Here is a 71,586-nt window from a genome sequence, read left to right as displayed (position 1 = left end):
TGAAGAGAAGCTCCTGTTTTACTCAGTTTCCGATACTGAGTTGAACTAGATATGCCCCGTTTGTGTAGGAAGCACAGTTCTTTTGTTCTGAGCTAGCTCACTGTACTGGCCCTATAGGAAACACAGTAGAGTGCAAGAATGCCCGTTTCTCAAAAGCAGAGTGTTTTTCTTGCATGGCACACTACGGTTCAATTAAACTTCCTAAACGGAGTTGAATCACGTTTGTGTAGGAAGCACAGTTCTTTTGTTCTGAGCTAGCTCACTCTACTGGCCCTATAGGAAACACAGTAGAGTGCAAGAATGCCCGTTTCTCAAAAGCAGAGTGTTTTTCTTGCATGGCACACTAGGGTTCAATTAAACTTCCTAAACGGAGTTGAATCACGTTGAGTTTCAAGTTCTAGCAGCAAGGGTTCATTCAGGCTAAGAACAGCACTCTTGTGCTATTCTGGCCATACACACAGTGCAAATAGCATTCGCGTCTGTTCCCAGCCAGTACAGTGTTTTGGACTTAAGAGAAGCTCCTGTTTTACTCAGTTTCCAATACTGAGTTGAACTAGATATGCCCCGTTTGTGTAGGAAGCACAGTTCTTTTGTTCTGAGCTAGCTCACTGTACTGGCCCTATAGGAAACACAGTAGAGTGCAAGAATGCCCGTTTCTCATAAGCAGAGTGTTTTTCTTGCATGGCACACTACGGTTCAATTAAACTACCTAAACGGAGTTGAATCACGTTGAGTTTCAAGTTCTAGCGGCAAGGGTTCATTCAGGCTAAGAACAGCACTCTTGTGCTATTCTGGCCATACACAGTGCAAATAGCATTCGCGTCTGTTCCCAGCCAGTACAGTGTTTTGGACTGAAGAGAAGCTCCTGTTTTACTCAGTTTCCGATACTGAGTTGAACTAGATATGCCCCGTTTGTGTAGGAAGCACAGTTCTTTTGTTCTGAGCTAGCTCACTGTACTGGCCCTATAGGAAACACAGTAGAGTGCAAGAATGCCCGTTTCTCAAAAGCAGAGTGTTTTTCTTGCATGGCACACTACGGTTCAATTAAACTTCCTAAACGGAGTTGAATCACGTTTGTGTAGGAAGCACAGTTCTTTTGTTCTGAGCTAACTCACTGTACTGGCCCTATAGGAAACACAGTAGAGTGCAAGAATGCCCGTTTCTCAAAAGCAAAGTGTTTTTCTTGCATGGCACACTACGGTTCAATTAAACTTCCTAAACGGAGTTGAATCACGTTGACTTTCAAGTTCTTGCGGCAAGGGATCATTCAGGCTAAGAACAGCACTCTTGTGCTATTCTGGCCATACACAGTGCAAATAGCATTCGCGTGTGTTCCCAGCCAGTACAGTGTTATGGACTTAAGAGAAGCTCCTGTTTTACTCAGTTTCCAATACTGAGTTGAACTAGATATGCCCCGTCTGTGTAGGAAGCACACTTCTTTGTTCTGAGCTAGCTCACTGTACTGGCCCTATAGTAAACACAGTAGAGTGCAAGAATGAGCGTTTCTCAAAAGCAGAGTGTTTTTCTTGCATGACACACTAGGGTTCAATTAAACTTCCTAAACAGAGTTGAATCACGTTGAGTTTCAAGTTCTAGCAGCAAGGGTTCATTCAGGCTAAGAACAGCACTCTTGTGCTATTCTGGCCATACACACAGTGCAAATAGCATTCGCGTCTGTTCCCAGCCAGTACAGTGTTTTGGACTTAAGAGAAGCTCCTGTTTTACTCAGTTTCCAATACTGAGTTGAACTAGATATGCCCCGTTTGTGTAGGAAGCACAGTTCTTTTTTTCTGAGCTAGCTCACTGTACTGGCCCTATAGGAAACACAGTAGAGTGCAAGAATGCCCGTTTCTCAAAAGCAGAGTGTTTTTCTTGCATGGCACACTAGGGTTCAATTAAATTTCCTAAAAGGAGTTGAATCACGTTGAGTTTCAAGTTCTAGCAGCAAGGGTTCATTCAGGCTAAGAACAGCACTCTTGTGCTATTCTGGCCATACACACAGTGCAAATAGCATTCGCGTCTGTTCCCAGCCAGTACAGTGTTTTGGACTGAAGAGAAGCTCCTGTTTTACTCAGTTTCCGATACTGAGTTGAACTAGATATGCCCCGTTTGTGTAGGAAGCACAGTTCTTTTGTTCTGAGCTAGCTCACTGTACTGGCCCTATAGGAAACACAGTAGAGTGCAAGAATGCCCGTTTCTCAAAAGCAGAGTGTTTTTCTTGCATGGCACACTACGGTTCAATTAAACTTCCTAAACGGAGTTGAATCACGTTTGTGTAGGAAGCACAGTTCTTTTGTTCTGAGCTAGCTCACTGTACTGGCCCTATAGGAAACACAGTAGAGTGTAAGAATGCCCGTTTCTCAAAAGCAGAGTGTTTTTCTTGCATGGCACACTACGGTTCAATTAAACTTCCTATACGGAGTTGAATCACGTTGAGTTTCAAGTTCTTGCGGCAAGGGATCATTCAGGCTAAGAACAGCACTCTTGTGCTATTCTGGCCATACACAGTGCAAATAGCATTCGCGTCTGTTCCCACCCAGTACAGTGTTATGGACTTAAGAGAAGCTCCTGTTTTACTCAGTTTCCAATACTGAGTTGAACTAGATATGCCCCGTCTGTGTAGGAAGCACACTTCTTTGTTCAGAGCTAGCTCACTGTACTGGCCCTATAGTAAACACAGTAGAGTGCAAGAATGCGCGTTTCTCAAAAGCAGAGTGTTTTTCTTGTATGACACACTAGGGTTCAATTAAACTTCCTAAACGGAGTTGAATCACGTTGAGTTTCAAGTTCTAGCAGCAAGGGTTCATTCAGGCTAAGAACAGCACTCTTGTGCTATTCTGGCCATACATACAGTGCAAATAGCATTCGCGTCTGTTCCCAGCCAGTACAGTGTTTTGGACTGAAGAGAAGCTCCTGTTTTACTCAGTTTCCAATACTGAGTTGAACTAGATATGCCCCGTTTGTGTAGGAAGCACAGTTCTTTTGTTCTGAGCTAGCTCACTGTACTGGCCCTATAGGAAACACAGTAGAGTGCAAGAATGCCCGTTTCTCAAAAGCAGAGTGTTTTTCTTGCATGGCACACTAGGGTTCAATTAAACTTCCTAAACGGAGTTGAATCCCGTTGAGTTTCAAGTTCTAGCAGCAAGGGTTCATTCAGGCTAAGAACAGCACTCTTGTGCTATTCTGGCCATACACACAGTGCAAATAGCATTCGCGTCTGTTCCCAGCCAGTACAGTGTTTTGGACTGAAGAGAAGCTCCTGTTTTACTCAGTTTCCAATACTGAGTTGAACTAGATATGCCCCGTTTGTGTAGGAAGCACAGTTCTTTTGTTCTGAGCTAGCTCACTGTACTGGCCCTATAGGAAACACAGTACAGTGCAAGAATGCCCGTTTCTCAAAAGCAGAGTGTTTTTCTTGCATGGCACACTAGGGTTCAATTAAACTTCCTAAACGGAGTTGAATCACGTTGAGTTTCAAGTTCTAGCAGCAAGGGTTCATTCAAGCTAAGAACAGCACTCTTGTGCTATTCTGGCCATACACACAGTGCAAATAGCATTCGCGTCTGTTCCCAGCCAGTACAGTGTTTTGGACTTAAGAGAAGCTCCTGTTTTACTCAGTTTCCAATACTGAGTTGAACTAGATATGCCCCGTTTGTGTAGGAAGCACAGTTCTTTTGTTCTGAGCTAGCTCACTGTACTGGCCCTATAGGAAACACAGTAGAGTGCAAGAATGCCCATTTCTCAAAAGCAGAGTGTTTTTCTTGCATGGCACACTAGGGTTCAATTAAACTCCCTAAACGGAGTTGAATCCCGTTGAGTTTCAAGTTCTAGCAGCAAGGGTTCATTCAGGCTAAGAACAGCACTCTTGTGCTATTCTGGCCATACACACAGTGCAAATAGCATTCGCGTCTGTTCCCAGCCAGTACAGTGTTTTGGACTTAAGAGAAGCTCCTGTTTTACTCAGTTTCCAATACTGAGTTGAACTAGATATTCCCCGTTTGTGTAGGAAGCACAGTTCTTTTGTTCTGAGCTAGCTCACTGTACTGGCCCTATAGGAAACACAGTAGAGTGCAAGAATGCCCGTTTCTCAAAAGCAGAGTGTTTTTCTTGCATGGCACACTACGGTTCAATTAAACTTCCTAAACGGAGTTGAATCACGTTTGTGTAGGAAGCACAGTTCTTTTGTTCTGAGCTAACTCACTGTACTGGCCCTATAGGAAACACAGTAGAGTGCAAGAATGCCCGTTTCTCAAAAGCAGAGTGTTTTTCTTGCATGGCACACTACGGTTCAATTAAACTTCCTAAACGGAGTTGAATCACGTTGACTTTCAAGTTCTTGCGGCAAGGGATCATTCAGGCTAAGAACAGCACTCTTGTGCTATTCTGGCCATACACAGTGCAAATAGCATTCGCGTGTGTTCCCAGCCAGTACAGTGTTATGGACTTAAGAGAAGCTCCTGTTTTACTCAGTTTCCAATACTGAGTTGAACTAGATATGCCCCGTCTGTGTAGGAAGCACACTTCTTTGTTCTGAGCTAGCTCACTGTACTGGCCCTATAGTAAACACAGTAGAGTGCAAGAATGCGCGTTTCTCAAAAGCAGAGTGTTTTTCTTGCATGACACACTAGGGTTCAATTAAACTTCCTAAACAGAGTTGAATCACGTTGAGTTTCAAGTTCTAGCAGCAAGGGTTCATTCAGGCTAAGAACAGCACTCTTGTGCTATTCTGGCCATACACACAGTGCAAATAGCATTCGCGTCTGTTCCCAGCCAGTACAGTGTTTTGGACTGAAGAGAAGCTCCTGTTTTACTCAGTTTCCAATACTGAGTTGAACTAGATATGCCCCGTTTGTGTAGGAAGCACAGTTCTTTTGTTCTGAGCTAGCTCACTGTACTGGCCCTATAGGAAACACAGTAGAGTGCAAGAATGCCCGTTTCTCAAAAGCAGAGTGTTTTTCTTGCATGGCACACTAGGGTTCAATTAAACTTCCTAAACGGAGTTGAATCACGTTGAGTTTCAAGTTCTAGCAGCAAGGGTTCATTCAGGCTAAGAACAGCACTCTTGTGCTATTCTGGCCATACACACAGTGCAAATAGCATTCGCGTCTGTTCCCAGCCAGTACAGTGTTTTGGACTTAAGAGAAGCTCCTGTTTTACTCAGTTTCCAATACTGAGTTGAACTAGATATGCCCCATTTGTGTAGGAAGCACAGTTCTTTTGTTCTGAGCTAGCTCACTGTACTGGCCCTATAGGAAACACAGTAGAGTGCAAGAATGCCCGTTTCTCAAAAGCAGAGTGTTTTTCTTGCATGGCACACTACGGTTCAATTAAATTACCTAAACGGAGTTGAATCACGTTGAGTTTCAAGTTCTAGCGGCAAGGGTTCATTCAGGCTAAGAACAGCACTCTTGTGCTATTCTGGCCATACACAGTGCAAATAGCATTCGCGTCTGTTCCCAGCCAGTACAGTGTTTTGGACTGAAGAGAAGCTCCTGTTTTACTCAGTTTCCGATACTGAGTTGAACTAGATATGCCCCGTTTGTGTAGGAAGCACAGTTCTTTTGTTCTGAGCTAGCTCACTGTACTGGCCCTATAGGAAACACAGTAGAGTGCAAGAATGCCCGTTTCTCAAAAGCAGAGTGTTTTTCTTGCATGGCACACTAGGGTTCAATTAAACTTCCTAAACGGAGTTGAATCCCGTTGAGTTTCAAGTTCTAGCAGCAAGGGTTCATTCAGGCTAAGAACAGCACTCTTGTGCTATTCTGGCCATACACACAGTGCAAATAGCATTCGCGTCTGTTCCCAGCCAGTACAGTGTTTTGGACTGAAGAGAAGCTCCTGTTTTACTCAGTTTCCAATACTGAGTTGAACTAGATATGCCCCGTTTGTGTAGGAAGCACAGTTCTTTTGTTCTGAGCTAGCTCACTGTACTGGCCCTATAGGAAACACAGTACAGTGCAAGAATGCCCGTTTCTCAAAAGCAGAGTGTTTTTCTTGCATGGCACACTACGGTTCAATTAAACTTCCTAAACGGAGTTGAATCACGTTGAGTTTCAAGTTCTAGCAGCAAGGGTTCATTCAAGCTAAGAACAGCACTCTTGTGCTATTCTGGCCATACACACAGTGCAAATAGCATTCGCGTCTGTTCCCAGCCAGTACAGTGTTTTGGACTTAAGAGAAGCTCCTGTTTTACTCAGTTTCCAATACTGAGTTGAACTAGATATGCCCCGTTTGTGTAGGAAGCACAGTTCTTTTGTTCTGAGCTAGCTCACTGTACTGGCCCTATAGGAAACACAGTAGAGTGCAAGAATGCCCGTTTCTCAAAAGCAGAGTGTTTTTCTTGCATGGCACACTAGGGTTCAATTAAACTCCCTAAACGGAGTTGAATCCCGTTGAGTTTCAAGTTCTAGCAGCAAGGGTTCATTCAGGCTAAGAACAGCACTCTTGTGCTATTCTGGCCATACACACAGTGCAAATAGCATTCGCGTCTGTTCCCAGCCAGTACAGTGTTTTGGACTTAAGAGAAGCTCCTGTTTTACTCAGTTTCCAATACTGAGTTGAACTAGATATTCCCCGTTTGTGTAGGAAGCACAGTTCTTTTGTTCTGAGCTAGCTCACTGTACTGGCCCTATAGGAAACACAGTAGAGTGCAAGAATGCCCGTTTCTCAAAAGCAGAGTGTTTTTCTTGCATGGCACACTACGGTTCAATTAAACTACCTAAACGGAGTTGAATCACGTTGAGTTTCAAGTTCTAGCGGCAAGGGTTCATTCAGGCTAAGAACAGCACTCTTGTGCTATTCTGGCCATACACAGTGCAAATAGCATTCGCGTCTGTTCCCAGCCAGTACAGTGTTTTGGACTGAAGAGAAGCTCCTGTTTTACTCAGTTTCCGATACTGAGTTGAACTAGATATGCCCCGTTTGTGTAGGAAGCACAGTTCTTTTGTTCTGAGCTAGCTCACTGTACTGGCCCTATAGGAAACACAGTAGAGTGCAAGAATGCCCGTTTCTCAAAAGCAGAGTGTTTTTCTTGCATGGCACACTAGGGTTCAATTAAACTTCCTAAACGGAGTTGAATCACGTTTGTGTAGGAAGCACAGTTCTTTTGTTCTGAGCTAGCTCACTCTACTGGCCCTATAGGAAACACAGTAGAGTGCAAGAATGCCCGTTTCTCAAAAGCAGAGTGTTTTTCTTGCATGGCACACTAGGGTTCAATTAAACTTCCTAAACGGAGTTGAATCACGTTGAGTTTCAAGTTCTAGCAGCAAGGGTTCATTCAGGCTAAGAACAGCACTCTTGTGCTATTCTGGCCATACACACAGTGCAAATAGCATTCGCGTCTGTTCCCAGCCAGTACAGTGTTTTGGACTTAAGAGAAGCTCCTGTTTTACTCAGTTTCCAATACTGAGTTGAACTAGATATGCCCCGTTTGTGTAGGAAGCACAGTTCTTTTGTTCTGAGCTAGCTCACTGTACTGGCCCTATAGGAAACACAGTAGAGTGCAAGAATGCCCATTTCTCATAAGCAGAGTGTTTTTCTTGCATGGCACACTACGGTTCAATTAAACTACCTAAACGGAGTTGAATCACGTTGAGTTTCAAGTTCTAGCGGCAAGGGTTCATTCAGGCTAAGAACAGCACTCTTGTGCTATTCTGGCCATACACAGTGCAAATAGCATTCGCGTCTGTTCCCAGCCAGTACAGTGTTTTGGACTGAAGAGAAGCTCCTGTTTTACTCAGTTTCCGATACTGAGTTGAACTAGATATGCCCCGTTTGTGTAGGAAGCACAGTTCTTTTGTTCTGAGCTAGCTCACTGTACTGGCCCTATAGGAAACACAGTAGAGTGCAAGAATGCCCGTTTCTCAAAAGCAGAGTGTTTTTCTTGCATGGCACACTACGGTTCAATTAAACTTCCTAAACGGAGTTGAATCACGTTTGTGTAGGAAGCACAGTTCTTTTGTTCTGAGCTAACTCACTGTACTGGCCCTATAGGAAACACAGTAGAGTGCAAGAATGCCCGTTTCTCAAAAGCAAAGTGTTTTTCTTGCATGGCACACTACGGTTCAATTAAACTTCCTAAACGGAGTTGAATCACGTTGACTTTCAAGTTCTTGCGGCAAGGGATCATTCAGGCTAAGAACAGCACTCTTGTGCTATTCTGGCCATACACAGTGCAAATAGCATTCGCGTGTGTTCCCAGCCAGTACAGTGTTATGGACTTAAGAGAAGCTCCTGTTTTACTCAGTTTCCAATACTGAGTTGAACTAGATATGCCCCGTCTGTGTAGGAAGCACACTTCTTTGTTCTGAGCTAGCTCACTGTACTGGCCCTATAGTAAACACAGTAGAGTGCAAGAATGAGCGTTTCTCAAAAGCAGAGTGTTTTTCTTGCATGACACACTAGGGTTCAATTAAACTTCCTAAACAGAGTTGAATCACGTTGAGTTTCAAGTTCTAGCAGCAAGGGTTCATTCAGGCTAAGAACAGCACTCTTGTGCTATTCTGGCCATACACACAGTGCAAATAGCATTCGCGTCTGTTCCCAGCCAGTACAGTGTTTTGGACTTAAGAGAAGCTCCTGTTTTACTCAGTTTCCAATACTGAGTTGAACTAGATATGCCCCGTTTGTGTAGGAAGCACAGTTCTTTTTTTCTGAGCTAGCTCACTGTACTGGCCCTATAGGAAACACAGTAGAGTGCAAGAATGCCCGTTTCTCAAAAGCAGAGTGTTTTTCTTGCATGGCACACTAGGGTTCAATTAAATTTCCTAAAAGGAGTTGAATCACGTTGAGTTTCAAGTTCTAGCAGCAAGGGTTCATTCAGGCTAAGAACAGCACTCTTGTGCTATTCTGGCCATACACACAGTGCAAATAGCATTCGCGTCTGTTCCCAGCCAGTACAGTGTTTTGGACTGAAGAGAAGCTCCTGTTTTACTCAGTTTCCGATACTGAGTTGAACTAGATATGCCCCGTTTGTGTAGGAAGCACAGTTCTTTTGTTCTGAGCTAGCTCACTGTACTGGCCCTATAGGAAACACAGTAGAGTGCAAGAATGCCCGTTTCTCAAAAGCAGAGTGTTTTTCTTGCATGGCACACTACGGTTCAATTAAACTTCCTAAACGGAGTTGAATCACGTTTGTGTAGGAAGCACAGTTCTTTTGTTCTGAGCTAGCTCACTGTACTGGCCCTATAGGAAACACAGTAGAGTGTAAGAATGCCCGTTTCTCAAAAGCAGAGTGTTTTTCTTGCATGGCACACTACGGTTCAATTAAACTTCCTATACGGAGTTGAATCACGTTGAGTTTCAAGTTCTTGCGGCAAGGGATCATTCAGGCTAAGAACAGCACTCTTGTGCTATTCTGGCCATACACAGTGCAAATAGCATTCGCGTCTGTTCCCAGCCAGTACAGTGTTATGGACTTAAGAGAAGCTCCTGTTTTACTCAGTTTCCAATACTGAGTTGAACTAGATATGCCCCGTCTGTGTAGGAAGCACACTTCTTTGTTCAGAGCTAGCTCACTGTACTGGCCTTATAGTAAACACAGTAGAGTGCAAGAATGCGCGTTTCTCAAAAGCAGAGTGTTTTTCTTGTATGACACACTAGGGTTCAATTAAACTTCCTAAACGGAGTTGAATCACGTTGAGTTTCAAGTTCTAGCAGCAAGGGTTCATTCAGGCTAAGAACAGCACTCTTGTGCTATTCTGGCCATACATACAGTGCAAATAGCATTCGCGTCTGTTCCCAGCCAGTACAGTGTTTTGGACTGAAGAGAAGCTCCTGTTTTACTCAGTTTCCAATACTGAGTTGAACTAGATATGCCCCGTTTGTGTAGGAAGCACAGTTCTTTTGTTCTGAGCTAGCTCACTGTACTGGCCCTATAGGAAACACAGTAGAGTGCAAGAATGCCCGTTTCTCAAAAGCAGAGTGTTTTTCTTGCATGGCACACTAGGGTTCAATTAAACTTCCTAAACGGAGTTGAATCCCGTTGAGTTTCAAGTTCTAGCAGCAAGGGTTCATTCAGGCTAAGAACAGCACTCTTGTGCTATTCTGGCCATACACACAGTGCAAATAGCATTCGCGTCTGTTCCCAGCCAGTACAGTGTTTTGGACTGAAGAGAAGCTCCTGTTTTACTCAGTTTCCAATACTGAGTTGAACTAGATATGCCCCGTTTGTGTAGGAAGCACAGTTCTTTTGTTCTGAGCTAGCTCACTGTACTGGCCCTATAGGAAACACAGTACAGTGCAAGAATGCCCGTTTCTCAAAAGCAGAGTGTTTTTCTTGCATGGCACACTACGGTTCAATTAAACTTCCTAAACGGAGTTGAATCACGTTGAGTTTCAAGTTCTAGCAGCAAGGGTTCATTCAAGCTAAGAACAGCACTCTTGTGCTATTCTGGCCATACACACAGTGCAAATAGCATTCGCGTCTGTTCCCAGCCAGTACAGTGTTTTGGACTTAAGAGAAGCTCCTGTTTTACTCAGTTTCCAATACTGAGTTGAACTAGATATGCCCCGTTTGTGTAGGAAGCACAGTTCTTTTGTTCTGAGCTAGCTCACTGTACTGGCCCTATAGGAAACACAGTAGAGTGCAAGAATGCCCATTTCTCAAAAGCAGAGTGTTTTTCTTGCATGGCACACTAGGGTTCAATTAAACTCCCTAAACGGAGTTGAATCCCGTTGAGTTTCAAGTTCTAGCAGCAAGGGTTCATTCAGGCTAAGAACAGCACTCTTGTGCTATTCTGGCCATACACACAGTGCAAATAGCATTCGCGTCTGTTCCCAGCCAGTACAGTGTTTTGGACTTAAGAGAAGCTCCTGTTTTACTCAGTTTCCAATACTGAGTTGAACTAGATATTCCCCGTTTGTGTAGGAAGCACAGTTCTTTTGTTCTGAGCTAGCTTACTGTACTGGCCCTATAGGAAACACAGTAGAGTGCAAGAATGCCCGTTTCTCAAAAGCAGAGTGTTTTTCTTGCATGGCACACTACGGTTCAATTAAACTACCTAAACGGAGTTGAATCACGTTGAGTTTCAAGTTCTAGCGGCAAGGGTTCATTCAGGCTAAGAACAGCACTCTTGTGCTATTCTGGCCATACACAGTGCAAATAGCATTCGCGTCTGTTCCCAGCCAGTACAGTGTTTTGGACTGAAGAGAAGCTCCTGTTTTACTCAGTTTCCGATACTGAGTTGAACTAGATATGCCCCGTTTGTGTAGGAAGCACAGTTCTTTTGTTCTGAGCTAGCTCACTGTACTGGCCCTATAGGAAACACAGTAGAGTGCAAGAATGCCCGTTTCTCAAAAGCAGAGTGTTTTTCTTGCATGGCACACTACGGTTCAATTAAACTTCCTAAACGGAGTTGAATCACGTTTGTGTAGGAAGCACAGTTCTTTTGTTCTGAGCTAGCTCACTCTACTGGCCCTATAGGAAACACAGTAGAGTGCAAGAATGCCCGTTTCTCAAAAGCAGAGTGTTTTTCTTGCATGGCACACTAGGGTTCAATTAAACTTCCTAAACGGAGTTGAATCACGTTGAGTTTCAAGTTCTAGCAGCAAGGGTTCATTCAGGCTAAGAACAGCACTCTTGTGCTATTCTGGCCATACACACAGTGCAAATAGCATTCGCGTCTGTTCCCAGCCAGTACAGTGTTTTGGACTTAAGAGAAGCTCCTGTTTTACTCAGTTTCCAATACTGAGTTGAACTAGATATGCCCCGTTTGTGTAGGAAGCACAGTTCTTTTGTTCTGAGCTAGCTCACTGTACTGGCCCTATAGGAAACACAGTAGAGTGCAAGAATGCCCGTTTCTCATAAGCAGAGTGTTTTTCTTGCATGGCACACTACGGTTCAATTAAACTACCTAAACGGAGTTGAATCACGTTGAGTTTCAAGTTCTAGCGGCAAGGGTTCATTCAGGCTAAGAACAGCACTCTTGTGCTATTCTGGCCATACACAGTGCAAATAGCATTCGCGTCTGTTCCCAGCCAGTACAGTGTTTTGGACTGAAGAGAAGCTCCTGTTTTACTCAGTTTCCGATACTGAGTTGAACTAGATATGCCCCGTTTGTGTAGGAAGCACAGTTCTTTTGTTCTGAGCTAGCTCACTGTACTGGCCCTATAGGAAACACAGTAGAGTGCAAGAATGCCCGTTTCTCAAAAGCAGAGTGTTTTTCTTGCATGGCACACTACGGTTCAAATAACTTCCTAAACGGAGTTGAATCACGTTTGTGTAGGAAGCACAGTTCTTTTGTTCTGAGCTAACTCACTGTACTGGCCCTATAGGAAACACAGTAGAGTGCAAGAATGCCCGTTTCTCAAAAGCAGAGTGTTTTTCTTGCATGGCACACTACGGTTCAATTAAACTTCCTAAACGGAGTTGAATCACGTTGACTTTCAAGTTCTTGCGGCAAGGGATCATTCAGGCTAAGAACAGCACTCTTGTGCTATTCTGGCCATACACAGTGCAAATAGCATTCGCGTGTGTTCCCAGCCAGTACAGTGTTATGGACTTAAGAGAAGCTCCTGTTTTACTCAGTTTCCAATACTGAGTTGAACTAGATATGCCCCGTCTGTGTAGGAAGCACACTTCTTTGTTCTGAGCTAGCTCACTGTACTGGCCCTATAGTAAACACAGTAGAGTGCAAGAATGCGCGTTTCTCAAAAGCAGAGTGTTTTTCTTGCATGACACACTAGGGTTCAATTAAACTTCCTAAACAGAGTTGAATCACGTTGAGTTTCAAGTTCTAGCAGCAAGGGTTCATTCAGGCTAAGAACAGCACTCTTGTGCTATTCTGGCCATACACACAGTGCAAATAGCATTCGCGTCTGTTCCCAGCCAGTACAGTGTTTTGGACTGAAGAGAAGCTCCTGTTTTACTCAGTTTCCAATACTGAGTTGAACTAGATATGCCCCGTTTGTGTAGGAAGCACAGTTCTTTTGTTCTGAGCTAGCTCACTGTACTGGCCCTATAGGAAACACAGTAGAGTGCAAGAATGCCCGTTTCTCAAAAGCAGAGTGTTTTTCTTGCATGGCACACTAGGGTTCAATTAAACTTCCTAAACGGAGTTGAATCACGTTGAGTTTCAAGTTCTAGCAGCAAGGGTTCATTCAGGCTAAGAACAGCACTCTTGTGCTATTCTGGCCATACACACAGTGCAAATAGCATTCGCGTCTGTTCCCAGCCAGTACAGTGTTTTGGACTTAAGAGAAGCTCCTGTTTTACTCAGTTTCCAATACTGAGTTGAACTAGATATGCCCCGTTTGTGTAGGAAGCACAGTTCTTTTGTTCTGAGCTAGCTCACTGTACTGGCCCTATAGGAAACACAGTAGAGTGCAAGAATGCCCATTTCTCATAAGCAGAGTGTTTTTCTTGCATGGCACACTACGGTTCAATTAAACTACCTAAACGGAGTTGAATCACGTTGAGTTTCAAGTTCTAGCGGCAAGGGTTCATTCAGGCTAAGAACAGCACTCTTGTGCTATTCTGGCCATACACAGTGCAAATAGCATTCGCGTCTGTTCCCAGCCAGTACAGTGTTTTGGACTGAAGAGAAGCTCCTGTTTTACTCAGTTTCCGATACTGAGTTGAACTAGATATGCCCCGTTTGTGTAGGAAGCACAGTTCTTTTGTTCTGAGCTAGCTCACTGTACTGGCCCTATAGGAAACACAGTAGAGTGCAAGAATGCCCGTTTCTCAAAAGCAGAGTGTTTTTCTTGCATGGCACACTACGGTTCAATTAAACTTCCTAAACGGAGTTGAATCACGTTTGTGTAGGAAGCACAGTTCTTTTGTTCTGAGCTAACTCACTGTACTGGCCCTATAGGAAACACAGTAGAGTGCAAGAATGCCCGTTTCTCAAAAGCAAAGTGTTTTTCTTGCATGGCACACTACGGTTCAATTAAACTTCCTAAACGGAGTTGAATCACGTTGACTTTCAAGTTCTTGCGGCAAGGGATCATTCAGGCTAAGAACAGCACTCTTGTGCTATTCTGGCCATACACAGTGCAAATAGCATTCGCGTGTGTTCCCAGCCAGTACAGTGTTATGGACTTAAGAGAAGCTCCTGTTTTACTCAGTTTCCAATACTGAGTTGAACTAGATATGCCCCGTCTGTGTAGGAAGCACACTTCTTTGTTCTGAGCTAGCTCACTGTACTGGCCCTATAGTAAACACAGTAGAGTGCAAGAATGAGCGTTTCTCAAAAGCAGAGTGTTTTTCTTGCATGACACACTAGGGTTCAATTAAACTTCCTAAACAGAGTTGAATCACGTTGAGTTTCAAGTTCTAGCAGCAAGGGTTCATTCAGGCTAAGAACAGCACTCTTGTGCTATTCTGGCCATACACACAGTGCAAATAGCATTCGCGTCTGTTCCCAGCCAGTACAGTGTTTTGGACTTAAGAGAAGCTCCTGTTTTACTCAGTTTCCAATACTGAGTTGAACTAGATATGCCCCGTTTGTGTAGGAAGCACAGTTCTTTTTTTCTGAGCTAGCTCACTGTACTGGCCCTATAGGAAACACAGTAGAGTGCAAGAATGCCCGTTTCTCAAAAGCAGAGTGTTTTTCTTGCATGGCACACTAGGGTTCAATTAAATTTCCTAAAAGGAGTTGAATCACGTTGAGTTTCAAGTTCTAGCAGCAAGGGTTCATTCAGGCTAAGAACAGCACTCTTGTGCTATTCTGGCCATACACACAGTGCAAATAGCATTCGCGTCTGTTCCCAGCCAGTACAGTGTTTTGGACTGAAGAGAAGCTCCTGTTTTACTCAGTTTCCGATACTGAGTTGAACTAGATATGCCCCGTTTGTGTAGGAAGCACAGTTCTTTTGTTCTGAGCTAGCTCACTGTACTGGCCCTATAGGAAACACAGTAGAGTGCAAGAATGCCCGTTTCTCAAAAGCAGAGTGTTTTTCTTGCATGGCACACTACGGTTCAATTAAACTTCCTAAACGGAGTTGAATCACGTTTGTGTAGGAAGCACAGTTCTTTTGTTCTGAGCTAGCTCACTGTACTGGCCCTATAGGAAACACAGTAGAGTGTAAGAATGCCCGTTTCTCAAAAGCAGAGTGTTTTTCTTGCATGGCACACTACGGTTCAATTAAACTTCCTATACGGAGTTGAATCACGTTGAGTTTCAAGTTCTTGCGGCAAGGGATCATTCAGGCTAAGAACAGCACTCTTGTGCTATTCTGGCCATACACAGTGCAAATAGCATTCGCGTCTGTTCCCAGCCAGTACAGTGTTATGGACTTAAGAGAAGCTCCTGTTTTACTCAGTTTCCAATACTGAGTTGAACTAGATATGCCCCGTCTGTGTAGGAAGCACACTTCTTTGTTCAGAGCTAGCTCACTGTACTGGCCTTATAGTAAACACAGTAGAGTGCAAGAATGCGCGTTTCTCAAAAGCAGAGTGTTTTTCTTGTATGACACACTAGGGTTCAATTAAACTTCCTAAACGGAGTTGAATCACGTTGAGTTTCAAGTTCTAGCAGCAAGGGTTCATTCAGGCTAAGAACAGCACTCTTGTGCTATTCTGGCCATACATACAGTGCAAATAGCATTCGCGTCTGTTCCCAGCCAGTACAGTGTTTTGGACTGAAGAGAAGCTCCTGTTTTACTCAGTTTCCAATACTGAGTTGAACTAGATATGCCCCGTTTGTGTAGGAAGCACAGTTCTTTTGTTCTGAGCTAGCTCACTGTACTGGCCCTATAGGAAACACAGTAGAGTGCAAGAATGCCCGTTTCTCAAAAGCAGAGTGTTTTTCTTGCATGGCACACTAGGGTTCAATTAAACTTCCTAAACGGAGTTGAATCCCGTTGAGTTTCAAGTTCTAGCAGCAAGGGTTCATTCAGGCTAAGAACAGCACTCTTGTGCTATTCTGGCCATACACACAGTGCAAATAGCATTCGCGTCTGTTCCCAGCCAGTACAGTGTTTTGGACTGAAGAGAAGCTCCTGTTTTACTCAGTTTCCAATACTGAGTTGAACTAGATATGCCCCGTTTGTGTAGGAAGCACAGTTCTTTTGTTCTGAGCTAGCTCACTGTACTGGCCCTATAGGAAACACAGTACAGTGCAAGAATGCCCGTTTCTCAAAAGCAGAGTGTTTTTCTTGCATGGCACACTACGGTTCAATTAAACTTCCTAAACGGAGTTGAATCACGTTGAGTTTCAAGTTCTAGCAGCAAGGGTTCATTCAAGCTAAGAACAGCACTCTTGTGCTATTCTGGCCATACACACAGTGCAAATAGCATTCGCGTCTGTTCCCAGCCAGTACAGTGTTTTGGACTTAAGAGAAGCTCCTGTTTTACTCAGTTTCCAATACTGAGTTGAACTAGATATGCCCCGTTTGTGTAGGAAGCACAGTTCTTTTGTTCTGAGCTAGCTCACTGTACTGGCCCTATAGGAAACACAGTAGAGTGCAAGAATGCCCATTTCTCAAAAGCAGAGTGTTTTTCTTGCATGGCACACTAGGGTTCAATTAAACTCCCTAAACGGAGTTGAATCCCGTTGAGTTTCAAGTTCTAGCAGCAAGGGTTCATTCAGGCTAAGAACAGCACTCTTGTGCTATTCTGGCCATACACACAGTGCAAATAGCATTCGCGTCTGTTCCCAGCCAGTACAGTGTTTTGGACTTAAGAGAAGCTCCTGTTTTACTCAGTTTCCAATACTGAGTTGAACTAGATATTCCCCGTTTGTGTAGGAAGCACAGTTCTTTTGTTCTGAGCTAGCTTACTGTACTGGCCCTATAGGAAACACAGTAGAGTGCAAGAATGCCCGTTTCTCAAAAGCAGAGTGTTTTTCTTGCATGGCACACTACGGTTCAATTAAACTACCTAAACGGAGTTGAATCACGTTGAGTTTCAAGTTCTAGCGGCAAGGGTTCATTCAGGCTAAGAACAGCACTCTTGTGCTATTCTGGCCATACACAGTGCAAATAGCATTCGCGTCTGTTCCCAGCCAGTACAGTGTTTTGGACTGAAGAGAAGCTCCTGTTTTACTCAGTTTCCGATACTGAGTTGAACTAGATATGCCCCGTTTGTGTAGGAAGCACAGTTCTTTTGTTCTGAGCTAGCTCACTGTACTGGCCCTATAGGAAACACAGTAGAGTGCAAGAATGCCCGTTTCTCAAAAGCAGAGTGTTTTTCTTGCATGGCACACTACGGTTCAATTAAACTTCCTAAACGGAGTTGAATCACGTTTGTGTAGGAAGCACAGTTCTTTTGTTCTGAGCTAGCTCACTCTACTGGCCCTATAGGAAACACAGTAGAGTGCAAGAATGCCCGTTTCTCAAAAGCAGAGTGTTTTTCTTGCATGGCACACTAGGGTTCAATTAAACTTCCTAAACGGAGTTGAATCACGTTGAGTTTCAAGTTCTAGCAGCAAGGGTTCATTCAGGCTAAGAACAGCACTCTTGTGCTATTCTGGCCATACACACAGTGCAAATAGCATTCGCGTCTGTTCCCAGCCAGTACAGTGTTTTGGACTTAAGAGAAGCTCCTGTTTTACTCAGTTTCCAATACTGAGTTGAACTAGATATGCCCCGTTTGTGTAGGAAGCACAGTTCTTTTGTTCTGAGCTAGCTCACTGTACTGGCCCTATAGGAAACACAGTAGAGTGCAAGAATGCCCGTTTCTCATAAGCAGAGTGTTTTTCTTGCATGGCACACTACGGTTCAATTAAACTACCTAAACGGAGTTGAATCACGTTGAGTTTCAAGTTCTAGCGGCAAGGGTTCATTCAGGCTAAGAACAGCACTCTTGTGCTATTCTGGCCATACACAGTGCAAATAGCATTCGCGTCTGTTCCCAGCCAGTACAGTGTTTTGGACTGAAGAGAAGCTCCTGTTTTACTCAGTTTCCGATACTGAGTTGAACTAGATATGCCCCGTTTGTGTAGGAAGCACAGTTCTTTTGTTCTGAGCTAGCTCACTGTACTGGCCCTATAGGAAACACAGTAGAGTGCAAGAATGCCCGTTTCTCAAAAGCAGAGTGTTTTTCTTGCATGGCACACTACGGTTCAAATAACTTCCTAAACGGAGTTGAATCACGTTTGTGTAGGAAGCACAGTTCTTTTGTTCTGAGCTAACTCACTGTACTGGCCCTATAGGAAACACAGTAGAGTGCAAGAATGCCCGTTTCTCAAAAGCAGAGTGTTTTTCTTGCATGGCACACTACGGTTCAATTAAACTTCCTAAACGGAGTTGAATCACGTTGACTTTCAAGTTCTTGCGGCAAGGGATCATTCAGGCTAAGAACAGCACTCTTGTGCTATTCTGGCCATACACAGTGCAAATAGCATTCGCGTGTGTTCCCAGCCAGTACAGTGTTATGGACTTAAGAGAAGCTCCTGTTTTACTCAGTTTCCAATACTGAGTTGAACTAGATATGCCCCGTCTGTGTAGGAAGCACACTTCTTTGTTCTGAGCTAGCTCACTGTACTGGCCCTATAGTAAACACAGTAGAGTGCAAGAATGCGCGTTTCTCAAAAGCAGAGTGTTTTTCTTGCATGACACACTAGGGTTCAATTAAACTTCCTAAACAGAGTTGAATCACGTTGAGTTTCAAGTTCTAGCAGCAAGGGTTCATTCAGGCTAAGAACAGCACTCTTGTGCTATTCTGGCCATACACACAGTGCAAATAGCATTCGCGTCTGTTCCCAGCCAGTACAGTGTTTTGGACTGAAGAGAAGCTCCTGTTTTACTCAGTTTCCAATACTGAGTTGAACTAGATATGCCCCGTTTGTGTAGGAAGCACAGTTCTTTTGTTCTGAGCTAGCTCACTGTACTGGCCCTATAGGAAACACAGTAGAGTGCAAGAATGCCCGTTTCTCAAAAGCAGAGTGTTTTTCTTGCATGGCACACTAGGGTTCAATTAAACTTCCTAAACGGAGTTGAATCACGTTGAGTTTCAAGTTCTAGCAGCAAGGGTTCATTCAGGCTAAGAACAGCACTCTTGTGCTATTCTGGCCATACACACAGTGCAAATAGCATTCGCGTCTGTTCCCAGCCAGTACAGTGTTTTGGACTTAAGAGAAGCTCCTGTTTTACTCAGTTTCCAATACTGAGTTGAACTAGATATGCCCCATTTGTGTAGGAAGCACAGTTCTTTTGTTCTGAGCTAGCTCACTGTACTGGCCCTATAGGAAACACAGTAGAGTGCAAGAATGCCCGTTTCTCAAAAGCAGAGTGTTTTTCTTGCATGGCACACTACGGTTCAATTAAACTACCTAAACGGAGTTGAATCACGTTGAGTTTCAAGTTCTAGCGGCAAGGGTTCATTCAGGCTAAGAACAGCACTCTTGTGCTATTCTGGCCATACACAGTGCAAATAGCATTCGCGTCTGTTCCCAGCCAGTACAGTGTTTTGGACTGAAGAGAAGCTCCTGTTTTACTCAGTTTCCGATACTGAGTTGAACTAGATATGCCCCGTTTGTGTAGGAAGCACAGTTCTTTTGTTCTGAGCTAGCTCACTGTACTGGCCCTATAGGAAACACAGTAGAGTGCAAGAATGCCCGTTTCTCAAAAGCAGAGTGTTTTTCTTGCATGGCACACTACGGTTCAATTAAACTTCCTAAACGGAGTTGAATCACGTTTGTGTAGGAAGCACAGTTCTTTTGTTCTGAGCTAGCTCACTGTACTGGCCCTATAGGAAACACAGTAGAGTGTAAGAATGCCCGTTTCTCAAAAGCAGAGTGTTTTTCTTGCATGGCACACTACGGTTCAATTAAACTTCCTAAACGGAGTTGAATCACGTTGAGTTTCAAGTTCTTGCAGCAAGGGATCATTCAGGCTAAGAACAGCACTCTTGTGCTATTCTGGCCATACACAGTGCAAATAGCATTCGCGTCTGTTCCCACCCAGTACAGTGTTATGGACTTAAGAGAAGCTCCTGTTTTACTCAGTTTCCAATACTGAGTTGAACTAGATATGCCCCGTCTGTGTAGGAAGCACACTTCTTTGTTCTGAGCTAGCTCACTGTACTGGCCCTATAGTAAACACAGTAGAGTGCAAGAATGCGCGTTTCTCAAAAGCAGAGTGTTTTTCTTGCATGACACACTAGGGTTCAATTAAACTTCCTAAACGGAGTTGAATCACGTTGAGTTTCAAGTTCTAGCAGCAAGGGTTCATTCAGGCTAAGAACAGCACTCTTGTGCTATTCTGGCCATACATACAGTGCAAATAGCATTCGCGTCTGTTCCCAGCCAGTACAGTGTTTTGGACTGAAGAGAAGCTCCTGTTTTACTCAGTTTCCAATACTGAGTTGAACTAGATATGCCCCGTTTGTGTAGGAAGCACAGTTCTTTTGTTCTGAGCTAGCTCACTGTACTGGCCCTATAGGAAACACAGTAGAGTGCAAGAATGCCCGTTTCTCAAAAGCAGAGTGTTTTTCTTGCATGGCACACTAGGGTTCAATTAAACTTCCTAAACGGAGTTGAATCCCGTTGAGTTTCAAGTTCTAGCAGCAAGGGTTCATTCAGGCTAAGAACAGCACTCTTGTGCTATTCTGGCCATACACACAGTGCAAATAGCATTCGCGTCTGTTCCCAGCCAGTGCAGTGTTTTGGACTGAAGAGAAGCTCCTGTTTTACTCAGTTTCCAATACTGAGTTGAACTAGATATGCCCCGTTTGTGTAGGAAGCACAGTTCTTTTGTTCTGAGCTAGCTCACTGTACTGGCCCTATAGGAAACACAGTAGAGTGCAAGAATGCCCGTTTCTCAACAGCAGAGTGTTTTTCTTGCATGGCACACTAGGGTTCAATTAAACTTCCTAAACGGAGTTGAATCACGTTGAGTTTCAAGTTCTAGCAGCAAGGGTTCATTCAAGCTAAGAACAGCACTCTTGTGCTATTCTGGCCATACACACAGTGCAAATAGCATTCGCGTCTGTTCCCAGCCAGTACAGTGTTTTGGACTTAAGAGAAGCTCCTGTTTTACTCAGTTTCCAATACTGAGTTGAACTAGATATGCCCCGTTTGTGTAGGAAGCACAGTTCTTTTGTTCTGAGCTAGCTCACTGTACTGGCCCTATAGGAAACACAGTAGAGTGCAAGAATGCCCGTTTCTCAAAAGCAGAGTGTTTTTCTTGCATGGCACACTACGGTTCAATTAAACTACCTAAACGGAGTTGAATCACGTTGAGTTTCAAGTTCTAGCGGCAAGGGTTCATTCAGGCTAAGAACAGCACTCTTGTGCTATTCTGGCCATACACAGTGCAAATAGCATTCGCGTCTGTTCCCAGCCAGTACAGTGTTTTGGACTGAAGAGAAGCTCCTGTTTTACTCAGTTTCCGATACTGAGTTGAACTAGATATGCCCCGTTTGTGTAGGAAGCACAGTTCTTTTGTTCTGAGCTAGCTCACTGTACTGGCCCTATAGGAAACACAGTAGAGTGCAAGAATGCCCGTTTCTCAAAAGCAGAGTGTTTTTCTTGCATGGCACACTACGGTTCAATTAAACTTCCTAAACGGAGTTGAATCACGTTTGTGTAGGAAGCACAGTTCTTTTGTTCTGAGCTAGCTCACTGTACTGGCCCTATAGGAAACACAGTAGAGTGTAAGAATGCCCGTTTCTCAAAAGCAGAGTGTTTTTCTTGCATGGCACACTACGGTTCAATTAAACTTCCTAAACGGAGTTGAATCACGTTGAGTTTCAAGTTCTTGCAGCAAGGGATCATTCAGGCTAAGAACAGCACTCTTGTGCTATTCTGGCCATACACAGTGCAAATAGCATTCGCGTCTGTTCCCACCCAGTACAGTGTTATGGACTTAAGAGAAGCTCCTGTTTTACTCAGTTTCCAATACTGAGTTGAACTAGATATGCCCCGTCTGTGTAGGAAGCACACTTCTTTGTTCTGAGCTAGCTCACTGTACTGGCCCTATAGTAAACACAGTAGAGTGCAAGAATGCGCGTTTCTCAAAAGCAGAGTGTTTTTCTTGCATGACACACTAGGGTTCAATTAAACTTCCTAAACGGAGTTGAATCACGTTGAGTTTCAAGTTCTAGCAGCAAGGGTTCATTCAGGCTAAGAACAGCACTCTTGTGCTATTCTGGCCATACATACAGTGCAAATAGCATTCGCGTCTGTTCCCAGCCAGTACAGTGTTTTGGACTGAAGAGAAGCTCCTGTTTTACTCAGTTTCCAATACTGAGTTGAACTAGATATGCCCCGTTTGTGTAGGAAGCACAGTTCTTTTGTTCTGAGCTAGCTCACTGTACTGGCCCTATAGGAAACACAGTAGAGTGCAAGAATGCCCGTTTCTCAAAAGCAGAGTGTTTTTCTTGCATGGCACACTAGGGTTCAATTAAACTTCCTAAACGGAGTTGAATCCCGTTGAGTTTCAAGTTCTAGCAGCAAGGGTTCATTCAGGCTAAGAACAGCACTCTTGTGCTATTCTGGCCATACACACAGTGCAAATAGCATTCGCGTCTGTTCCCAGCCAGTACACTGTTTTGGACTTAAGAGAAGCTCCTGTTTTACTCAGTTTCCAATACTGAGTTGAACTAGATATGCCCCGTTTGTGTAGGAAGCACAGTTCTTTTGTTCTGAGCTAGCTCACTGTACTGGCCCTATAGGAAACACAGTAGAGTGCAAGAATGCCCGTTTCTCAACAGCAGAGTGTTTTTCTTGCATGGCACACTAGGGTTCAATTAAACTTCCTAAACGGAGTTGAATCACGTTGAGTTTCAAGTTCTAGCAGCAAGGGTTCATTCAAGCTAAGAACAGCACTCTTGTGCTATTCTGGCCATACACACAGTGCAAATAGCATTCGCGTCTGTTCCCAGCCAGTACAGTGTTTTGGACTTAAGAGAAGCTCCTGTTTTACTCAGTTTCCAATACTGAGTTGAACTAGATATGCCCCGTTTGTGTAGGAAGCACAGTTCTTTTGTTCTGAGCTAGCTCACTGTACTGGCCCTATAGGAAACACAGTAGAGTGCAAGAATGCCCGTTTCTCAAAAGCAGAGTGTTTTTCTTGCATGGCACACTACGGTTCAATTAAACTACCTAAACGGAGTTGAATCACGTTGAGTTTCAAGTTCTAGCGGCAAGGGTTCATTCAGGCTAAGAACAGCACTCTTGTGCTATTCTGGCCATACACAGTGCAAATAGCATTCGCGTCTGTTCCCAGCCAGTACAGTGTTTTGGACTGAAGAGAAGCTCCTGTTTTACTCAGTTTCCGATACTGAGTTGAACTAGATATGCCCCGTTTGTGTAGGAAGCACAGTTCTTTTGTTCTGAGCTAGCTCACTGTACTGGCCCTATAGGAAACACAGTAGAGTGCAAGAATGCCCGTTTCTCAAAAGCAGAGTGTTTTTCTTGCATGGCACACTACGGTTCAATTAAACTTCCTAAACGGAGTTGAATCACGTTGAGTTTCAAGTTCTTGCGGCAAGGGATCATTCAGGCTAAGAACAGCACTCTTGTGCTATTCTGGCCATACACAGTGCAAATAGCATTCGCGTCTGTTCCCAGCCAGTACAGTGTTATGGACTTAAGAGAAGCTCCTGTTTTACTCAGTTTCCAATACTGAGTTGAACTAGATATGCCCCGTCTGTGTAGGAAGCACACTTCTTTGTTCTGAGCTAGCTCACTGTACTGGCCCTATAGTAAACACAGTAGAGTGCAAGAATGCGCGTTTCTCAAAAGCAGAGTGTTTTTCTTGCATGACACACTAGGGTTCAATTAAACTTCCTAAACGGAGTTGAATCACGTTGAGTTTCAAGTTCTAGCAGCAAGGGTTCATTCAGGCTAAGAACAGCACTCTTGTGCTATTCTGGCCATACATACAGTGCAAATAGCATTCGCGTCTGTTCCCAGCCAGTACAGTGTTTTGGACTGAAGAGAAGCTCCTGTTTTACTCAGTTTCCAATACTGAGTTGAACTAGATATGCCCCGTTTGTGTAGGAAGCACAGTTCTTTTGTTCTGAGCTAGCTCACTGTACTGGCCCTATAGGAAACACAGTAGAGTGCAAGAATGCCCGTTTCTCAAAAGCAGAGTGTTTTTCTTGCATGGCACACTAGGGTTCAATTAAACTACCTAAACGGAGTTGAATCACGTTGAGTTTCAAGTTCTAGCAGCAAGGGTTCATTCAGGCTAAGAACAGCACTCTTGTGCTATTCTGGCCATACACACAGTGCAAATAGCATTCGCGTCTGTTCCCAGCCAGTACAGTGTTTTGGACTGAAGAGAAGCTCCTGTTTTACTCAGTTTCCAATACTGAGTTGAACTAGATATGCCCCGTTTGTGTAGGAAGCACAGTTCTTTTGTTCTGAGCTAGCTCACTGTACTGGCCCTATAGGAAACACAGTAGAGTGCAAGAATGCCCGTTTCTCAAAAGCAGAGTGTTTTTCTTGCATGGCACACTACGGTTCAATTAAACTACCTAAACGGAGTTGAATCACGTTGAGTTTCAAGTTCTAGCGGCAAGGGTTCATTCAGGCTAAGAACAGCACTCTTGTGCTATTCTGGCCATACACAGTGCAAATAGCATTCGCGTCTGTTCCCAGCCAGTACAGTGTTTTGGACTGAAGAGAAGCTCCTGTTTTACTCAGTTTCCGATACTGAGTTGAACTAGATATGCCCCGTTTGTGTAGGAAGCACAGTTCTTTTGTTCTGAGCTAGCTCACTGTACTGGCCCTATAGGAAACACAGTAGAGTGCAAGAATGCCCGTTTCTCAAAAGCAGAGTGTTTTTCTTGCATGGCACACTACGGTTCAATTAAACTTCCTAAACGGAGTTGAATCACGTTGAGTTTCAAGTTCTTGCGGCAAGGGATCATTCAGGCTAAGAACAGCACTCTTGTGCTATTCTGGCCATACACAGTGCAAATAGCATTCGCGTCTGTTCCCAGCCAGTACAGTGTTATGGACTTAAGAGAAGCTCCTGTTTTACTCAGTTTCCAATACTGAGTTGAACTAGATATGCCCCGTCTGTGTAGGAAGCACACTTCTTTGTTCTGAGCTAGCTCACTGTACTGGCCCTATAGTAAACACAGTAGAGTGCAAGAATGCGCGTTTCTCAAAAGCAGAGTGTTTTTCTTGCATGACACACTAGGGTTCAATTAAACTTCCTAAACGGAGTTGAATCACGTTGAGTTTCAAGTTCTAGCAGCAAGGGTTCATTCAGGCTAAGAACAGCACTCTTGTGCTATTCTGGCCATACATACAGTGCAAATAGCATTCGCGTCTGTTCCCAGCCAGTACAGTGTTTTGGACTGAAGAGAAGCTCCTGTTTTACTCAGTTTCCAATACTGAGTTGAACTAGATATGCCCCGTTTGTGTAGGAAGCACAGTTCTTTTGTTCTGAGCTAGCTCACTGTACTGGCCCTATAGGAAACACAGTAGAGTGCAAGAATGCCCGTTTCTCAAAAGCAGAGTGTTTTTCTTGCATGGCACACTAGGGTTCAATTAAACTACCTAAACGGAGTTGAATCACGTTGAGTTTCAAGTTCTAGCAGCAAGGGTTCATTCAGGCTAAGAACAGCACTCTTGTGCTATTCTGGCCATACACACAGTGCAAATAGCATTCGCGTCTGTTCCCAGCCAGTACAGTGTTTTGGACTGAAGAGAAGCTCCTGTTTTACTCAGTTTCCAATACTGAGTTGAACTAGATATGCCCCGTTTGTGTAGGAAGCACAGTTCTTTTGTTCTGAGCTAGCTCACTGTACTGGCCCTATAGGAAACACAGTAGAGTGCAAGAATGCCCGTTTCTCAAAAGCAGAGTTTTTTTCTTGCATGGCACACTAGGGTTCAATTAAACTTCCAAAACGGAGTTGAATCCCGTTGAGTTTCAAGTTCTAGCGGCAAGGGTTCATTCAGGCTAAGAACAGCACTCTTGTGCTATTCTGGCCATACACAGTGCAAATAGCATTCGCGTCTGTTCCCAGACAGTACAGTGTTTTGGACTGAAGAGAAGCTCCTGTTTTACTCAGTTTCCAATATGGAGTTGAACTAGATATGCCCCGTTTGTGTAGGAAGCACAGTTCTTTTCTTCTGAGCTAGCTCACTGTACTGGCCCTATAGGAATCACAGTAGAGTGCACGAATGCCCGTTTCTCAAAAGCAGAGTGTTTTTCTTGCATGGCACACTACGGTTCAATTAAACTTCCTAAACGGAGTTGAATCACGTTGAGTTTCAAGTTCTAGCAGCAAGGGTTCATTCAGGCTAAGAACAGCACTCTTGTGCTATTCTGGCCATACACACAGTGCAAATAGCATTCGCGTCTGTTCCCAGCCAGTACAGTGTTTTGGACTTAAGAGAAGCTCCTGTTTTACTCAGTTTCCAATACTGAGTTGAACTAGATATGCCCCGTTTGTGTAGGAAGCACAGTTCTTTTGTTCTGAGCTAGCTCACTGTACTGGCCCTATAGGAAACACAGTAGAGTGCAAGAATGCCCGTTTCTCAAAAGCAGAGTGTTTTTCTTGCATGGCACACTAGGGTTCAATTAAACTTCCTAAACGGAGTTGAATCCCGTTGAGTTTCAAGTTCTAGCGGCAAGGGTTCATTCAGGCTAAGAACAGCACTCTTGTGCTATTCTGGCCATACACACAGTGCAAATAGCATTCGCGTCTGTTCCCAGCCAGTACAGTGTTTTGGACTGAAGAGAAGCTCCTGTTTTACTCAGTTTCCAATACTGAGTTGAACTAGATATGCCCCGTTTGTGTAGGAAGCACAGTTCTTTTTTTCTGAGCTAGCTCACTGTATTGGCCCTATAGGAAACACAGTAGAGTACAAGAATGCCCGTTTCTCAAAAGCAGAGTGTTTTTCTTGCATGGCACACTAGGGTTCAATTAAACTTCCTAAACGGAGTTGAATCCCGTTGAGTTTCAAGTTCTAGCAGCAAGGGTTCATTCAGGCTAAGAACAGCACTCTTGTGCTATTCTGGCCATACACACAGTGCAAATAGCATTCGCGTCTGTTCCCAGCCAGTACAGTGTTTTGGACTTAAGAGAAGCTCCTGTTTTACTCAGTTTCCAATACTGAGTTGAACTAGATATGCCCCGTTTGTGTAGGAAGCACAGTTCTTTTGTTCTGAGCTAGCTCACTGTACTGGCCCTATAGGAAACACAGTAGAGTGCAAGAATGCCCGTTTCTCAAAAGCAGAGTGTTTTTCTTGCATGGCACACTACGGTTCAATTAAACTACCTAAACGGAGTTGAATCACGTTGAGTTTCAAGTTCTAGCGGCAAGGGTTCATTCAGGCTAAGAACAGCACTCTTTTGCTATTCTGGCCATACACAGTGCAAATAGCATTCGCGTCTGTTCCCAGCCAGTACAGTGTTTTGGACTGAAGAGAAGCTCCTGTTTTACTCAGTTTCCGATACTGAGTTGAACTAGATATGCCCCGTTTGTGTAGGAAGCAGAGTTCTTTTGTTCTGAGCTAGCTCACTGTACTGGCCCTATAGGAAACACAGTAGAGTGCAAGAATGCCCGTTTCTCAAAAGCAGAGTGTTTTTCTTGCATGGCACACTAGGGTTCAATTAAACTTCCTAAACGGAGTTGAATCACGTTTGTGTAGGAAGCACAGTTCTTTTGTTCTGAGCTAGCTCACTGTACTGGCCCTATAGGAAAAACAGTAGAGTGTAAGAATGCCCGTTTCTCAAAAGCAGAGTGTTTTTCTTGCATGGCACACTACGGTTCAATTAAACTTCCTAAACGGAGTTGAATCACGTTGAGTTTCAAGTTCTTGCGGCAAGGGTTCATTCAGGCTAAGAACAGCACTCTTGTGCTATTCTGGCCATACACAGTGCAAATAGCATTCGCGTCTGTTCCCACCCAGTACAGTGTTATGGACTTAAGAGAAGCTCCTGTTTTACTCAGTTTCCAATACTGAGTTGAACTAGATATGCCCCGTCTGTGTAGGAAGCACACTTCTTTGTTCTGAGCTAGCTTACTGTACTGGCCCTATAGTAAACACAGTAGAGTGCAAGAATGCGCGTTTCTCAAAAGCAGAGTGTTTTTCTTGCATGACACACTAGGGTTCAATTAAACTTCCTAAACGGAGTTGAATCACGTTGAGTTTCAAGTTCTAGCAGCAAGGGTTCATTCAGGCTAAGAACAGCACTCTTGTGCTATTCTGGCCATACATACAGTGCAAATAGCATTCGCGTCTGTTCCCAGCCAGTACAGTGTTTTGGACTGAAGAGAAGCTCCTGTTTTACTCAGTTTCCAATACTGAGTTGAACTAGATATGCCCCGTTTGTGTAGGAAGCACAGTTCTTTTGTTCTGAGCTAGCTCACTGTACTGGCCCTATAGGAAACACAGTAGAGTGCAAGAATGCCCGTTTCTCAAAAGCAGAGTGTTTTTCTTGCATGGCACACTAGGGTTCAATTAAACTTCCTAAACGGAGTTGAATCCCGTTGATTTTCAAGTTCTAGCAGCAAGGGTTCATTCAGGCTAAGAACAGCACTCTTGTGCTATTGTGGCCATACACACAGTGCAAATAGCATTCGCGTCTGTTCCCAGCCAGTACAGTGTTTTGGACTTAAGAGAAGCTCCTGTTTTACTCAGTTTCCAATACTGAGTTGAACTAGATATGCCCCGTTTGTGTAGGAAGCACAGTTCTTTTGTTCTGAGATAGCTCACTGTACTGGCCCTATAGGAAACACAGTAGAGTGCAAGAATGCCCGTTTCTCAAAAGCAGAGTGTTTTTCTTGCATGGCACACTACGGTTCAATTAAACTACCTAAACGGAGTTGAATCACGTTGAGTTTCAAGTTCTAGAGGCAAGGGTTCATTAAGGCTAAGAACAGCACTCTTGTGCTATTCTGGCCATACACAGTGCAAATAGCATTCGCGTCTGTTCCCAGCCAGTACAGTGTTTTGGACTGAAGAGAAGCTCCTGTTTTACTCAGTTTCCGATACTGAGTTGAACTAGATATGCCCCATTTGTGTAGGAAGCACAGTTCTTTTGTTCTGAGCTAGCTCACTGTACTGGCCCTATAGGAAACACAGTAGAGTGCAAGAATGCCCGTTTCTCAAAAGCAGAGTGTTTTTCTTGCATGGCACACTACGGTTCAATTAAACTTCCTAAACGGAGTTGAATCACGTTTGTGTAGGAAGCACAGTTCTTTTGTTCTGAGCTAGCTCACTGTACTGGCCCTATAGGAAACACAGTAGAGTGCAAGAATGCCCGTTTCTCAAAAGCAGAGTGTTTTTCTTGCATGGCACACTACGGTTCAATTAAACTTCCTAAACGGAGTTGAATCACGTTGAGTTTCAAGTTCTTGCGGCAAGGGATCATTCAGGCTAAGAACAGCACTCTTGTGCTATTCTGGCCATACACAGTGCAAATAGCATTCGCGTCTGTTCCCACCCAGTACAGTGTTATGGACTTAAGAGAAGCTCCTGTTTTACTCAGTTTCCAATACTGAGTTGAACTAGATATGCCCCGTCTGTGTAGGAAGCACACTTCTTTGTTCTGAGCTAGCTCACTGTACTGGCCCTATAGTAAACACAGTAGAATGCAAGAATGCGCGTTTCTCAAAAGCAGAGTGTTTTTCTTGCATGACACACTAGGGTTCAATTAAACTTCCTAAACGGAGTTGAATCACGTTGAGTTTCAAGTTCTAGCAGCAAGGGTTCATTCAGGCTAAGAACAGCACTCTTGTGCTATTCTGGCCATACATACAGTGCAAATAGCATTCGCGTCTGTTCCCAGCCAGTACAGTGTTTTGGAATGAAGAGAAGCTCCTGTTTTACTCAGTTTCCAATACTGAGTTGAACTAGATATGCCCCGTTTGTGTAGGAAGCACAGTTCTTTTGTTCTGAGCTAGCTCACTGTACTGGCCCTATAGGAAACACAGTAGAGTGCAAGAATGCCCGTTTCTCAAAAGCAGAGTGTTTTTCTTGCATGGCACACTACGGTTCAATTAAACTACCTAAACGGAGTTGAATCACGTTGAGTTTCAAGTTCTAGCGGCAAGGGTTCATTCAGGCTAAGAACAGCACTCTTGTGCTATTCTGGCCATACACAGTGCAAATAGCATTCGCGTCTGTTCCCAGCCAGTACAGTGTTTTGGACTGAAGAGAAGCTCCTGTTTTACTCAGTTTCCGATACTGAGTTGAACTAGATATGCCCCGTTTGTGTAGGAAGCACAGTTCTTTTGTTCTGAGCTAGCTCACTGTACTGGCCCTATAGGAAACACAGTAGAGTGCAAGAATGCCCGTTTCTCAAAAGCAGAGTGTTTTTCTTGCATGGCACACTACGGTTCAATTAAACTTCCTAAACGGAGTTGAATCACGTTGAGTTTCAAGTTCTTGCGGCAAGGGATCATTCAGGCTAAGAACAGCACTCTTGTGCTATTCTGGCCATACACAGTGCAAATAGCATTCGCGTCTGTTCCCAGCCAGTACAGTGTTATGGACTTAAGAGAAGCTCCTGTTTTACTCAGTTTCCAATACTGAGTTGAACTAGATATGCCCCGTCTGTGTAGGAAGCACACTTCTTTGTTCTGAGCTAGCTTACTGTACTGGCCCTATAGTAAACACAGTAGAGTGCAAGAATGCGCGTTTCTCAAAAGCAGAGTGTTTTTCTTGCATGACACACTAGGGTTCAATTAAACTTCCTAAACGGAGTTGAATCACGTTGAGTTTCAAGTTCTAGCAGCAAGGGTTCATTCAGGCTAAGAACAGCACTCTTGTGCTATTCTGGCCATACATACAGTGCAAATAGCATTCGCGTCTGTTCCCAGCCAGTACAGTGTTTTGGACTGAAGAGAAGCTCCTGTTTTACTCAGTTTCCAATACTGAGTTGAACTAGATATGCCCCGTTTGTGTAGGAAGCACAGTTCTTTTGTTCTGAGCTAGCTCACTGTACTGGCCCTATAGGAAACACAGTAGAGTGCAAGAATGCCCGTTTCTCAAAAGCAGAGTGTTTTTCTTGCATGGCACACTAGGGTTCAATTAAACTTCCTAAACGGAGTTGAATCCCATTGAGTTTCAAGTTCTAGCAGCAAGGGTTCATTCAGGCTAAGAACAGCACTCTTGTGCTATTCTGGCCATACACACAGTGCAAATAGCATTCGCGTCTGTTCCCAGCCAGTACAGTGTTTTGGACTTAAGAGAAGCTCCTGTTTTACTCAGTTTCCAATACTGAGTTGAACTAGATATGCCCCGTTTGTGTAGGAAGCACAGTTCTTTTGTTCTGAGATAGCTCACTGTACTGGCCCTATAGGAAACACAGTAGAGTGCAAGAATGCCCGTTTCTCAAAAGCAGAGTGTTTTTCTTGCATGGCACACTACGGTTCAATTAAACTACCTAAACGGAGTTGAATCACGTTGAGTTTCAAGTTCTAGCGGCAAGGGTTCATTAAGGCTAAGAACAGCACTCTTGTGCTATTCTGGCCATACACAGTGCAAATAGCATTCGCGTCTGTTCCCAGCCAGTACAGTGTTTTGGACTGAAGAGAAGCTCCTGTTTTACTCAGTTTCCGATACTGAGTTGAACTAGATATGCCCCATTTGTGTAGGAAGCACAGTTCTTTTGTTCTGAGCTAGCTCACTGTACTGGCCCTATAGGAAACACAGTAGAGTGCAAGAATGCCCGTTTCTCAAAAGCAGAGTGTTTTTCTTGCATGGCACACTACGGTTCAATTAAACTTCCTAAACGGAGTTGAATCACGTTTGTGTAGGAAGCACAGTTCTTTTGTTCTGAGCTAGCTCACTGTACTGGCCCTATAGGAAACACAGTAGAGTGCAAGAATGCCCGTTTCTCAAAAGCAGAGTGTTTTTCTTGCATGGCACACTACGGTTCAATTAAACTTCCTAAACGGAGTTGAATCACGTTGAGTTTCAAGTTCTTGCGGCAAGGGATCATTCAGGCTAAGAACAGCACTCTTGTGCTATTCTGGCCATACACAGTGCAAATAGCATTCGCGTCTGTTCCCACCCAGTACAGTGTTATGGACTTAAGAGAAGCTCCTGTTTTACTCAGTTTCCAATACTGAGTTGAACTAGATATGCCCCGTCTGTGTAGGAAGCACACTTCTTTGTTCTGAGCTAGCTCACTGTACTGGCCCTATAGTAAACACAGTAGAATGCAAGAATGCGCGTTTCTCAAAAGCAGAGTGTTTTTCTTGCATGACACACTAGGGTTCAATTAAACTTCCTAAACGGAGTTGAATCACGTTGAGTTTCAAGTTCTAGCAGCAAGGGTTCATTCAGGCTAAGAACAGCACTCTTGTGCTATTCTGGCCATACATACAGTGCAAATAGCATTCGCGTCTGTTCGCAGCCAGTACAGTGTTTTGGAATGAAGAGAAGCTCCTGTTTTACTCAGTTTCCAATACTGAGTTGAACTAGATATGCCCCGTTTGTGTAGGAAGCACAGTTCTTTTGTTCTGAGCTAGCTCACTGTACTGGCCCTATAGGAAACACAGTAGAGTGCAAGAATGCCCGTTTCTCAAAAGCAGAGTGTTTTTCTTGCATGGCACACTACGGTTCAATTAAACTACCTAAACGGAGTTGAATCACGTTGAGTTTCAAGTTCTAGCGGCAAGGGTTCATTCAGGCTAAGAACAGCACTCTTGTGCTATTCTGGCCATACACAGTGCAAATAGCATTCGCGTCTGTTCCCAGCCAGTACAGTGTTTTGGACTGAAGAGAAGCTCCTGTTTTACTCAGTTTCCGATACTGAGTTGAACTAGATATGCCCCGTTTGTGTAGGAAGCACAGTTCTTTTGTTCTGAGCTAGCTCACTGTACTGGCCCTATAGGAAACACAGTAGAGTGCAAGAATGCCCGTTTCTCAAAAGCAGAGTGTTTTTCTTGCATGGCACACTACGGTTCAATTAAACTTCCTAAACGGAGTTGAATCACGTTGAGTTTCAAGTTCTTGCGGCAAGGGATCATTCAGGCTAAGAACAGCACTCTTGTGCTATTCTGGCCATACACAGTGCAAATAGCATTCGCGTCTGTTCCCAGCCAGTACAGTGTTATGGACTTAAGAGAAGCTCCTGTTTTACTCAGTTTCCAATACTGAGTTGAACTAGATATGCCCCGTCTGTGTAGGAAGCACACTTCTTTGTTCTGAGCTAGCTCACTGTACTGGCCCTATAGTAAACACAGTAGAGTGCAAGAATGCGCGTTTCTCAAAAGCAGAGTGTTTTTCTTGCATGACACACTAGGGTTCAATTAAACTTCCTAAACGGAGTTGAATCACGTTGAGTTTCAAGTTCTAGCAGCAAGGGTTCATTCAGGCTAAGAACAGCACTCTTGTGCTATTCTGGCCATACATACAGTGCAAATAGCATTCGCGTCTGTTCCCAGCCAGTACAGTGTTTTGGACTGAAGAGAAGCTCCTGTTTTACTCAGTTTCCAATACTGAGTTGAACTAGATATGCCCCGTTTGTGTAGGAAGCACAGTTCTTTTGTTCTGAGCTAGCTCACTGTACTGGCCCTATAGGAAACACAGTAGAGTGCAAGAATGCCCGTTTCTCAAAAGCACAGTGTTTTTCTTGCATGGCACACTAGGGTTCAATTAAACTACCTAAACGGAGTTGAATCACGTTGAGTTTCAAGTTCTAGCAGCAAGGGTTCATTCAGGCTAAGAACAGCACTCTTGTGCTATTCTGGCCATACACACAGTGCAAATAGCATTCGCGTCTGTTCCCAGCCAGTACAGTGTTTTGGACTGAAGAGAAGCTCCTGTTTTACTCAGTTTCCAATACTGAGTTGAACTAGATATGCCCCGTTTGTGTAGGAAGCACAGTTCTTTTGTTCTGAGCTAGCTCACTGTACTGGCCCTATAGGAAACACAGTAGAGTGCAAGAATGCCCGTTTCTCAAAAGCAGAGTGTTTTTCTTGCATGGCACACTAGGGTTCAATTAAACTTCCAAAACGGAGTTGAATCCCGTTGAGTTTCAAGTTCTAGCGGCAAGGGTTCATTCAGGCTAAGAACAGCACTCTTGTGCTATTCTGGCCATACACAGTGCAAATAGCATTCGCGTCTGTTCCCAGACAGTACAGTGTTTTGGACTGAAGAGAAGCTCCTGTTTTACTCAGTTTCCAATATGGAGTTGAACTAGATGTGCCCCGTTTGTGTAGGAAGCACAGTTCTTTTCTTCTGAGCTAGCTCACTGTACTGGCCCTATAGGAATCACAGTAGAGTGCACGAATGCCCGTTTCTCAAAAGCAGAGTGTTTTTCTTGCATGGCACACTAAAGTTCAATTAAACTTCCTAAACGGAGTTGAATCACGTTGAGTTTCAAGTTCTAGCAGCAAGGGTTCATTCAGGCTAAGAACAGCACTCTTGTGCTATTCTGGCCATACACACAGTGCAAATAGCATTCGCGTCTGTTCCCAGCCAGTACACTGTTTTGGACTTAAGAGAAGCTCCTGTTTTACTCAGTTTCCAATACTGAGTTGAACTAGATATGCCCCGTTTGTGTAGGAAGCACAGTTCTTTTGTTCTGAGCTAGCTCACTGTACTGGCCCTATAGGAAACACAGTAGAGTGCAAGAATGCCCGTTTCTCAAAAGCAGAGTGTTTTTCTTGCATGGCACACTACGGTTCAATTACACTACCTAAACGGAGTTGAATCACGTTGAGTTTCAAGTTCTAGCGGCAAGGGTTCATTCAGGCTAAGAACAGCACTCTTGTGCTATTCTGGCCATACACAGTGCAAATAGCATTCGCGTCTGTTCCCAGCCAGTACAGTGTTTTGGACTGAAGAGAAGCTCCTGTTTTACTCAGTTTCCGATACTGAGTTGAACTAGATATGCCCCGTTTGTGTAGGAAGCAGAGTTCTTTTTTTCTGAGCTAGCTCACTGTACTGGTCCTATAGGAAACACAGTAGAGTGCAAGAATGCCCGTTTCTCAAAAGCAGAGTGTTTTTCTTGCATGGCACACTAGGGTTCAATTAAACTTCCTAAACGGAGTTGAATCACGTTTGTGTAGGAAGCACAGTTCTTTTGTTCTGAGCTAGCTCACTGTACTGGCCCTATAGGAAACACAGTAGAGTGCAAGAATGCCCGTTTCTCAAAAGCAGAGTGTTTTTCTTGCATGGCACACTACGGTTCAATTAAACTTCCTAAACGGAGTTGAATCACGTTGAGTTTCAAGTTCTTGCGGCAAGGGATCATTCAGGCTAAGAACAGCACTCTTGTGCTATTCTGGCCATACACAGTGCAAATAGCATTCGCGTCTGTTCCCACCCAGTACAGTGTTATGGACTTAAGAGAAGCTCCTGTTTTACTCAGTTTCCAATACTGAGTTGAACTAGATATGCCCCGTCTGTGTAGGAAGCACACTTCTTTGTTCTGAGCTAGCTCACTGTACTGGCCCTATAGTAAACACAGTAGAATGCAAGAATGCGCGTTTCTCAAAAGCAGAGTGTTTTTCTTGCATGACACACTAGGGTTCAATTAAACTTCCTAAACGGAGTTGAATCACGTTGAGTTTCAAGTTCTAGCAGCAAGGGTTCATTCAGGCTAAGAACAGCACTCTTGTGCTATTCTGGCCATACATACAGTGCAAATAGCATTCGCGTCTGTTCGCAGCCAGTACAGTGTTTTGGAATGAAGAGAAGCTCCTGTTTTACTCAGTTTCCAATACTGAGTTGAACTAGATATGCCCCGTTTGTGTAGGAAGCACAGTTCTTTTGTTCTGAGCTAGCTCACTGTACTGGCCCTATAGGAAACACAGTAGAGTGCAAGAATGCCCGTTTCTCAAAAGCAGAGTGTTTTTCTTGCATGGCACACTACGGTTCAATTAAACTACCTAAACGGAGTTGAATCACGTTGAGTTTCAAGTTCTAGCGGCAAGGGTTCATTCAGGCTAAGAACAGCACTCTTGTGCTATTCTGGCCATACACAGTGCAAATAGCATTCGCGTCTGTTCCCAGCCAGTACAGTGTTTTGGACTGAAGAGAAGCTCCTGTTTTACTCAGTTTCCGATACTGAGTTGAACTAGATATGCCCCGTTTGTGTAGGAAGCACAGTTCTTTTGTTCTGAGCTAGCTCACTGTACTGGCCCTATAGGAAACACAGTAGAGTGCAAGAATGCCCGTTTCTCAAAAGCAGAGTGTTTTTCTTGCATGGCACACTACGGTTCAATTAAACTTCCTAAACGGAGTTGAATCACGTTGAGTTTCAAGTTCTTGCGGCAAGGGATCATTCAGGCTAAGAACAGCACTCTTGTGCTATTCTGGCCATACACAGTGCAAATAGCATTCGCGTCTGTTCCCAGCCAGTACAGTGTTATGGACTTAAGAGAAGCTCCTGTTTTACTCAGTTTCCAATACTGAGTTGAACTAGATATGCCCCGTCTGTGTAGGAAGCACACTTCTTTGTTCTGAGCTAGCTCACTGTACTGGCCCTATAGTAAACACAGTAGAGTGCAAGAATGCGCGTTTCTCAAAAGCAGAGTGTTTTTCTTGCATGACACACTAGGGTTCAATTAAACTTCCTAAACGGAGTTGAATCACGTTGAGTTTCAAGTTCTAGCAGCAAGGGTTCATTCAGGCTAAGAACAGCACTCTTGTGCTATTCTGGCCATACATACAGTGCAAATAGCATTCGCGTCTGTTCCCAGCCAGTACAGTGTTTTGGACTGAAGAGAAGCTCCTGTTTTACTCAGTTTCCAATACTGAGTTGAACTAGATATGCCCCGTTTGTGTAGGAAGCACAGTTCTTTTGTTCTGAGCTAGCTCACTGTACTGGCCCTATAGGAAACACAGTAGAGTGCAAGAATGCCCGTTTCTCAAAAGCACAGTGTTTTTCTTGCATGGCACACTAGGGTTCAATTAAACTACCTAAACGGAGTTGAATCACGTTGAGTTTCAAGTTCTAGCAGCAAGGGTTCATTCAGGCTAAGAACAGCACTCTTGTGCTATTCTGGCCATACACACAGTGCAAATAGCATTCGCGTCTGTTCCCAGCCAGTACAGTGTTTTGGACTGAAGAGAAGCTCCTGTTTTACTCAGTTTCCAATACTGAGTTGAACTAGATATGCCCCGTTTGTGTAGGAAGCACAGTTCTTTTGTTCTGAGCTAGCTCACTGTACTGGCCCTATAGGAAACACAGTAGAGTGCAAGAATGCCCGTTTCTCAAAAGCAGAGTGTTTTTCTTGCATGGCACACTAGGGTTCAATTAAACTTCCAAAACGGAGTTGAATCCCGTTGAGTTTCAAGTTCTAGCGGCAAGGGTTCATTCAGGCTAAGAACAGCACTCTTGTGCTATTCTGGCCATACACAGTGCAAATAGCATTCGCGTCTGTTCCCAGACAGTACAGTGTTTTGGACTGAAGAGAAGCTCCTGTTTTACTCAGTTTCCAATATGGAGTTGAACTAGATATGCCCCGTTTGTGTAGGAAGCACAGTTCTTTTCTTCTGAGCTAGCTCACTGTACTGGCCCTATAGGAATCACAGTAGAGTGCACGAATGCCCGTTTCTCAAAAGCAGAGTGTTTTTCTTGCATGGCACACTAAAGTTCAATTAAACTTCCTAAACGGAGTTGAATCACGTTGAGTTTCAAGTTCTAGCAGCAAGGGTTCATTCAAGCTAAGAACAGCACTCTTGTGCTATTCTGGCCATACACACAGTGCAAATAGCATTCGCGTCTGTTCCCAGCCAGTACACTGTTTTGGACTTAAGAGAAGCTCCTGTTTTACTCAGTTTCCAATACTGAGTTGAACTAGATATGCCCCGTTTGTGTAGGAAGCACAGTTCTTTTGTTCTGAGCTAGCTCACTGTACTGGCCCTATAGGAAACACAGTAGAGTGCAAGAATGCCCGTTTCTCAAAAGCAGAGTGTTTTTCTTGCATGGCACACTACGGTTCAATTACACTACCTAAACGGAGTTGAATCACGTTGAGTTTCAAGTTCTAGCGGCAAGGGTTCATTCAGGCTAAGAACAGCACTCTTGTGCTATTCTGGCCATACACAGTGCAAATAGCATTCGCGTCTGTTCCCAGCCAGTACAGTGTTTTGGACTGAAGAGAAGCTCCTGTTTTACTCAGTTTCCGATACTGAGTTGAACTAGATATGCCCCGTTTGTGTAGGAAGCAGAGTTCTTTTTTTCTGAGCTAGCTCACTGTACTGGTCCTATAGGAAACACAGTAGAGTGCAAGAATGCCCGTTTCTCAAAAGCAGAGTGTTTTTCTTGCATGGCACACTAGGGTTCAATTAAACTTCCTAAACGGAGTTGAATCACGTTTGTGTAGGAAGCACAGTTCTTTTGTTCTGAGCTAGCTCACTGTACTGGCCCTATAGGAAACACAGTAGAGTGTAAGAATGCCCGTTTCTCAAAAGCAGAGTGTTTTTCTTGCATGGCACACTAGGGTTCAATTAAACTTCCTAAACGGAGTTGAATCACGTTGAGTTTCAAGTTCTTGCGGCAAGGGTTCATTCAGGCTAAGAACAGAACTCTTGTGCTATTCTGGCCATACACAGTGCAAATAGCATTCGCGTCTGTTCCCACCCAGTACAGTGTTATGGACTTAAGAGAAGCTCCTGTTTTACTCAGTTTCCAATACTGAGTTGAACTAGATATGCCCCGTCTGTGTAGGAAGCACACTTCTTTGTTCTGAGCTAGCTTACTGTACTGGCCCTATAGTAAACACAGTAGAGTGCAAGAATGCGCGTTTCTCAAAAGCAGAGTGTTTTTCTTGCATGACACACTAGGGTTCAATTAAACTTCCTAAACGGAGTTGAATCACGTTGAGTTTCAAGTTCTAGCAGCAAGGGTTCATTCAGGCTAAGAACAGCACTCTTGTGCTATTCTGGCCATACATAGAGTGCAAATAGCATTCGCGTCTGTTCCCAGCCAGTACAGTGTTTTGGACTGAAGAGAAGCTCCTGTTTTACTCAGTTTCCAATACTGAGTTGAACTAGATATGCCCCGTTTGTGTAGGAAGCACAGTTCTTTTGTTCTGAGCTAGCTCACTGTACTGGCCCTATAGGAAACACAGTAGAGTGCAAGAATGCCCGTTTCTCAAAAGCAGAGTGTTTTTCTTGCATGGCACACTAGGGTTCAATTAAACTTCCTAAACGGAGTTGAATCCCGTTGAGTTTCAAGTTCTAGCAGCAAGGGTTCATTCAGGCTAAGAACAGCACTCTTGTGCTATTCTGGCCATACACACAGTGCAAATAGCATTCGCGTCTGTTCCCAGCCAGTACAGTGTTTTGGACTTAAGAGAAGCTCCTGTTTTACTCAGTTTCCAATACTGAGTTGAACTAGATATGCCCCGTTTGTGTAGGAAGCACAGTTCTTTTGTTCTGAGCTAGCTCACTGTACTGGCCCTATAGGAAACACAGTAGAGTGCAAGAATGCCCGTTTCTCAAAAGCAGAGTGTTTTTCTTGCATGGCACACTAGGGTTCAATTAAACTTCCTAAACGGAGTTGAATCACGTTGAGTTTCAAGTTCTAGCAGCAAGGGTTCATTCAAGCTAAGAACAGCACTCTTGTGCTATTCTGGCCATACACACAGTGCAAATAGCATTCGCGTCTGTTCCCAGCCAGTACAGTGTTTTGGACTTAAGAGAAGCTACTGTTTTACTCAGTTTCCAATACTGAGTTGAACTAGATATGCCCCGTTTGTGTAGGAAGCACAGTTCTTTTGTTCTGAGCTAGCTCACTGTACTGGCCCTATAGGAAACACAGTAGAGTGCAAGAATGCCCGTTTCTCAAAAGCAGAGTGTTTTTCTTGCATGGCACACTACGGTTCAATTAAACTACCTAAACGGAGTTGAATCACGTTGAGTTTCAAGTTCTAGCGGCAAGGGTTCATTAAGGCTAAGAACAGCACTCTTGTGCTATTCTGGCCATACACAGTGCAAATAGCATTCGCGTCTGTTCCCAGCCAGTACAGTGTTTTGGACTGAAGAGAAGCTCCTGTTTTACTCAGTTTCCGATACTGAGTTGAACTAGATATGCCCCATTTGTGTAGGAAGCACAGTTCTTTTGTTCTGAGCTAGCTCACTGTACTGGCCCTATAGGAAACACAGTAGAGTGCAAGAATGCCCGTTTCTCAAAAGCAGAGTGTTTTTCTTGCATGGCACACTACGGTTCAATTAAACTTCCTAAACGGAGTTGAATCACGTTTGTGTAGGAAGCACAGTTCTTTTGTTCTGAGCTAGCTCACTGTACTGGCCCTATAGGAAACACAGTAGAGTGCAAGAATGCCCGTTTCTCAAAAGCAGAGTGTTTTTCTTGCATGGCACACTACGGTTCAATTAAACTTCCTAAACGGAGTTGAATCACGTTGAGTTTCAAGTTCTTGCGGCAAGGGATCATTCAGGCTAAGAACAGCACTCTTGTGCTATTCTGGCCATACACAGTGCAAATAGCATTCGCGTCTGTTCCCACCCAGTACAGTGTTATGGACTTAAGAGAAGCTCCTGTTTTACTCAGTTTCCAATACTGAGTTGAACTAGATATGCCCCGTCTGTGTAGGAAGCACACTTCTTTGTTCTGAGCTAGCTCACTGTACTGGCCCTATAGTAAACACAGTAGAGTGCAAGAATGCGCGTTTCTCAAAAGCAGAGTGTTTTTCTTGCATGACACACTAGGGTTCAATTAAACTTCCTAAACGGAGTTGAATCACGTTGAGTTTCAAGTTCTAGCAGCAAGGGTTCATTCAGGCTAAGAACAGCACTCTTGCGCTATTCTGGCCATACATACAGTGCAAATAGCATTCGCGTCTGTTCCCAGCCAGTACAGTGTTTTGGAATGAAGAGAAGCTCCTGTTTTACTCAGTTTCCAATACTGAGTTGAACTAGATATGCCCCGTTTGTGTAGGAAGCACAGTTCTTTTGTTCTGAGCTAGCTCACTGTACTGGCCCTATAGGAAACACAGTAGAGTGCAAGAATGCCCGTTTCTCAAAAGCAGAGTGTTTTTCTTGCATGGCACACTAGGGTTCAATTAAACTTCCTAAACGGAGTTGAATCCCGTTGAGTTTCAAGTTCTAGCAGCAAGGGTTCATTCAGGCTAAGAACAGCACTCTTGTGCTATTCTGGCCATACACACAGTGCAAATAGCATTCGCGTCTGTTCCCAGCCAGTACAGTGTTTTGGACTTAAGAGAAGCTCCTGTTTTACTCAGTTTCCAATACTGAGTTGAACTAGATATGCCCCGTTTGTGTAGGAAGCACAGTTCTTTTGTTCTGAGCTAGCTCACTGTACTGGCCCTATAGGAAACACAGTAGAGTGCAAGAATGCCCGTTTCTCAAAAGCAGAGTGTTTTTCTTGCATGGCACACTAGGGTTCAATTAAACTTCCTAAAAGGAGTTGAATCACGTTGAGTTTCAAGTTCTAGCAGCAAGGGTTCTTTCAGGCTAAGAACAGCACTCTTGTGCTATTCTGGCCATACACACAGTGCAAATAGCATTCGCGTCTGTGCCCAGCCAGTACAGTGTTTTGGACTGAAGAGAAGCTCCTGTTTTATCAGTTTCCAATACTGAGTTGAACTAGATATGCCCCGTTTGTGTAGGAAGCACAGTTCTTTTTTTCTGAGCTAGCTCACTGTACTGGCCCTATAGGAAACACAGTAGAGTGCAAGAATGCCCGTTTCTCAAAAGCAGAGTGTTTTTCTTGCATGGCACACTAGGGTTCAATTAAACTTCCTAAACGGAGTTGAATCACATTGAGTTTCAACTTCTAGCAGCAAGGGTTCATTCAGACTAAGAGCAGCACTCTTGTGCTATTCTGGCCATACACACAGTGCAAATAGCATTCGCGTCTGTTCCCAGCCAGTACAGTGTTTTGGACTGAAGAGAAGCTCCTGTTTTACTCAGTTTCCAATACTGAGTTGAACTAGATATGCCCCGTTTGTGTAGGAAGCACAGTTCTTTTGTTCTGAGCTAGCTAACTGTACTGGCCCTATAGGAAACACAGCAGAGTGCAAGAATGCCCATTTCTCAAAAGCAGAGTATTTTTCTTGCATGGCACACTAGGGTTCAATTAAACTTCCTAAACGGAGTTGAATCACGTTGAGTTTCAAGTTCTAGCAGCAAGGGTTCATTCAGGCTAAGAACAGCACTCTTGTGCTATTCTGGCCATACACACAGTGCAAATAGCATTCACGTCTGTTCCCAGCCAGTACAGTGTTTTGGACTGAAGAGAAGCTCCTGTTTTACTCAGTTTCCAATACTGAGTTGAACTAGATATGCCCCGTTTGTGTAGGAAGCACAGTTCTTTTGTTCTGAGCTAGCTCACTCTACTGGCCCTATAGGAAACACAGTAGAGTGCAAGAATGCCCGTTTCTCAAAAGCAGAGTGTTTTTCTTGCATGGCACACTAGGGTTCAATTAAACTTCCTAAACGGAGTTGAATCACGTTGAGTTTCAAGTTCTAGCAGCAAGGGTTCATTCAGGCTAAGAACAGCACTCTTGTGCTATTCTGGCCATACACACAGTGCAAATAGCATTCGGGTCTGTTCCCAGCCAGTACAGTGTTTTGGACTGAAGAGAAGCTCCTGTTTTACTCAGTTTCCAATACTGAGTTGAACTAGATATTCCCCGTTTGTGTAGGAAGCACAGTTCTTTTTTTCTGAGCTAGCTCACTGTACTGGCCCTATAGGAAACACAGTAGAGTGCAAGAATGCCCGTTTCTCAAAAGCAGAGTGTTTTTCTTGCATGGCACACTAGGGTTCAATTAAACTTCCTAAACGGAGTTGAATCCCGTTGAGTTTCAAGTTCTAGCAGCAAGGGTTCATTCAGACTAAGAGCAGCACTCTTGTGCTATTCTGGCCATACACAGTGCAAATAGCATTCGCGTCTGTTCCCAGCCAGTACAGTGTTTTGGACTGAAGAGAAGCTCCTGTTTTACTCAGTTTCCAATACTGAGTTGAACTAGATATGCCCCGTTTGTGTAGGAAGCACAGTTCTTTTGTTCTGAGCTAGCTAACTGTACTGGCCCTATAGGAAACACAGCAGAGTGCAAGAATGCCCATTTCTCAAAAGCAGAGTATTTTTCTTGCATGGCACACTAGGGTTCAATTAAACTTCCTAAACGGAGTTGAATCACGTTGAGTTTCAAGTTCTAGCAGCAAGGGTTCATTCAGGCTAAGAACAGCACTCTTGTGCTATTCTGGCCATACACACAGTGCAAATAGCATTCACGTCTGTTCCCAGCCAGTACAGTGTTTTGGACTGAAGAGAAGCTCCTGTTTTACTCAGTTTCCAATACTGAGTTGAACTAGATATGCCCCGTTTGTGTAGGAAGCACAGTTCTTTTGTTCTGAGCTAGCTCACTCTACTGGCCCTATAGGAAACACAGTAGAGTGCAAGAATGCCCGTTTCTCAAAAGCAGAGTGTTTTTCTTGCATGGCACACTAGGGTTCAATTAAACTTCCTAATCGGAGTTGAATCACGTTGAGTTTCAAGTTCTAGCAGCAAGGGTTCATTCAGGCTAAGAACAGCACTCTTGTGCTATTCTGGCCATACACACAGTGCAAATAGCATTCGGGTCTGTTCCCAGCCAGTACAGTGTTTTGGACTGAAGAGAAGCTCCTGTTTTACTCAGTTTCCAATACTGAGTTGAACTAGATATGCCCCGTTTGTGTAGGAAGCACAGTTCTTTTTTTCTGAGCTAGCTCACTGTACTGGCCCTATAGGAAACACAGTAGAGTGCAAGAATGCCCGTTTCTCAAAAGCAGAGTGTTTTTCTTGCATGGCACACTAGGGTTCAATTAAACTTCCTAAACGGAGTTGAATCACATTGAGTTTCAACTTCTAGCAGCAAGGGTTCATTCAGACTAAGAGCAGCACTCTTGTGCTATTCTGGCCATACACAGTGCAAATAGCATTCGCGTCTGTTCCCAGCCAGTACAGTGTTTTGGACTGAAGAGAAGCTCCTGTTTTACTCAGTTTCCAATACTGAGTTGAACTAGATATGCCCCGTTTGTGTAGGAAGCACAGTTCTTTTGTTCTGAGCTAGCTAACTGTACTGGCCCTATAGGAAACACAGCAGAGTGCAAGAATGCCCATTTCTCAAAAGCAGAGTATTTTTCTTGCATGGCACACTAGGGTTCAATTAAACTTCCTAAACGGAGTTGAATCACGTTGAGTTTCAAGTTCTAGCAGCAAGGGTTCATTCAAGCTAAGAACAGCACTCTTGTGCTATTCTGGCCATACACACAGTGCAAATAGCATTCACGTCTGTTCCCAGCCAGTACAGTGTTTTGGACTGAAGAGAAGCTCCTGTTTTACTCAGTTTCCAATACTGAGTTGAACTAGATATGCCCCGTTTGTGTAGGAAGCACAGTTCTTTTGTTCTGAGCTAGCTCACTCTACTGGCCCTATAGGAAACACAGTAGAGTGCAAGAATGCCCGTTTCTCAAAAGCAGAGTGTTTTTCTTGCATGGCACACTAGGGTTCAATTAAACTTCCTAAACGGAGTTGAATCACGTTGAGTTTCAAGTTCTAGCAGCAAGGGTTCATTCAGGCTAAGAACAGCACTCTTGTGCTATTCTGGCCATACACACAGTGCAAATAGCATTCGGGTCTGTTCCCAGCCAGTACAGTGTTTTGGACTGAAGAGAAGCTCCTGTTTTACTCAGTTTCCAATACTGAGTTGAACTAGATATGCCCCGTTTGTGTAGGAAGCACAGTTCTTTTTTTCTGAGCTAGCTCACTGTACTGGCCCTATAGGAAACACAGTAGAGTGCAAGAATGCCCGTTTCTCAAAAGCAGAGTGTTTTTCTTGCATGGCACACTAGGGTTCAATTAAACTTCCTAAACGGAGTTGAATCCCGTTGAGTTTCAAGTTCTAGCAGCAAGGGTTCATTCAGGCTAAGAACAGCACTCTTGTGCTATTCTGGCCATACACACAGTGCAAATAGCATTCGCGTCTGTTCCCAGCCAGTACAGTGTTTTGGACTTAAGAGAAGCTCCTGTTTTACTCAGTTTCCAATACTGAGTTGAACTAGATATGCCCCGTTTGTGTAGGAAGCACAGTTCTTTTGTTCTGAGCTAGCTCACTGTACTGGCCCTATAGGAAACACAGTAGAGTGCAAGAATGCCCGTTTCTCAAAAGCAGAGTGTTTTTCTTGCATGGCACACTACGGTTCAATTAAACTACCTAAACGGACTTGAATCACGTTGAGTTTCAAGTTCTAGCGGCAAGGGTTCATTCAGGCTAAGAACAGCACTCTTGTGCTATTCTGGCCATACACAGTGCAAATAGCATTCGCGACTGTTCCCAGCCAGTACAGTGTTTTGGACTGAAGAGAAGCTCCTGTTTTACTCAGTTTCCGATACTGAGTTGAACTAGATATGCCCCGTTTGTGTAGGAAGCACAGTTCTTTTGTTCTGAGCTAGCTCACTGTACTGGCCCTATAGGAAACACAGTAGAGTGCAAGAATGCCCGTTTCTCAAAAGCAGAGTGTTTTTCTTGCATGGCACACTACGGTTCATTTAAACTTCCTAAACGGAGTTGAATCACTTTGAGTTTCAAGTTCTAGCGGCAAGGGTTCATTCAGGCTAAGAACAGCACTCTTGTGCTATTCTGGCCATACACAGTGCAAATAGCATTAGCGTCTGTTCCCAGCCAGTACAGTGTTTTGGACTGAAGAGAAGCTCCTGTTTTACTCAGTTTCCAATACTGAGTTGAACTAGATATGCCCCGTTTGTGTAGGAAGCACAGTTCTTTTGTTCTGAGCTAGCTCACTGTACTGGCCCTATAGGAAACACAGTAGAGTGCAAGAATGCCCGTTTCTCAAAAGCAGAGTGTTTTTCTTGCATGGCACACTACGGTTCATTTAAACTTCCTAAACGGAGTTGAATCACTTTGAGTTTCAAGTTCTAGCGGCAAGGGTTCATTCAGGCTAAGAAGAGCACTCTTGTGCTATTCTGGCCATACACAGTGCAAATAGCATTCGCGTCTGTTCCCAGCCAGTACAGTGTTTTGGACTGAAGAGAAGCTCCTGTTTTACTCCGTTTCCAATACTGAGTTGAACTAGATATGCCCTGTTTGTGTAGGAAGCACAGTTCTTTTGTTCTGAGCTAGCTCACTGTACTGGCCCTATAGGAAACACAGTAGAGTGCAAGAATGCCCGTTTCTCAAAAGCAGAGTGTTTTTCTTGCATGGCACACTAGGGTTCAATTAAACTTCCTAAAAGGAGTTGAATCACGTTGAGTTTCAAGTTCTAGCAGCAAGGGTTCATTCAGGCTAAGAACAGCACTCTTGTGCTATTCTGGCCATACACACAGTGCAAATAGCATTCGCGTCTGTTCCCAGGCAGTACAGTGTTTTGGACTGAAGAGAAGCTCCTGTTTTACTCAGTTTCCAAAACTGAGTTGAACTACATATGCCCCGTTTGTGTAGGAAGCACAGTTCTTTAGTTCTGACCTAGCTCATTTTACTGGCCCTATAGGAAACACAGTAGAGTGCAAGAATGCCCGTTTCTCAAAAGCAGAGTGTTTTTCTTGCATGGCACACTAGGGTTCAATTAAACTTCCTAAACGGAGTTGAATCACATTGAGTTTCAACTTCTAGCAGCAAGGGTTCATTCAGACTAAGAGCAGCACTCTTGTGCTATTCTGGCCATACACAGTGCAAATAGCATTCGCGTCTGTTCCCAGCCAGTACAGTGTTTTGGACTGAAGAGAAGCTCCTGTTTTACTCAGTTTCCAATACTGAGTTGAACTAGATATGCCCCGTTTGTGTAGGAAGCACAGTTCTTTTGTTCTGAGCTAGCTCACTGTACTGGCCCTATAGGAAACACAGTAGAGTGCAAGAATGCCCGTTTCTCAAAAGCAGAGTGTTTTTCTTGCATGGCACACTACGGTTCAATTAAACTTCCTAAACGGAGTTGAATCACGTTGAGTTTCAAGTTCTAGCGGCAAGGGTTCATTCAGGCTAAGAACAGCACTCTTGTGCTATTCTGGCCATACACAGTGCAAATAGCATTCGCGTCTGTTCCCAGCCAGTACAGTGTTTTGGACTGAAGAGAAGCTCCTGTTTTACTCAGTTTCCGATACTGAGTTGAACTAGATATGCCCCGTTTGTATAGGAAGCACAGTTCTTTTGTTCTGAGCTAGCTCACTGTACTGGCCCTATAGGAAACACAGTAGAGTGCAAGAATGCCCGTTTCTCAAAAGCAGAGTGTTTTTCTTGCATGGCACACTAGGGTTCAATTAAACTTCCTAAACGGAGTTGAATCACGTTGATTTTCAAGTTATAGCACCAAGGGTTCATTCAGGCTAAGAACAGCACTCTTGTGCTATTCTGGCCATACACACAGTGCAAATAGCATTCGCGTCTGTTCCCAGCCAGTACAGTGTTTTGGACTGAAGAGAAGCTCCTGTTTTACTCAGTTTCCAATACTGAGTTGAACTAGATATGCCCCGTTTGTGTAGGAAGCACAGTTCTTTTGTTCTGAGCTAGCTCACTGTACTGGCCCTGTAGGAAACACAGTAGAGTGCAAGAATGCCCGTTTCTCAAAAGCAGAGTGTTTTTCTTGCATGGCACACTAGGGTTCAATTAAACTTCCTAAACGGAGTTGAATCACGTTGAGTTTCAAGTTCTAGCGGCAAGGGTTCATTCAGGCTAAGAACAAAACTCTTGTGCTATTCTGGCCATACACAGTGCAAATAGCATTCGCGTCTGTTCCCAGCCAGTACAGTGTTTTGGACTGAAGAGAAGCTCCTGTTTTACTCAGTTTCCAATACTGAGTTGAACTAGATATGCCCCGTTTGTGTAGGAAGCACAGTTCTTTTGTTCTGAGCTAGCTAACTGTACTGGCCCTATAGGAAACACAGCAGAGTGCAAGAATGCCCATTTCTCAAAAGCAGAGTGTTTATCTTGCATGGCACACTAGGGTTCAATTAAACTTCCTAAACGGAGTTGAATCACGTTGAGTTTCAAGTTCTAGCAGCAAGGGTTCATTCAGGCTAAGAACAGCACTCTTGTGCTATTCTGGCCATACACACAGTGCAAATAGCATTCACGTCTGTTCCCAGCCAGTACAGTGTTTTGGACTGAAGAGAAGCTCCTGTTTTACTCAGTTTCCAATACTGAGTTGAACTAGATATGCCCCGTTTGTGTAGGAAGCACAGTTCTTTTGTTCTGAGCTAGCTCACTGTACTGGCCCTATAGGAAACACAGTAGAGTGCAAGAATGCCCGTTTCTCAAAAGCAGAGTGTTTTTCTTGCATGGCACACTAGGGTTCAATTAAACTTCCTAAACGGAGTTGAATCACGTTGAGTTTCAAGTTCTAGCAGCAAGGGTTCATTCAGGCTAAGAACAGCACTCTTGTGCTATTCTGGCCATACACACAGTGCAAATAGCATTCGCGTCTGTGCCCAGCCAGTACAGTGTATTGGACTGAAGAGAAGCTCCTGTTTTTCTCAGTTTCCAATACTGAGTTGAACTATATATGCCCCGTTTGTGTAGGAAGCACAGTTCTTTTGTTCTGAGCTAGCTCACTGTACTGGCCCTATAGGAAACACAGTAGAGTGCAAGAATGCCCGTTTCTCAAAAGCAGAGTGTTTTTCTTGCATGGCACACTAGGGTTCAATTAAACTTCCTAAACGGATTTGAGTCACGTTGAGTTTCAAGTTCTAGCAGCAAGGGTTCATTCAAGCTAAGAACAGCACTCTTGTGCTATTCTGGCCATACACACAGTGCAAATAGCATTCGCGTCTGTTCCCAGCCAGTACAGTGTTTTGGACTGAAGAGAAGCTCCTGTTTTACTCAGTTTCCAATACTGAGTTGAACTAGATATGCCCCGTTTGTGTAGGAAGCACAGTTCTTTTGTTCTGAGCTAGCTCACTGTACTGGCCCTATAGGAAACACAGTAGAGTGCAAGAATGCCCGTTTCTCAAAAGCAGAGTGTTTTTCTTGCATGGCACACTAGGGTTCAATTAAACTTCCTAAACGGAGTTGAATCCCGTTGAGTTTCAAGTTCTAGCAGCAAGGGTTCATTCAGGCTAAGAACAGCACTCTTGTGCTATTCTGGCCATACACACAGTGCAAATAGCATTCGCGTCTGTTCCCAGCCAGTACAGTGTTTTGGACTTAAGAGAAGCTCCTGTTTTACTCAGTTTCCAATACTGAGTTGAACTAGATATGCCCCGTTTGTGTAGGAAGCACAGTTCTTTTGTTCTGAGCTAGCTCACTGTACTGGCCCTATAGGAAACACAGTAGAGTGCAAGAATGCCCGTTTCTCAAAAGCAGAGTGTTTTTCTTGCATGGCACACTACGGTTCAATTAAACTACCTAAACGGAGTTGAATCACGTTGAGTTTCAAGTTCTAGCGGCAAGGGTTCATTCAGGCTAAGAACAGCACTCTTGTGCTATTCTGGCCATACACAGTGCAAATAGCATTCGCGTCTGTTCCCAGCCAGTACAGTGTTTTGGACTGAAGAGAAGCTCCTGTTTTACTCAGTTTCCGATACTGAGTTGAACTAGATATGCTCCGTTTGTGTAGGAAGCACAGTTCTTTTGTTCTGAGCTAGCTCACTGTACTGGCCCTATAGGAAACACAGTAGAGTGCAAGAATGCCCGTTTCTCAAAAGCAGAGTGTTTTTCTTGCATGGCACACTACGGTTCAATTAAACTTCCTAAACGGAGTTGAATCACGTTTGTGTAGGAAGCACAGTTCTTTTGTTCTGAGCTAGCCCACTGTACTGGCCCTATAGGAAACACAGTAGAGTGCAAGAATGCCCGTTTCTCAAAAGCAGAGTGTTTTTCTTGCATGGCACACTACGGTTCAATTAAACTTCCTAAACGGAGTTGAATCACGTTGAGTTTCAAGTTCTTGCGGCAAGGGATCATTCAGGCTAAGAACAGCACTCTTGTGCTATTCTGGCCATACACACTGCAAATAGCATTCGCGTCTGTTCCCAGCCAGTACAGTGTTATGGACTTAAGAGAAGCTCCTGTTTTACTCAGTTTCCAATACTGAGTTGAACTAGATATGCCCCGTCTGTGTAGGAAGCACACTTCTTTGTTCTGAGCTAGCTCACTGTACTGGCCCTATAGTAAACACAGTAGAGTGCAAGAATGCGCGTTTCTCAAAAGCAGAGTGTTTTTCTTGCATGACACACTAGGGTTCAATTAAAATTCCTAAACGGAGTTGAATCACGTTGAGTTTCAAGTTCTAGCAGCAAGGGTTCATTCAGGCTAAGAACAGCACTCTTGTGCTATTCTGGCCATACATACAGTGCAAATAGCATTCGCGTCTGTTCCCAGCCAGTACAGTGTTTTGGACTGAAGAGAAGCTCCTGTTTTACTCAGTTTCCAATACTGAGTTGAACTAGATATGCCCCGTTTGTGTAGGAAGCACAGTTCTTTTGTTCTGAGCTAGCTCACTGTACTGGCCCTATAGGAAACACAGTAGAGTGCAAGAATGCCCGTTTCTCAAAAGCAGAGTGTTTTTCTTGCATGGCACACTACGGTTCAATTAAACTTCCTAAACGGAGTTGAATCACGTTGAGTTTCAAGTTCTAGCAGCAAGGGTTCATTCAGGCTAAGAACAGCACTCTTGTGCTATTCTGGCCATACACACAGTGCAAATAGCATTCGCGTCTGTTCCCAGCCAGTACAGTGTTTTGGACTTAAGAGAAGCTCCTGTTTTACTCAGTTTCCAATACTGAGTTGAACTAGATATGCCCCGTTTGTGTAGGAAGCACAGTTCTTTTGTTCTGAGCTAGCTCACTGTACTGGCCCTATAGGAAACACAGTAGAGTGCAAGAATGCCCGTTTCTCAAAAGCAGAGTGTTTTTCTTGCATGGCACACTACGGTTCAATTAAACTACCTAAACGGAGTTGAATCACGTTGAGTTTCAAGTTCTAGCGGCAAGGGTTCATTCAGGCTAAGAACAGCACTCTTGTGCTATTCTGGCCATACACAGTGCAAATAGCATTCGCGTCTGTTCCCAGCCAGTACAGTGTTTTGGACTGAAGAGAAGCTCCTGTTTTACTCAGTTTCCGATACTGAGTTGAACTAGATATGCCCCGTTTGTGTAGGAAGCACAGTTCTTTTGTTCTGAGCTAGCTCACTGTACTGGCCCTATAGGAAACACAGTAGAGTGCAAGAATGCCCGTTTCTCAAAAGCAGAGTGTTTTTCTTGCATGGCACACTACGGTTCAATTAAACTTCCTAAACGGAGTTGAATCACGTTTGTGTAGGAAGCACAGTTCTTTTGTTCTGAGCTAGCTCACTGTACTGGCCCTATAGGAAACACAGTAGAGTGCAAGAATGCCCGTTTCTCAAAAGCAGAGTGTTTTTCTTGCATGGCACACTACGGTTCAATTAAACTTCCTAAACGGAGTTGAATCACGTTGAGTTTCAAGGTCTTGCGGCAAGGGATCATTCAGGCTAAGAACAGCACTCTTGTGCTATTCTGGCCATACACAGTGCAAATAGCATTCGCGTCTGTTCCCAGCCAGTACAGTGTTTTGGACTGAAGAGAAGCTCCTGTTTTACACAGTTTCCAATACTGAGTTGAACTAGATATGCCCCGTTTGTGTAGGAAGCACAGTTCTTTTGTTCTGAGCTAGCTCACTGTACTGGCCCTATAGGAAACACAGTAGAGTGCAAGAATGCCCGTTTCTCAAAAGCAGAGTGTTTTTCTTGCATGGCACACTAGGGTTCAATTAAACTTCCTAAACGGAGTTGAATCACGTTGAGTTTCAAGTTCTAGCGGCAAGGGTTCATTCAGGCTAAGAACAGCACTCTTGTGCTATTCTGGCCATACACAGTGCAAATAGCATTCGCGTCTGTTCCCAGCCAGTACAGTGTTTTGGACTGAAGAGAAGCTCCTGTTTTACTGAGTTTCCGATACTGAGTTGAACTAGATATGCCCCGTTTGTATAGGAAGCACAGTTCTTTTGTTCTGAGCTAGCTCACTGTACTGGCCCTATAGGAAACACAGTAGAGTGCAAGAATGCCCGTTTCTCAAAAGCAGAGTGTTTTTCTTGCATGGCACACTAGGGTTCAATTAAACTTCCTAAACGGAGTTGAATCACGTTGATTTTCAAGTTCTAGCAGCAAGGGTTCATTCAGGCTAAGAACAGCACTCTTGTGCTATTCTGGCCATACACACAGTGCAAATAGCATTTGCGTCTGTTCCCAGCCAGTACAGTGTTTTGGACTGAAGAGAAGCTCCTGTTTTACTCAGTTTCCAATACTGAGTTGAACTAGATATGCCCCGTTTGTGTAGGAAGCACAGTTCTTTTGTTCTGAGCTAGCTCACTGTACTGGCCCTGTAGGAAACACAGTAGAGTGCAAGAATGCCCGTTTCTCAAAAGCAGAGTGTTTTTCTTGCATGGCACACTAGGGTTCAATTAAACTTCCTAAACGGAGTTGAATCACGTTGAGTTTCAAGTTCTAGCGGCAAGGGTTCATTCAGGCTAAGAACAAAACTCTTGTGCTATTCTGGCCATACACACAGTGCAAATAGCATTCGCGTCTGTTCCCAGCCAGTACAGTGTTTTGGACTGAAGAGAAGCTCCTGTTTTACTCAGTTTCCAATACTGAGTTGAACTAGATATGCCCCGTTTTTGTAGGAAGCACAGTTCTTTTGTTCTGAGCTAGCTAACTGTACTGGCCCTATAGGAAACACAGCAGAGTGCAAGAATGCCCATTTCTCAAAAGCAGAGTGTTTTTCTTGCATGGCACACTAGGGTTCAATTAAACTTCCTAAACGGAGTTGAATCACGTTGAGTTTCAAGTTCTAGCAGCAAGGGTTCATTCAGGCTAAGAACAGCACTCTTGTGCTATTCTGGCCATACACACAGTGCAAATAGCATTCACGTCTGTTCCCAGCCAGTACAGTGTTTTGGACTGAAGAGAAGCTCCTGTTTTACTCAGTTTCCAATACTGAGTTGAACTAGATATGCCCCGTTTGTGTAGGAAGCACAGTTCTTTTGTTCTGAGCTAGCTCACTGTACTGGCCCTATAGGAAACACAGTAGAGTGCAAGAATGCCCGTTTCTCAAAAGCAGAGTGTTTTTCTTGCATGGCACACTAGGGTTCAATTAAACTTCCTAAACGGAGTTGAATCACGTTGAGTTTCAAGTTCTAGCAGCAAGGGTTCATTCAGGCTAAGAACAGCACTCTTGTGCTATTCTGGCCATACACACAGTGCAAATAGCATTCGCGTCTGTGCCCAGCCAGTACAGTGTATTGGACTGAAGAGAAGCTCCTGTTTTTCTCAGTTTCCAATACTGAGTTGAACTATATATGCCCCGTTTGTGTAGGAAGCACAGTTCTTTTGTTCTGAGCTAGCTCACTGTACTGGCCCTATAGGAAACACAGTAGAGTGCAAGAATGCCCGTTTCTCAAAAGCAGAGTGTTTTTCTTGCATGGCACACTAGGGTTCAATTAAACTTCCTAAACGGATTTGAATCACGTTGAGTTTCAAGTTCTAGCAGCAAGGGTTCATTCAAGCTAAGAACAGCACTCTTGTGCTATTCTGGCCATACACACAGTGCAAATAGCATTCGCGTCTGTTCCCAGCCAGTACAGTGTTTTGGACTGAAGAGAAGCTCCTGTTTTACTCAGTTTCCAATACTGAGTTGAACTAGATATGCCCCGTTTGTGTAGGAAGCACAGTTCTTTTGTTCTGAGCTAGCTCACTGTACTGGCCCTATAGGAAACACAGTAGAGTGCAAGAATGCCCGTTTCTCAAAAGCAGAGTGTTTTTCTTGCATGGCACACTAGGGTTCAATTAAACTTCCTAAACGGAGTTGAATCCCGTTGAGTTTCAAGTTCTAGCAGCAAGGGTTCATTCAGGCTAAGAACAGCACTCTTGTGCTATTCTGGCCATACACACAGTGCAAATAGCATTCGCGTCTGTTCCCAGCCAGTACAGTGTTTTGGACTTAAGAGAAGCTCCTGTTTTACTCAGTTTCCAATACTGAGTTGAACTAGATATGCCCCGTTTGTGTAGGAAGCACAGTTCTTTTGTTCTGAGCTAGCTCACTGTACTGGCCCTATAGGAAACACAGTAGAGTGCAAGAATGCCCGTTTCTCAAAAGCAGAGTGTTTTTCTTGCATGGCACACTACGGTTCAATTAAACTACCTAAACGGAGTTGAATCACGTTGAGTTTCAAGTTCTAGCGGCAAGGGTTCATTCAGGCTAAGAACAGCACTCTTGTGCTATTCTGGCCATACACAGTGCAAATAGCATTCGCGTCTGTTCCCAGCCAGTACAGTGTTTTGGACTGAAGAGAAGCTCCTGTTTTACTCAGTTTCCGATACTGAGTTGAACTAGATATGCCCCGTTTGTGTAGGAAGCACAGTTCTTTTGTTCTGAGCTAGCTCACTGTACTGGCCCTATAGGAAACACAGTAGAGTGCAAGAATGCCCGTTTCTCAAAAGCAGAGTGTTTTTCTTGCATGGCACACTACGGTTCAATTAAACTTCCTAAACGGAGTTAAATCACGTTTGTGTAGGAAGCACAGTTCTTTTGTTCTGAGCTAGCCCACTGTACTGTCCCTATAGGAAACACAGTAGAGTGCAAGAATGCCCGTTTCTCAAAAGCAGAGTGTTTTTCTTGCATGGCACACTACGGTTCAATTAAACTTCCTAAACAGAGTTGAATCACGTTGAGTTTCAAGTTCTTGCGGCAAGGGATCATTCAGGCTAAGAACAGCACTCTTGTGCTATTCTGGCCATACACACTGCAAATAGCATTCGCGTCTGTTCCCAGCCAGTACAGTGTTATGGACTTAAGAGAAGCTCCTGTTTTACTCAGTTTCCAATACTGAGTTGAACTAGATATGCCCCGTCTGTGTAGGAAGCACACTTCTTTGTTCTGAGCTAGCTCACTTACGGGCCCTTTAGTAAACACAGTAGAGTGCAAGAATGCGCGTTTCTCAAAAGCAGAGTGTTTTTCTTGCATGACACACTAGGGTTCAATTAAAATTCCTAAACGGAGTTGAATCACGTTGAGTTTCAAGTTCTAGCAGCAAGGGTTCATTCAGGCTAAGAACAGCACTCTTGTGCTATTCTGGCCATACATACAGTGCAAATAGCATTCGCGTCTGTTCCCAGCCAGTACAGTGTTTTGGACTGAAGAGAAGCTCCTGTTTTACTCAGTTTCCAATACTGAGTTGAACTAGATATGCCCCGTTTGTGTAGGAAGCACAGTTCTTTTGTTCTGAGCTAGCTCACTGTACTGGCCCTATAGGAAACACAGTAGAGTGCAAGAATGCCCGTTTCTCAAAAGCAGAGTGTTTTTCTTGCATGGCACACTAGGGTTCAATTAAACTTCCTAAACGGAGTTGAATCACGTTGAGTTTCAAGTTCTAGCAGCAAGGGTTCATTCAGGCTAAGAACAGCACTCTTGTGCTATTCTGGCCATACACACAGTGCAAATAGCATTCGCGTCTGTTCCCAGCCAGTACAGTGTTTTGGACTTAAGAGAAGCTCCTGTTTTACTCAGTTTCCAATACTGAGTTGAACTAGATATGCCCCGTTTGTGTAGGAAGCACAGTTCTTTTGTTCTGAGCTAGCTCACTGTACTGGCCCTATAGGAAACACAGTAGAGTGCAAGAATGCCCGTTTCTCAAAAGCAGAGTGTTTTTCTTGCATGGCACACTACGGTTCAATTAAACTACCTAAACGGAGTTGAATCACGTTGAGTTTCAAGTTCTAGCGGCAAGGGTTCATTCAGGCTAAGAACAGCACTCTTGTGCTATTCTGGCCATACACAGTGCAAATAGCATTCGCGTCTGTTCCCAGCCAGTACAGTGTTTTGGACTGAAGAGAAGCTCCTGTTTTACTCAGTTTCCGATACTGAGTTGAACTAGATATGCCCCGTTTGTGTAGGAAGCACAGTTCTTTTGTTCTGAGCTAGCTCACTGTACTGGCCCTATAGGAAACACAGTAGAGTGCAAGAATGCCCGTTTCTCAAAAGCACAGTGTTTTTCTTGCATGGCACACTACGGTTCAATTAAACTTCCTAAACGGAGTTGAATCACGTTTGTGTAGGAAGCACAGTTCTTTTGTTCTGAGCTAGCTCACTGTACTGGCCCTATAGGAAACACAGTAGAGTGCAAGAATGCCCGTTTCTCAAAAGCAGAGTGTTTTTCTTGCATGGCACACTACGGTTCAATTAAACTTCCTAAACGGAGTTGAATCACGTTGAGTTTCAAGGTCTTGCGGCAAGGGATCATTCAGGCTAAGAACAGCACTCTTGTGCTATTCTGGCCATACACAGTGCAAATAGCATTCGCGTCTGTTCCCAGCCAGTACAGTGTTTTGGACTGAAGAGAAGCTCCTGTTTTACTCAGTTTCCAATACTGAGTTGAACTAGATATGCCCCGTTTGTGTAGGAAGCACAGTTCTTTTGTTCTGAGCTAGCTCACTGTACTGGCCCTATAGGAAACACAGTAGAGTGCAAGAATGCCCGTTTCTCAAAAGCAGAGTGTTTTTCTTGCATGGCACACTAGGGTTCAATTAAACTTCCTAAACGGAGTTGAATCCCGTTGAGTTTCAAGTTCTAGCAGCAAGGGTTCATTCAGGCTAAGAACAGCACTCTTGTGCTATTCTGGCCATACACACAGTGCAAATAGCATTCGAGTCTGTTCCCAGCCAGTACAGTGTTTTGGACTTAAGAGAAGCTCCTGTTTTACTCAGTTTCCAATACTGAGTTGAACTAGATATGCCCCGTTTGTGTAGGAAGCACAGTTCTTTTGTTCTGAGCTAGCTAACTGTACTGGCCCTATAGGAAACACAGTAGAGTGCAAGAATGCCCGTTTCTCAAAAGCAGAGTGTTTTTCTTGCATGGCACACTACGGTTCAATTAAACTACCTAAACGGAGTTGAATCCCGTTGAGTTTCAAGTTCTAGCAGCAAGGGTTCATTCAGGCTAAGAACAGCACTCTTGTGCTATTCTGGCCATACACAGTGCAAATAGCATTCGCGTCTGTTCCCAGCCAGTACAGTGTTTTGGACTGAAGAGAAGCTCCTGTTTTACTCAGTTTCCGATACTGAGTTGAACTAGATATGCCCCGTTTGTGTAGGAAGCACAGTTCTTTTGTTCTGAGCTAGCTCACTGTACTGGCCCTATAGGAAACACAGTAGAGTGCAAGAATGCCCGTTTCTCAAAAGCAGAGTGTTTTTCTTGCATGGCACACTACGGTTCAATTAAACTTCCTAAACGGAGTTGAATCACGTTTGTGTAGGAAGCACAGTTCTTTTGTTCTGAGCTAGCCCACTGTACTGGCCCTATAGGAAACACAGTAGAGTGCAAGAATGCCCGTTTCTCAAAAGCAGAGTGTTTTTCTTGCATGGCACACTACGGTTCAATTAAACTTCCTAAACGGAGTTGAATCACGTTGAGTTTCAAGGTCTTGCGGCAAGGGATCATTCAGGCTAAGAACAGCACTCTTGTGCTATTCTGGCCATACACAGTGCAAATAGCATTCACGTCTGTTCCCAGCCAGTACAGTGTTTTGGACTGAAGAGAAGCTCCTGTTTTACTCAGTTTCCAATACTGAGTTGAACTAGATATGCCCCGTCTGTGTAGGAAGCACACTTCTTTGTTCTGAGCTAGCTCACTGTACTGGCCCTATAGGAAACACAGTAGAGTGCAAGAATGCGCGTTTCTCAAAAGCAGAGTGTTTTTCTTGCATGACACACTAGGGTTCAATTAAACTTCCTAAACGGAGTTGAATCACGTTGAGTTTCAAGTTCTAGCAGCAAGGGTTCATTCAGGCTAAGAACAGCACTCTTGTGCTATTCTGGCCATACACACAGTGCAAATAGAATTCGCGTCTGTTCCCAGCCAGTACAGTGTTTTGGACTGAAGAGAAGCTCCTGTTTTACTCAGTTTCCAATACTGAGTTGAACTAGATATGCCCCGTTTGTGTAGGAAGCACAGTTCTTTTGTTCTGAGCTAGCTCACTGTACTGGCCCTATAGGAAACACAGTAGAGTGCAAGAATGCCCGTTTCTCAAAAGCAGAGTGTTTTTCTTGCATGGCACACTAGGGTTCAATTAAACTTCCTAAACGGAGTTGAATCACGTTGAGTTTCAAGTTCTAGCAGCAAGGGTTCATTCAAGCTAAGAACAGCACTCTTGTGCTATTCTGGCCATACACACAGTGCAAATAGCATTCGCGTCTGTTCCCAGCCAGTACAGTGTTTTGGACTGAAGAGAAGCTCCTGTTTTACTCAGTTTCCAATACTGAGTTGAACTAGATATGCCCCGTTTGTGTAGGAAGCACAGTTCTTTTTTTCTGAGCTAGCTCACTGTACTGGCCCTATAGGAAACACAGTAGAGTGCAAGAATGCCCGTTTCTCAAAAGCAGAGTGTTTTTCTTGCATGGCACACTAGGGTTCAATTAAACTTCCTAAACGGAGTTGAATCCCGTTGAGTTTCAAGTTCTAGCAGCAAGGGTTCATTCAGGCTAAGAACAGCACTCTTGTGCTATTCTGGCCATACACACAGTGCAAATAGCATTCGCGTCTGTTCCCAGCCAGTACAGTGTTTTGGACTTAAGAGAAGCTCCTGTTTTACTCAGTTTCAAATACTGAGTTGAACTAGATATGCCCCGTTTGTGTAGGAAGCACAGTTCTTTTGTTCTGAGCTAGCTCACTGTACTGGCCCTATAGGAAACACAGTAGAGTGCAAGAATGCCCGTTTCTCAAAAGCAGAGTGTTTTTCTTGCATGGCACACTACGGTTCAATTAAACTACCTAAACGGAGTTGAATCACGTTGAGTTTCAAGTTCTAGCGGCAAGGGTTCATTCAGGCTAAGAACAGCACTCTTGTGCTATTCTGGCCATACACAGTGCAAATAGCATTCGCGTCTGTTCCCAGCCAGTACAGTGTTTTGGACTGAAGAGAAGCTCCTGTTTTACTCAGTTTCCGATACTGAGTTGAACTAGATATGCCCCGTTTGTGTAGGAAGCACAGTTCTTTTGTTCTGAGCTAGCTCACTGTACTGGCCCTATAGGAAACACAGTAGAGTGCAAGAATGCCCGTTTCTCAAAAGCAGAGTGTTTTTCTTGCATGGCACACTACGGTTCAATTAAACTTCCTAAACGGAGTTGAATCACGTTGAGTTTCAAGTTCTTGCGACAAGGGATCATTCAGGCTAAGAACAGCACTCTTGTGCTATTCTGGCCATACACAGTGCAAATAGCATTCGCGTCTGTTCCCAGCCAGTACAGTGTTATGGACTTAAGAGAAGCTCCTGTTTTACTCAGTTTCCAATACTGAGTTGAACTAGATATGCCCCGTCTGTGTAGGAAGCACACTTCTTTGTTCTGAGCTAGCTCACTGTACTGGCCCTATAGGAAACACAGTAGAGTGCAAGAATGCGCGTTTCTCAAAAGCAGAGTGTTTTTCTTGCATGACACACTAGGGTTCAATTAAACTTCCTAAACGGAGTTGAATCACGTTGAGTTTCAAGTTCTAGCAGCAAGGGTTCATTCAGGCTAAGAACAGCACTCTTGTGCTATTCTGGCCATACACAGTGCAAATAGCATTCGCGTCTGTTCCCAGCCAGTACAGTGTTTTGGACTGAAGAGAAGCTCCTGTTTTACTCAGTTTCCAATACTGAGTTGAACTAGATATGCCCCGTTTGTGTAGGAAGCACAGTTCTTTTGTTCTGAGCTAGCTCACTGTACTGGCCCTATAGGAAACACAGTAGAGTGCAAGAATGCCCGTTTCTCAAAAGCAGAGTGTTTTTCTTGCATGGCACACTACGGTTCAATTAAACTTCCTAAACGGAGTTGAATCACGTTGAGTTTCAAGTTCTAGCAGCAAGGGTTCATTCAGGCTAAGAACAGCACTCTTGTGCTATTCTGGCCATACACACAGTGCAAATAGCATTCGCGTCTGTTCCCAGCCAGTACAGTGTTTTGGACTTAAGAGAAGCTCCTGTTTTACTCAGTTTCCAATACTGAGTTGAACTAGATATGCCCCGTTTGTGTAGGAAGCACAGTTCTTTTGTTCTGAGCTAGCTCACTGTACTGGCCCTATAGGAAACACAGTAGAGTGCAAGAATGCCCGTTTCTCAAAAGCAGAGTGTTTTTCTTGCATGGCACACTTCGGTTCAATTAAACTACCTAAACGGAGTTGAATCACGTTGAGTTTCAAGTTCTAGCGGCAAGGGTTCATTCAGGCTAAGAACAGCACTCTTGTGCTATTCTGGCCATACACAGTGCAAATAGCATTCGCATCTGTTCCCAGCCAGTACAGTGTTTTGGACTGAAGAGAAGCTCCTGTTTTACTCAGTTTCCGATACTGAGTTGAACTAGATATGCCCCGTTTGTGTAGGAAGCACAGTTCTTTTGTTCTGAGCTAGATCACAGTACTGGCCCTATAGGAAACACAGTAGAGTGCAAGAATGCCCGTTTCTCAAAAGCAGAGTGTTTTTCTTGCATGGCACACTACGGTTCAATTAAACTTCCTAAACGGAGTTGAATCACGTTTGTGTAGGAAGCACAGTTCTTTTGTTCTGAGCTAGCTCACTGTACTGGCCCTATAGGAAACACAGTAGAGTGCAAGAATGCCCGTTTCTCAAAAGCAGAGTGTTTTTCTTGCATGGCACACTACGGTTCAATTAAACTTCCTAAACGGAGTTGAATCACGTTGAGTTTCAAGTTCTTGCGGCAAGGGATCATTCAGGCTAAGAACAGCACTCTTGTGCTATTCTGGCCATACACAGTGCAAATAGCATTCGCGTCTATTCCCAGCCAGTACAGTGTTATGGACTTAAGAGAAGCTCCTGTTTTACTCAGTTTCCAATACTGAGTTGAACTATATATGCCCCGTCTGTGTAGGAAGCACACTTCTTTGTTCTGAGCTAGCTCACTGTACTGGCCCTATAGTAAACACAGTAGAGTGCAAGAATGCGCGTTTCTCAAAAGCAGAGTGTTTTTCTTGCATGACACACTAGGGTTCAATTAAACTTCCTAAACGGAGTTGAATCACGTTGAGTTTCAAGTTCTAGCAGCAAGGGTTCATTCAGGCTAAGAACAGCACTCTTGTGCTATTCTGGCCATACATACAGTGCAAATAGCATTCGCGTCTGTTCCCAGCCAGTACAGTGTTTTGGACTGAAGAGAAGCTCCTGTTTTACTCAGTTTCCAATACTGAGTTGAACTAGATATGCCCCGTTTGTGTAGGAAGCACAGTTCTTTTGTTCTGAGCTAGCTCACTGTACTGGCCCTATACGACACACAGTAGAGTGCAAGAATGCCCGTTTCTCAAAAGCAGAGTGTTTTTCTTGCATGGCACACTAGGGTTCAATTAAACTTCCTAAACGGAGTTGAATCACGTTGAGTTTCAAGTTCTAGCGGCAAGGGTTCATTCAGGCTAAGAACAGCACTCTTGTGCTATTCTGGCCATACACAGTGCAAATAGCATTCGCGTCTGTTCCCAGCCAGTACAGTGTTTTGGACTGAAGAGAAGCTCCTGTTTTACTCAGTTTCCAATATGGAGTTGAACTAGATATGCCCCGTTTGTGTAGGAAGCACAGTTCTTTTGTTCTGAGCTAGCTCACTGTACTGGCCCTATAGGAATCACAGTAGAGTGCAAGAATGCCCGTTTCTCAAAAGCAGAGTGTTTTTCTTGCATGGCACACTACGGTTCAATTAAACTTCCTAAACGGAGTTGAATCACATTGAGTATCAAGTTCTAGCAGCAAGGGTTCATTCAGGCTAAGAACAGCACTCTTGTGCTATTCTGGCCATACACACAGTGCAAATAGCATTCGCGTCTGTGCCCAGCCAGTACAGTGTTTTGGACTGAAGAGAAGCTCCTGTTTTATCAGTTTCCAATACTGAGTTGAACTAGATATGCCCCGTTTGTGTAGGAAGCACAGTTCTTTTTTTCTGAGCTAGCTCACTGTACTGGCCCTATAGGAAACACAGTAGAGTGCAAGAATGCCCGTTTCTCAAAAGCAGAGTGTTTTTCTTCATGGCACACTACGGTTCATTTAAACTTCCTAAACGGAGTTGAATCACTTTGAGTTTCAAGTTCTAGCGGCAAGGGTTCATTCAGGCTAAGAACAGCACTCTTGTGCTATTCTGGCCAGACACAGTGCAAATAGCATTAGCGTCTGTTCCCAGCCAGTACAGTGTTTTGGACTGAAGAGAAGCTCCTGTTTTACTCAGTTTCCAATACTGAGTTGAACTAGATATGCCCCGTTTGTGTAGGAAGCACAGTTCTTTTGTTCTGAGCTAGCTCACTGTACTGGCCCTATAGGAAACACAGTAGAGTGCAAGAATGCCCGTTTCTCAAAAGCAGAGTGTTTTTCTTGCATGGCACACTAGGGTTCAATTAAACTTCCTAAACGGAGTTGAATCACGTTGAGTTTCAAGTTCTAGCGGCAAGGGTTCATTCAGGCTAAGAACAGCACTCTTGTGCTATTCTGGCCATACACACAGTGCAAATAGCATTCGCGTCTGTTCCCAGCCAGTACAGTGTTTTGGACTGAAGAGAAGCTCCTGTTTTACTCAGTTTCCAATATGGAGTTGAACTAGATATGCCCCGTTTGTGTAGGAAGCACAGTTCTTTTGTTCTGAGCTAGCTCACTGTACTGGCCCTATAGGAAACACAGTAGAGTGCAAGAATGCCCGTTTCTCAAAAGCAGAGTGTTTTTCTTGCATGGCACACTAGGGTTCAATTAAACTTCCTAAACGGAGTTGAATCACGTTGAGTTTCAAGTTCTAGCAGCAAGGGTTCATTCAGGCTAAGAACAGCACTCTTGTGCTATTCTGGCCATACACACAGTGCAAATAGCATTCGCGTCTGTTCCCAGCCAGTACAGTGTTTTGGACTGAAGAGAAGCTCCTGTTTTACTCAGTTTCCAATACTGAGTTGAACTAGATATGCCCCGTTTGTGTAGGAAGCACAGTTCTTTTGTTCTGAGCTAGCTCACTGTACTGGCCCTGTAGGAAACACAGTAGAGTGCAAGAATGCCAGTTTCACAAAAGCAGAGTGTTTTTCTTGCATGGCACACTAGGGTTCAATTAAACTTCCTAAACGGAGTTGAATCACGTTGAGTTTCAAGTTCTAGCGGCAAGGGTTCATTCAGGCTAAGAACAGAACTCTTGTGCTATTCTGGCCATACACAGTGCAAATAGCATTCGCGTGTGTTCCCAGCCAGTACAGTGTTTTGGACTGAAGAGAAGCTCCTGTTTTACTCAGTTTCCAATACTGAGTTGAACTAGATATGCCCCGTTTGTGTAGGAAGCACAGTTCTTTTGTTCTGAGCTAGCTAACTGTACTGGCCCTATAGGAAACACAGCAGAGTGCAAGAATGCCCATTTCTCAAAAGCAGAGTGTTTTTCTTGCATGGCACACTAGGGTTCAATTAAACTTCCTAAACGGAGTTGAATCACGTTGAGTTTCAAGTTCTAGCAGCAAGGGTTCATTCAGGCTAAGAACAGCACTCTTGTGCTATTCTGGCCATACACACAGTGCAAATAGCATTCACGTCTGTTCCCAGCCAGTACAGTGTTTTGGACTGAAGAGAAGCTCCTGTTTTACTCAGTTTCCAATACTGAGTTGAACTAGATATGCCCCGTTTGTGTAGGAAGCACAGTTCTTTTGTTCTGAGCTAGCTCACTGTACTGGCCCTATAGGAAACACAGTAGAGTGCAAGAATGCCCGTTTCTCAAAAGCAGAGTGTTTTTCTTGCATGGCACACTAGGGTTCAATTAAACTTCCTAAACGGAGTTGAATCACGTTGAGTTTCAAGTTCTAGCAGCAAGGGTTCATTCAGGCTAAAACAACACTCTTGTGCTATTCTGGCCATACACACAGTGCAAATAGCATTCGCGTCTGTTCCCAGCCAGTACAGTGTTTTGGACTGAAGAGAAGCTCCTGTTTTACTCAGTTTCCAATACTGAGTTGAACTAGATAGGCCCCGCTTGTGTAGGAAGCACAGTTCTTTTGTTCTGACCTAGCTCACTGTACTGGCCCTGTAGGAAACACAGTAGAGTGCAAGAATGCCCGTTTCTCAAAAGCAGAGTGTTTTTCTTGCATGGCACACTAGGGTTCAATTAAACTTCCTAAACGGAGTTGAATCACGTTGAGTTTCAAGTTCTAGCAGCAAGGGTTCATTCAGGCTAAGAACAGCACTCTTGTGCTATTCTGGCCATACACACAGTGCAAATAGCATTCGCGTCTGTGCCCAGCCAGTACAGTGTATTGGACTGAAGAGAAGCTCCTGTTTTTCTCAGTTTCCAATACTGAGTTGAACTAGATATGCCCCGTTTGTGTAGGAAGCACAGTTCTTTTGTTCTGAGCTAGCTCACTGTACTGGCCCTATAGGAAACACAGTAGAGTGCAAGAATGCCCGTTTCTCAAAAGCAGAGTGTTTTTCTTGCATGGCACACTACGGTTCAATTAAACTTCCTAAACGGAGTTGAATCACGTTGAGTTTCAAGTTCTTGCGACAAGGGATCATTCAGGCTAAGAACAGCACTCTTGTGCTATTCTGGCCATACACAGTGCAAATAGCATTCGCGTCTGTTCCCAGCCAGTACAGTGTTATGGACTTAAGAGAAGCTCCTGTTTTACTCAGTTTCCAATACTGAGTTGAACTAGATATGCCCCGTCTGTGTAGGAAGCACACTTCTTTGTTCTGAGCTAGCTCACTGTACTGGCCCTATAGGAAACACAGTAGAGTGCAAGAATGCGCGTTTCTCAAAAGCAGAGTGTTTTTCTTGCATGACACACTAGGGTTCAATTAAACTTCCTAAACGGAGTTGAATCACGTTGAGTTTCAAGTTCTAGCAGCAAGGGTTCATTCAGGCTAAGAACAGCACTCTTGTGCTATTCTGGCCATACACAGTGCAAATAGCATTCGCGTCTGTTCCCAGCCAGTACAGTGTTTTGGACTGAAGAGAAGCTCCTGTTTTACTCAGTTTCCAATACTGAGTTGAACTAGATATGCCCCGTTTGTGTAGGAAGCACAGTTCTTTTTTTCTGAGCTAGCTCACTGTACTGGCCCTATAGGAAACACAGTAGAGTGCAAGAATGCCCGTTTCTCAAAAGCAGAGTGTTTTTCTTGCATGGCACACTACGGTTCAATTAAACTTCCTAAACGGAGTTGAATCACGTTGAGTTTCAAGTTCTAGCAGCAAGGGTTCATTCAGGCTAAGAACAGCACTCTTGTGCTATTCTGGCCATACACACAGTGCAAATAGCATTCGCGTCTGTTCCCAGCCAGTACAGTGTTTTGGACTTAAGAGAAGCTCCTGTTTTACTCAGTTTCCAATACTGAGTTGAACTAGATATGCCCCGTTTGTGTAGGAAGCACAGTTCTTTTGTTCTGAGCTAGCTCACTGTACTGGCCCTATAGGAAACACAGTAGAGTGCAAGAATGCCCGTTTCTCAAAAGCAGAGTGTTTTTCTTGCATGGCACACTTCGGTTCAATTAAACTACCTAAACGGAGTTGAATCACGTTGAGTTTCAAGTTCTAGCGGCAAGGGTTCATTCAGGCTAAGAACAGCACTCTTGTGCTATTCTGGCCATACACAGTGCAAATAGCATTCGCATCTGTTCCCAGCCAGTACAGTGTTTTGGACTGAAGAGAAGCTCCTGTTTTACTCAGTTTCCGATACTGAGTTGAACTAGATATGCCCCGTTTGTGTAGGAAGCACAGTTCTTTTGTTCTGAGCTAGCTCACAGTACTGGCCCTATAGGAAACACAGTAGAGTGCAAGAATGCCCGTTTCTCAAAAGCAGAGTGTTTTTCTTGCATGGCACACTACGGTTCAATTAAACTTCCTAAACGGAGTTGAATCACGTTTGTGTAGGAAGCACAGTTCTTTTGTTCTGAGCTAGCTCACTGTACTGGCCCTATAGGAAACACAGTAGAGTGCAAGAATGCCCGTTTCTCAAAAGCAGAGTGTTTTTCTTGCATGGCACACTACGGTTCAATTAAACTTCCTAAACGGAGTTGAATCACGTTGAGTTTCAAGTTCTTGCGGCAAGGGATCATTCAGGCTAAGAACAGCACTCTTGTGCTATTCTGGCCATACACAGTGCAAATAGCATTCGCGTCTATTCCCAGCCAGTACAGTGTTATGGACTTAAGAGAAGCTCCTGTTTTACTCAGTTTCCAATACTGAGTTGAACTATATATGCCCCGTCTGTGTAGGAAGCACACTTCTTTGTTCTGAGCTAGCTCACTGTACTGGCCCTATAGTAAACACAGTAGAGTGCAAGAATGCGCGTTTCTCAAAAGCAGAGTGTTTTTCTTGCATGACACACTAGGGTTCAATTAAACTTCCTAAACGGAGTTGAATCACGTTGAGTTTCAAGTTCTAGCAGCAAGGGTTCATTCAGGCTAAGAACAGCACTCTTGTGCTATTCTGGCCATACATACAGTGCAAATAGCATTCGCGTCTGTTCCCAGCCAGTACAGTGTTTTGGACTGAAGAGAAGCTCCTGTTTTACTCAGTTTCCAATACTGAGTTGAACTAGATATGCCCCGTTTGTGTAGGAAGCACAGTTCTTTTGTTCTGAGCTAGCTCACTGTACTGGCCCTATACGACACACAGTAGAGTGCAAGAATGCCCGTTTCTCAAAAGCAGAGTGTTTTTCTTGCATGGCACACTAGGGTTCAATTAAACTTCCTAAACGGAGTTGAATCACGTTGAGTTTCAAGTTCTAGCGGCAAGGGTTCATTCAGGCTAAGAACAGCACTCTTGTGCTATTCTGGCCATACACAGTGCAAATAGCATTCGCGTCTGTTCCCAGCCAGTACAGTGTTTTGGACTGAAGAGAAGCTCCTGTTTTACTCAGTTTCCAATATGGAGTTGAACTAGATATGCCCCGTTTGTGTAGGAAGCACAGTTCTTTTGTTCTGAGCTAGCTCACTGTACTGGCCCTATAGGAATCACAGTAGAGTGCAAGAATGCCCGTTTCTCAAAAGCAGAGTGTTTTTCTTGCATGGCACACTACGGTTCAATTAAACTTCCTAAACGGAGTTGAATCACATTGAGTATCAAGTTCTAGCAGCAAGGGTTCATTCAGGCTAAGAACAGCACTCTTGTGCTATTCTGGCCATACACACAGTGCAAATAGCATTCGCGTCTGTGCCCAGCCAGTACAGTGTTTTGGACTGAAGAGAAGCTCCTGTTTTATCAGTTTCCAATACTGAGTTGAACTAGATATGCCCCGTTTGTGTAGGAAGCACAGTTCTTTTTTTCTGAGCTAGCTCACTGTACTGGCCCTATAGGAAACACAGTAGAGTGCAAGAATGCCCGTTTCTCAAAAGCAGAGTGTTTTTCTTCATGGCACACTACGGTTCATTTAAACTTCCTAAACGGAGTTGAATCACTTTGAGTTTCAAGTTCTAGCGGCAAGGGTTCATTCAGGCTAAGAACAGCACTCTTGTGCTATTCTGGCCAGACACAGTGCAAATAGCATTAGCGTCTGTTCCCAGCCAGTACAGTGTTTTGGACTGAAGAGAAGCTCCTGTTTTACTCAGTTTCCAATACTGAGTTGAACTAGATATGCCCCGTTTGTGTAGGAAGCACAGTTCTTTTGTTCTGAGCTAGCTCACTGTACTGGCCCTATAGGAAACACAGTAGAGTGCAAGAATGCCCGTTTCTCAAAAGCAGAGTGTTTTTCTTGCATGGCACACTAGGGTTCAATTAAACTTCCTAAACGGAGTTGAATCACGTTGAGTTTCAAGTTCTAGCGGCAAGGGTTCATTCAGGCTAAGAACAGCACTCTTGTGCTATTCTGGCCATACACACAGTGCAAATAGCATTCGCGTCTGTTCCCAGCCAGTACAGTGTTTTGGACTGAAGAGAAGCTCCTGTTTTACTCAGTTTCCAATATGGAGTTGAACTAGATATGCCCCGTTTGTGTAGGAAGCACAGTTCTTTTGTTCTGAGCTAGCTCACTGTACTGGCCCTATAGGAAACACAGTAGAGTGCAAGAATGCCCGTTTCTCAAAAGCAGAGTGTTTTTCTTGCATGGCACACTAGGGTTCAATTAAACTTCCTAAACGGAGTTGAATCACGTTGAGTTTCAAGTTCTAGCAGCAAGGGTTCATTCAGGCTAAGAACAGCACTCTTGTGCTATTCTGGCCATACACACAGTGCAAATAGCATTCGCGTCTGTTCCCAGCCAGTACAGTGTTTTGGACTGAAGAGAAGCTCCTGTTTTACTCAGTTTCCAATACTGAGTTGAACTAGATATGCCCCGTTTGTGTAGGAAGCACAGTTCTTTTGTTCTGAGCTAGCTCACTGTACTGGCCCTGTAGGAAACACAGTAGAGTGCAAGAATGCCAGTTTCACAAAAGCAGAGTGTTTTTCTTGCATGGCACACTAGGGTTCAATTAAACTTCCTAAACGGAGTTGAATCACGTTGAGTTTCAAGTTCTAGCGGCAAGGGTTCATTCAGGCTAAGAACAGAACTCTTGTGCTATTCTGGCCATACACAGTGCAAATAGCATTCGCGTGTGTTCCCAGCCAGTACAGTGTTTTGGACTGAAGAGAAGCTCCTGTTTTACTCAGTTTCCAATACTGAGTTGAACTAGATATGCCCCGTTTGTGTAGGAAGCACAGTTCTTTTGTTCTGAGCTAGCTAACTGTACTGGCCCTATAGGAAACACAGCAGAGTGCAAGAATGCCCATTTCTCAAAAGCAGAGTGTTTTTCTTGCATGGCACACTAGGGTTCAATTAAACTTCCTAAACGGAGTTGAATCACGTTGAGTTTCAAGTTCTAGCAGCAAGGGTTCATTCAGGCTAAGAACAGCACTCTTGTGCTATTCTGGCCATACACACAGTGCAAATAGCATTCACGTCTGTTCCCAGCCAGTACAGTGTTTTGGACTGAAGAAAAGCTCCTGTTTTACTCAGTTTCCAATACTGAGTTGAACTAGATATGCCCCGTTTGTGTAGGAAGCACAGTTCTTTTGTTCTGAGCTAGCTCACTGTACTGGCCCTATAGGAAACACAGTAGAGTGCAAGAATGCCCGTTTCTCAAAAGCAGAGTGTTTTTCTTGCATGGCACACTAGGGTTCAATTAAACTTCCTAAACGGAGTTGAATCACGTTGAGTTTCAAGTTCTAGCAGCAAGGGTTCATTCAGGCTAAGAACAGCACTCTTGTGCTATTCTGGCCATACACACAGTGCAAATAGCATTCGCGTCTGTTCCCAGCCAGTACAGTGTTTTGGACTGAAGAGAAGCTCCTGTTTTACTCAGTTTCCAATACTGAGTTGAACTAGATAGGCCCCGTTTGTGTAGGAAGCACAGTTCTTTTGTTCTGAGCTAGCTCACTGTACTGGCCCTGTAGGAAACACAGTAGAGTGCAAGAATGCCCGTTTCTCAAAAGCAGAGTGTTTTTCTTGCATGGCACACTACGGTTCAATTAAACTTCCTAAACGGAGTTGAATCACGTTGAGTTTCAAGTTCTAGCAGCAAGGGTCCATTCAGGCTAAGAACAGCACTCTTGTGCTATTCTGGCCATACACACAGTGCAAATAGGATTCGCGTCTGTGCCCAGCCAGTACAGTGTATTGGACTGAAGAGAAGCTCCTGTTTTTCTCAGTTTCCAATACTGAGTTGAACTAGATATGCCCCGTTTGTGTAGGAAGCACAGTTCTTTTGTTCTGAGCTAGCTCACTGTACTGGCCCTATAGAAAACACAAAAAGTGCAAGAATGCCCATTTCTCAAAAGCAGAGTGTTTTTCTTGCATGGCACACTAGGGTTCAATTAAGCTTCCTAAACGGAGTTGAATCACGTTGAGTTTCAAGTTCTAGCAGCAAGGGTTCATTCAGGCTAAGAACAGCACTCTTGTGCTATTCTGGCCATACACACAGTGCAAATAGCATTCACGTCTGTTCCCAGCCAGTACAGTGTTTTGGACTGAAGAGAAGCTCCTGTTTTACTCAGTTTCCAATACTGAGTTGAACTAGATATGCCCCGTTTGTGTAGGAAGCACAGTTCTTTTGTTCTGAGCTAGCTCACTGTACTGGCCCTATAGGAAACACAGTAGAGTGCAAGAATGCCCGTTTCTCAAAAGCAGAGTGTTTTTCTTGCATGGCACACTAGGGTTCAATTAAACTTCCTAAACGGAGTTGAATCACGTTGAGTTTCAAGTTCTAGCAGCAAGGGTTCATTCAGGCTAAAACAACACTCTTGTGCTATTCTGGCCATACACACAGTGCAAATAGCATTCGCGTCTGTTCCCAGCCAGTACAGTGTTTTGGACTGAAGAGAAGCTCCTGTTTTACTCAGTTTCCAATACTGAGTTGAACTAGATAGGCCCCGCTTGTGTAGGAAGCACAGTTCTTTTGTTCTGACCTAGCTCACTGTACTGGCCCTGTAGGAAACACAGTAGAGTGCAAGAATGCCCGTTTCTCAAAAGCAGAGTGTTTTTCTTGCATGGCACACTAGGGTTCAATTAAACTTCCTAAACGGAGTTGAATCACGTTGAGTTTCAAGTTCTAGCAGCAAGGGTTCATTCAGGCTAAGAACAGCACTCTTGTGCTATTCTGGCCATACACACAGTGCAAATAGCATTCGCGTCTGTGCCCAGCCAGTACAGTGTATTGGACTGAAGAGAAGCTCCTGTTTTTCTCAGTTTCCAATACTGAGTTGAACTAGATATGCCCCGTTTGTGTAGGAAGCACAGTTCTTTTGTTCTGAGCTAGCTCACTGTACTGGCCCTATAGGAAACACAGTAGAGTGCAAGAATGCCCGTTTCTCAAAAGCAGAGTGTTTTTCTTGCATGGAACACTACGGTTCAATTAAACTTCCTAAACGGAGTTGAATCACGTTTGTGTAGGAAGCACAGTTCTTTTGTTCTGAGCTAGCTCACTGTACTGGCCCTATAGGAAACACAGTAGAGTACAAGAATGCCCGTTTCTCAAAAGCAGAGTGTTTTTCTTGCATAGCACACTACGGTTCAATTAAACTTCCTAAACGGAGTTGAATCACGTTGAGTTTCAAGTTCTTGCGGCAAGGGATCATTCAGGGTAAGAACAGCACTCTTGTGCTATTCTGGCCATACACAGTGCAAATAGCATTCGCGTCTGTTCCCAGCCAGTACAGTGTTATGGCCTTAAGAGAAGCTCCTGTTTTACTCAGTTTCCAATACTGAGTTGAACTATATATGCCCCATCTGTGTAGGAAGCACACTTCTTTGTTCTGAGCTAGCTCACTGTACTGGCCCTATAGTAAACACAGTAGAGTGCAAGAATGCGCGTTTCTCAAAAGCAGAGTGTTTTTCTTGCATGACACACTAGGGTTCAATTAAACTTCCTAAACGGAGTTGAATCACGTTGAGTTTCAAGTTCTAGCAGCAAGGGTTCATTCAGGCTAAGAACAGCACTCTTGTGCTATTCTGGCCATACATAGAGTGCAAATAGCATTCGCGTCTGTTCCCAGCCAGTACAGTGTTTTGGACTGAAGAGAAGCTCCTGTTTTACTCAGTTTCCGATACTGAGTTGAACTAGATATGCCCCGTTTGTGTAGGAAGCACAGTTCTTTTGTTCTGAGCTAGCTCACTGTACTGGCCCTATAGGAAACACAGTAGAGTGCAAGAATGCCCGTTTCTCAAAAGCAGAGTGTTTTTCTTGCATGGCACACTACGGTTCAATTAAACTTCCTAAACGGAGTTGAATCACGTTGAGTTTCAAGTTCTAGCGGCAAGGGTTCATTCAGGCTAAGAACAGCACTCTTGTGCTATTCTGGCCATACACAGTGCAAATAGCATTCGCGT

Source organism: Peromyscus maniculatus, chromosome 12 (genome assembly GCF_049852395.1).
Source record: "Peromyscus maniculatus bairdii isolate BWxNUB_F1_BW_parent chromosome 12, HU_Pman_BW_mat_3.1, whole genome shotgun sequence".
NCBI lineage: Eukaryota > Metazoa > Chordata > Mammalia > Rodentia > Cricetidae > Peromyscus > Peromyscus maniculatus.
The sequence above is the reverse complement of the archived record's forward strand: the minus strand, read 5'-3'. Positions refer to the sequence as shown.